Below are 72,089 nucleotides of genomic sequence, written 5' to 3'. Positions count from 1 at the left end.
AACGCATTACGGTAGTCCTAGAATTGACTAAACCGTAGCTCTGATACCAATAAAATTGTAACACCCCGTACCCGAGTCCGTTACCGGAGTCGAACACAAGGTGCACACAACTCAATTTAATCATTTTCACAGTCCATTTAAAAAAATTTCCAGACAAGCTGGTTACTGCGTCACTGTCACTTTAAAAATCATATCTTGAGTTTCAAAGCTCGAAAATCAGTTTTGTAATTTTTCCCTGAAATTAGACTCATATTTCCATCTAAATATTTTTTTCTAGAATTTTTGGTCGGGCCAATTAGTACAGTTTATTAGTTAAAGTCTCCCATGTGACAAGGGTCGACTACACTGACCTTCGCGCGTTACAACTTGAATATGTCTCTGTACAGGGCTCCAATACTGATGCCGTTTGTTTCTATAGAAACTAGACTCAAAGAGGAATCTATACATATATGGCATGACTCCTAATTATCCCTGGTTAATTTACAATGAATTTCCAAAGTCGGAACAGGGGATCCAGAAACCGTTCTGGCCCTGTCTCACGAAAACCTAAATATCTCTTAACATACAACTCATATGACTGTTTCGTTTCTTCCATATAAAAATTAATTCATCAAGGTTCATTTACATAATTTATTCACTAATTTATTCCATTCCTACTATTTTTAGTGATTTTTCACATCCACACCACTGCTGCTGACAGCATCTGCCTTTAAGGTAGACTTTACCTATTTCATAATTTCCATGATTCCATTGGCCCTTTTTGCATACATAGCACAAAGTGTGATCATGATTAACCATTCCAATGGCTAATCGTTCAAAACAATTCCATACCTCATAATGATCAACATACAAACGATTATAGTACTATGCTAAAACGTATATAAGCCATTTTCGCATGGCTATCCAAGTTTACACAAAACCGAAAGGTACATGACCTACAACAAAAGGGTAGTCCTATACATGCCATTTCAAAGTTCAACCAAAATTGTACCAAAATGGGGGCTTTGATAGTGTGGATGACTTCGACTTCAATGATCCTAAATCCGATAGCTAACGAGCAAAATCTATAAAACAGAGCCAAAGCAACGGGTAAGCATTTTAATGCTTAGTAAGTCTCAAGTAATGAAATCAGCTTTGACTAAAGTATTACATTTACATAACTAAATGAATCACTTTATTAACACATTCTCATAATCATACTTACTTCACATTACCGACCCTTATGTTTATACACAAAGAACAACTTAGCCAAAGGCGGTAGCTCGTTTATCAACTGAGCGAATACTTACTTGTAAGGACTCAACTAATTCAAGCACGCATTTAACATACCTCATTGCTGAAATTTTCACAAGTGTATAAACTGAAATTTTTACAGCAAGATTGTTCATTTCGAATCACTTACCTTCAAATTTAACCGGATATAACACAAGCACAATTGCCTTCGGTCTTAACCCGGATTTGGTAACTTGCACAATTGCCTTGGTCTTAGCCGGATATAACAACTCGCATTTAATGCCTTCGGTCTTAGCCCTGATATGATCACTAGCATAAATGCCTTCGGGACTTAGCCCGGTATCATTCAAATGCTCATGTACACATATCAATAATCACGACACATCCATATTTCATTTTCACACTAAGGCTCAAACACAAAATATTTATCAAACCTTTACAATTTCGCTCAATAGCCACACACAAGGAGCATGATTTCAATATAATTCAAGTAGGGTCATTATCAAGACTTACCTTGGATGTTGTCGAGCGATTTCGACGGCTACTCGACTACTTTTTCCTTCCTTTATCGGATTTAGCTCCCTTTGCTCTTGAGCTTAATTTGGCAAATAAATTGATTCAATCATTTGAGCATCGAAAGAGGAATTCAAGGTACTTAGCCAATATATATATACTCATTGGGCATCAAAGTCGCATATGTATGAAATCATGAATCGAACTCAACACATTAGTTAATATTCCTCTTAGCCGAATTTTCTAAGCCAAGAATAGGCATCAATATGCTTGCCTCTAACCAAATGCATGCACACCAATTCCCTCATGTGGCGAATATGCATGTCCATGTTGAGGCCAATTATACACTTAATACCACACAAAAAAAACAGCATACATTTTACTAACTAACGCATTACATATCGTAACTCAACGCGCATCAATCATTTACTTCATAACCGAAACATCATCATATGAAAATATATACCTTGAGATAGTATATATATATATATCATACTAATGCATCATGTGCAAACATATATGTATACATATGTGCAAGAGCCGAATCTCAAGTTGATTATACTAAACATGAGCATAAATCCAAAACACAAATCTTACTTATCATGCAATGAGCATAAATCATACTTATGGATGTACTATGGCCGAATACATCACAACACTATAATTTTGGTCATGGTTGAACAAAGAACTTAATACCTCACTCAAAAATGCTAAAAATAAAGTCCAAGAGCCATCAATCCACCTTCACATGCATCATTAGCAAGCTTCATATTTAGCATGCAAAGGCATTAACACAAAATCCACCTGGCTGAATATCCTCCCCATGACATAGCAAGGATTTGAACCATGGGTTAATTAGAACTCAAGCTAACAAAAAAACATGCATGAGTCTCATGGCACAACATCAACCTTACCTTAATCTTGACACAAGTATGGCCAAACTTCCTCCTAATCCCCCTCCAAACCAAGCATGAAGCAAGAACCCCTTCCTTCTTCCTTAGAATTTCAGCTCAAAGAAAATGAAAAAAAGATGAACAACAATTTTTTTCTTCTCTTTTCCTCTACTCACGGCAATGGGGAGGGGGAGAGCCTTCACACACAATTTTTTTTTATTTTTTATTACCCATGCATCTTATTTTATTTCTCCTTACATAATACACTTACAAAACATGTTTCATGACATGTCTTGCCCATATTTCCTTGTCATGGCCGGCCACTAGCTATTAGGGGGGGAAATTTGACATGCAAGTCCTCCCTTTCGATTACATGCACTATTAGGTCCTTATAGATTAGCCTATCACATTTCAAAAGTGTCACTCAAGTCCTAATAGCTGAATTCACATGCAATCGACTAAATCGAAGCTTGAAATTTTCACACATTCATAATTACATATTCTAGACAATAAATATTACGTTCAAACATTTCGGTGACTCAGTTTAGCGGTCCCGAAACCACTTCCCGACTAGGGTCAATTTTGGGCTGTCACATTCTTTAACAGGAACTGAATCTAGCATAGTTAGACCTGCTATAGCTGCAAATACTTTTGAATTAAAACCTAACACTATTCAAGTGATACAGCAATTTGTTCAGTTTGATGGTTTGCAGGATGAAGATCCCAACGCTCAATACATTTAAAATTAATGGCGTTTCTGATGATGCCATACGTCTTTGGTTGTTTCCCTTTTCATTGAGGAACAAAGCTAAACAGTGGTTGAACTCGTTACCACGAGGGTCAATTACTACTTGGGAACAAATGACCTAGAAATTTTTACTAAAATATTTTTCACCGGCTAAAATGGCTAAATTATATAATGATGTCTCTTCTTTTGTGCAAATGGATTTAGAAACACTCTACGATGAATGGGAGAGATACAAGGACCTTTTGAGAAGATGCCCCCACCACGGGTTACCGCTTTGGCTCCAAGTTCAAACATTCCACAATGGTCTGAATCCTTCGACTCTGTAACACCCCAAACCCGAGACCATCGCCGGTGTCAGACACGAGGGGTTAACAAGCCAAGTTCACATATTTTGCCCCCCAATTTGACATTTCCAGTCAGGCTGGAAAACTGCATCACCGTCGCCTTAAAAATCATATCTCGAGTTTCAAAACTCGGAAACTGGTTTCGTAAATTTTCCCTGAATTTAGACTCATATATCCATCCATGGATTTATTTCTAGAATTTTTGGTCGGGCCAATTGGTACAGTTTATTAGTTAAAGTCACCCATGTTACAGGGATCGACTGCTCTGACCTTCGCGCGTTATAACTTGAATATCTCTCTGTACAGGGCTTTAATACTGGTGCCGTTTGTTTCTAATGAAACTAGACTCAAAATGGAATCTGTACATATAAGGCATGACTCCTAATTCTTTCTGGATAATTTATAGTAAATTTTTAAAGTTGCAACAGGGGACCCAGAAACCGTTCTGGCCCTGTCTCACAATAGCTTTAATATCTCTTAACATGTAACTCCTATGACCATTTCGTTTCTTCCATATGAAAATAGACTCATCAAGGTTCATTTACATAGCTTATTCACTATTTAATACCATTCCTACAAATTTTGGTGATTTTTCACATTCACGTCACTGCAGCTGGCAGCATCTGTTTTTAAGGTAGGTCTTACCTATTTTGTAGTCTCCATGAACCAACTAGTCTTGCCATACATAGGTTCATATATGATCATTTTAACCATACCAATGGCTGATCATGTGACCAACATTCCCATCTCCAATCCATAATCACATCATGACACCATATATATATATACAAACCGCAAATAGTCTAAGTTCGTACTTCACTTTTACGAGCCATTTTCGCATGGCCGTACACATATACATCACAGCATATTTAAACCAACAAGGGGTAGTCCTATACATGCCATTTCAAAGTTCAACCAAAATTTATACCAAAATAGAGGCGTTGATAGTGTGGATGACTTCGACTTTAATGATCCCGAATCCGATTGCTATCGAGCGTAATCTATAAAACAGAGAGCCAAAGCAACGGGGTAAGCATTTTTATGCTTAGTAAGTCTCAAGGAATAAAATCAGCTTTAATTTAAGCAATACATTCACATAACCAAATGCATCATTTCATTAATACACATTCTCATAATCATTCTTACTTCACACTTCATCATTATATACTTTCACAAAGTATCAACCATTCCAATAGCTGAAATTCGTTAGTCGATTGAGCGAATGTTGCTCAAATATGTCGACTTTCCAATGCACATATAAACGTACCTTATTCTTTGGGCTTTTCGAGCATAGTAATTGAATTTATTACAGCAACCAACACTCACCTCCAGCCCAAGCTTCTTCGGAATACAACCGGATATAACCACCTTCACGAATGCCTTCGGGTCTTAGCCCGGATAGAATGACTCGCACGAATGCCTTCGGGTCTTAGCCCGGATGTAGCCACTAGCACAATTGCCTTCGGGTCTTAACCCGGATATAATTTCCAGCATAATTGTCTTCGGGGCTTAGCCCGGGTATCATTCAATTTCTCATGCACACATACATCAATAATCATTGGACGTACATATTTCATTTTCGTTACTAAGGCTCAAACACAATTATAATCACTAGCATAATCGCCTTCGGGACTTAGCCCGTATCATTCGAATACTCACACACATAAATCAATAATCAATACATCCATATTTCATTCCACATAATTCAATTAAGGTCACTTCTTGAGGACTTACCTCGGATGTTGTCGAACGGCTTTTACGGCTATTTGATCACTTTTCCTTCCCTTGTCCAATTGTGGCCCTCTAAGTTCTTGAGCTAATTCAAACAAATTCAATTTATTAAAACCTCATTGTGCTAGCTTATGGCCGAATACGACAAGGAGTTTAAATGGTCAAATGGCCACCCTTTAGCTTGAATACACAATGGTCATGCACATTTTATACTACATCAAGCAATTCAATACAATTCATTCGGGCATCAAGGAAAAGCTAAGGCCTTCAATAGGCTACCTAAGGCTGAATATACATGTCCATGTTGAGGCCAATTATGCACTTAATACCACACAAAAACAGCATGCATTTTACTAGTTAATGCTTGCATGTTGTAGCTCAAAACTTATAATATAGCATCAAGCACTCATATGTGTGCTAGGCCGAATGTGGTTGCAATTTCACAAGCATTCTTCAACATCTTCTTCTTTAAACAAACATATTCATCACTTACTTCATAGCCAAAACATCATGTGCAAACATATATATACATATATGAGCATGGCAATTTCAAGGTGTCCATAGCCATCTAAAACACAAATTTTAACTAACATGCAAGAAGCATGAACCATGCTCATGAATGCATCATGGCGAATACATCATAATCATGCCCTTTTATCTTCAATCATGGTTAAACAAAAGAAAACTCAAAGTCTTACTCAAGATGGCTACAAAGAAATTTCAAGAGTAGACAATCCATCATTGCATGCATCATCATCAAGCTTCACACTTAACATGCAATGGCTTTATCACAATACCAACCTTGACCAAATACCACTTCCATGGCATAACAAGGATTTGAACCATGGCTAACATGAACATCAAGTTGGCAACTAAAACATGCATGAATCTCATGACACAACCTCATACATACCTCAATCTTGATGCAAGTTTAGCCAAATATCCTTCTAGATCTCTTCTAAACAAAGGAAATGAAGCAAAATCTCTTCTTCCTCTTAGTATTTTTGGCCAAAAGGAGAGAACAAGGATGAACAAATTTTTTGTTTTCTCTTCTTGGTTGCACTGGCAATGGGGCAATGCTACTCTCTCACACACATTTTTTTTCATTCTTTTCTTACCCATGCTTATTTGTTTATTATTTCTCCCTAATGCCCAACAAAACATGTTTCATGACATGTTTAGCCCATATCTCTTTGTCATGGCCGCCATCACTTGTAAAGGGAATTTGACATGCAAGTCCATTATTTTGCATGCATGCTTTAATTAGTCATCACACATTTCCCTATCGTACTTTCAAAGTTCACTACTAAGTCCTTTCTTGTGGAATTCACCTTTATAACACTAAATCAATCATCATAAAATGTCATACATGAGCACACATATTATAGGCATGAAAATAAATTTTAATTATTTTTATGCCTCGGTTTTGTGGTCCCGAAACCACATTCGACTAGGGTCAATTTTGGGTGTCACAACTCTCCCCACTTAAGAAATTTTCGTCCCGAAAATCTTACCTAAATAGGTTTGGATATCGCTCTTTCATAGAGTTCTCGGTCTCCCAAGTAGCTTCTTCTATCCCGTGCTTGAGCCATAACACTTTCACTAGCGTAACCCGCTTGTTTCGCAACTCTTTCACTTCTCGTGATAGGATACAAATCGGTTCTTCCTCATAACTCATATTAGCTTGAATTTCAATTTCGATGGACTAATCACGTGCGATGGATCGGATCTATAGCGTCAAGCATCGAAACATGAAAGACATCGTGAACCTTTTTGAGTTCAGGGCAAAATCAAACGATATGCCACCGGACCGACTCGCCGGATATCTCATATGGCCCAATGAACCTCGGGCTCAGCTTGCCCTTACGGCCGAATCTGAGTATCTTTTTCCAAGGCGATACCTTGAGAAACACTTTATCACCCACCTGATACTCGATATCCTTACGCTTCAGATCCGCGTACGACTTCTGACGATCGGAGGCTATCTTCAGACTTTCACGGATTACTTTCACTTTCTGTTCAGCATCTCTAATCAAATCCACCCCGAAAATCTTGCTTTCACCAAGCTCAGTCCAAAACAATGGTGTACGGCATTTACGACCGTACAAAGCCTCGTAGGGTGCCATCTTAATACTCGATTGAAAGCTGTTGTTGTAAGCGAATTCAATCAACGGCAAATACCGTTCCCATGAACCACTAAACTCGAGGACGCAACATCTCAACATATCCTCAAGTATCTGAATTATCCGCTCGGATTGACCATCGATTTGGGGGTGAAAGGCGGTGCTAAAATGCAACTTGGTACCCAAAGCTTCTTGCAACTTTTTCCAAAATCGCGAGGTAAATCTCGGATCTCTATCCGACACGATGGAAATAGGCACCCCGTGTAATCTCACAATCTGAGAAACGTACAATTCGGCTAATTTGTCCATTGAAAAATCCGTACGTACGGGGACAAAGTGGGCCGACTTAGTCAATCTATCTACCACGACCCAAACCGCATCCTTCTTACTTGCGACAATGGCAGTCCGGATACAAAGTCCATTGTGACTCGATCCCATTTCCACTCGGGTATAGTGATTGGCTGAAGTAATCTCAAGGCACCTGATGTTCCGCTTTCACTTGTTGACATATTAAACATCTCGAAACAAAGTCGGAGATGTCTCGCTTCATACCATGCCACCAAAACCGGCGTTTCAAATCATTGTACGTCTTCGTACTCCCCGGGTGGATTGCCATTCGGCTACAATGGGCTTCATTCAGAATTATCGAAATGAGTTCCGAATTCTTTGGAACACACGAGCGACTTCAACCTCAAACAATCGTCATCATCGATTTGAAATTCGAGTCCTTGTTCGAACACACTCACCCGCTTTTGCAGCCAACTCGTCGTCGACTTTCCGAGCTTCTCGAATTTGATGTATCAATAGTGGTTTGGCTTTCAATTCAGCTACTAACACACTATCGGATCGAATGATAAGTGCACGCTCATCGCTCAGAAGCGAATAATGATTTACGACTCAAGGCATCCGCAACCACATTCGCCTTTCCCGGTGATAGTCAATGACCACTCGTAATCCTTTCACAGCTCGAGCCAACGTCTTTGTCGCAGATTTAAGTCTCTTTGGGTCATCAAATATTTGAGACTTTTGTGATCCGAGTACACATGGCACCTTTCACCAAATAAGTAATGTCGCCAAATCTTTAAAGGCGAACACGATGGCGCCAATTCGAGATCATGAGTCGGATAATTTTTCTCATGTGGCTTTAATTGCCTCGACGCATAGGCCGCAACTCGACCTTCTTGCATCAATACACAACCTAACCCAAGTAGGGAGGCGTCGCTATAGATGACAAACTCTTTGCGGACTCGGGTTGCACTAGAATTGGGGCTTCATCAAATAAGTTTTCATTGATCGAAACTTTTTGGCACTTCTCCGTCCATTCGAACTTAACATCCTTTTGGAGTAAGCCGTCATCGGCGTGGCTATCGTTGAGAAACCTTTACAAATCGTCGGTAATAACCGGCAAGCCCCAAAAAGCTCGAACCTCGATAATATTTCTCGAGGCTTCCAATTAAGTATGGCTGAAATTTTATTCGGTCGACTCGAATACCCGTCTGCGATACCACATGACCCAAGAAGCTAACCTCTCTTAACGTAACTCACACTTGCTGAACTTAGCATATAATTGCTTATCCCGTAAAATTTGCAGCACTAACCGCAGGTGTTCAGCATGTTCGGTCTCATTTCTTGAATAGACCAAGATGTCATCAATGAACACGACTACGAATCGATCCAAATATGGTCTGAAGATCCGATTCATTAAATCCATAAATACCGCAAGGGCATTAGTGAGCCCAAACGGCATCACTAGGAACTCATAGTGACCATATCTCGTTCTGAAGGCAGTCTTGGGTACGTCCGAATCTCGGATTCGCAATTGATAATAGCCCGATCTCAAATCTATTTTTGAGAACACTGAGGCTCCCTTCAGTTGATCGAACAAGTCATCGATACGTGGTAACGGATATTTGTTCTTTATCGTCGCTTTATTAAGCTGACGATAGTCGATGCACAGCCGCATGGTTCCATCCTTCTTTTTCACAAACAACACTGGCGCACCCCAAGGCGAACAACTCAAGCGAGCAAAACCTCTATCCACCAATTCTTGCAACCGAGCTTTCAACTCCTTTAATTCCGTTGGTGCCATACGATACGGAGCTATTGAAATTGGAGTGGTACGGTACCAATTCGATGCCAAATTCTATTTCCGAACAGTGGTAAACCCGGCAATTCTTCGTGGAAAACATCCGGTATTCACAAACCACGGGCACAGATTCGGGTTTCTTTTCGATTCCTTGTCATCGAAAGCACGTCGCAAGGTACGCCGCACCCTTTTCTTACATATTTTAGGGCCAACATTGCGATATTACGGTGGCAACCCTTTAAGTCCGTAGACTCAACCCGAATTATCTCATTATTCGCACCTCAAATCGATAGTCTTGCTTTTGCAATTTACAACCGCATCGTGCATGGTCAACCAATCCAAACCAAGAATAACGTCAATTCATCGAACGGCAAAAGCATCAAGTCCGCCGGAAAACAAGAACCTCGGAACACTAGGGGACTTTTCTTGCACACTTTGTTGACAAGCACGTAATGACCCAAGGGTTTGACACCGAATTACAAACTCAAGAGACTCAATAGGCAAAGTCTTCTTGGATGCTAAGGTTTCACATATATAAGAATGAGTAGAACCGGGGTCAATCAAAGCAATCACATTAGTATTGAAAAGAGTGAAAGTACCCAGAATGACATCCGGAGGCAGCATCCTCGCGTCGCGTATGGCATAAGTCCTAGCAGGGCACGAGCCTCGGATCGATGGTAGCATCTCTAGATCCTCTCGACCGCCACCGACACGCCCATATTTCTAGGTGGCCTACCTCGAGCGGTGGTAGCACCCTGGTTTCCACTCGACTTACATTCTGCTCAAGCATCCTCGGGCAATCCTTCATAAAGTGGTCGGCCGATCCACACTTATAGCAGAGCGATCACGAAACCAACAGCTCCCGAATGCCATTTGCCACAATGTAGACACTCCGCCTCTCTCGGCGATCATTTCCACCATCAGTGATCAAGTGACTCGTGTGTCACAGGGGTCGATCGCGTCCTCGTCTAGAAAAGCCCGAAACGCCTCTAGACCGGCTCACATCATCTCGAAATCTCTTGATGCTGTTGAAGAGACTTTCCGAGGACCTCTTCGAATTCTCCGGTTCCCACATCAACTTTTGTTTCTCCTTTCTAAGCTCTTCTACTTTACAAGCTCGCTCAACAAGTACTACGAACTCTCGAATTTCGAGAATGCCAACGAACATCCTTATATCATCATTCAGCCCATCCTCGAAGCGTTTACACATAATGGCTTTGGACGAAATGCATTCTCAGCGTCTGGCTAAGCCTCACAAATTTTTGTTCGTAGTCGAATCCGACATAGAACCTTGCTTAAGATCAAGGAATTCCTTCGCTTTTGGTCGATGAATCTCGACTAATATACTTTTTTCGAACTCGGTTTGAAAGAATTCCCAAGTCACTTGCTCTCTAGGCACCACAGTCGAGTACTCCACCAATAGTAGGCGGACTCGCGTAGCAAGGAGATGGTACACTTTAAGCACTCATCGGTGTACAGGATAGCTCATCGAGCACCGGATAGTGTTATCCAACCAAAATTCAGCTCGCTCGGCATCATCACCATCCGTAGCCTTAAATTCAGTGGCCCCATGTTTTGAATCCTATCGATTGGGGCTTACTTGACCTTATTTGGTCAGTCACCGAGGTATTGTAGGTGCCGGGTTGCATTTGTCGGGAATGGAGGTTGTGGAACAGCCGTGTTAGTTCGAATGTATTGATTAAACCATTCGTTCATCACACTATAAAAGGCTTGCCTAGCCTCATCATTCGGATTGCTGGCCATAGGTTGAGAGTCCGCCGGTGCTGTCCCTTGCGCGAGCAGCGCCACACTCTCCACATCATCAGCTATTGCTCGGTGGGATCGGGATCCATTGCTATAAACAAACACAAAGTCAAATTGTCAGAAATCACCACACTATCGATTCATCATTTAATGGCATGTATAGCTAGACCCCAAACACATCACGGTAGTCCTAGAATCGACTAAACCGTGGCTCTGATACCAATAAAATTGTAACACCCCGAACCCGAGACCATCGCCGGTGTCGGACACGAGGGGTTAACAAGCCAAGTTCACATATTTTGCCCCCCAATTTGACATTTCCAGTCAGGCTGGAAAACTGTGTCACCGTCGCCTTAAAAATCATATCTCAAGTTTAAAAACTTGGAAACTGGTTTCGTAAATTTTCCCTGAATTTAGACTCATATATCCATCCATGGATTTATTTCTAGAATTTTTGGTCAGGCCAATTGGTACAGTTTATTAGTTAAAGTCACCCATGTTACAGGGATCGACTGCTCTGACCTTCGTGTGCTATAACTTGAATATCTCTCTGTACAGGGCTTTAATACTGGTGCCGTTTGTTTCTAATGAAACTAGACACAAAATTGAATCTGTACATATAAGGCATGACTCCTAATTCTTTCTGGATAATTTATAGTAAATTTTTAAATTTGCGACAGGGGACCCAGAAACCGTTCTGGCCCTGTCTCACAATAGCTTTAATATCTCTTAACATGTAACTCCTATGACCATTTCGTTTCTTCCATATGAAAATAGACTCATCAAGGTTCATTTACATAGCTTATTCACTATTTAATACCATTCCTAAAAATTTTGGTGATTTTTCACATTCACGTCACTGCAGCTGGCAGCATCTGTTTTTAAGGTAGGTCTTACCTATTTTGTAGTCTCCATGAACCAACTAGTCTTGCCATACATAGGTTCATATATGATCATTTTAACCATACCAATGGCTGATCATGTAACACCCCGAACCCGAGACCATCGCCGGTGTCGGACACGAGGGGTTAACAAGCCAAGTTCACTTGTTTTGCCCATCTATTTGACATTTCCAGTCAGGCTGGAAAACTGCGTCACTGTCGCCTTAAAAATCATATCTCGAGTTTCAAAACTCAGAAACTGGTTTCGTAAATTTTCCCTGAATTTAGACTCATATATCCATCCATGGATTTATTTCTAGAATTTTTGGTCGGGGCAATTGGTACAGTTTATTAGTTAAAGTCACCCATGTTACAGGGATCGACTGCTCTGACCTTCGCGCGGTATAACTTGAATATCTCTCTGTACAGGGCTTTAATGCTGGTGCCGTTTGTTTTTAATGAAACTAGACTCAAAATGGAATCTGTACATATAAGGTATGTCTCCTAATTCTTTTGGATAATTTATAGTAAATTTTAAAGTTGCGACAGGGAACCCAGAAACCGTTCTGGCCCTGTCTCACAATAGCTTTAATATCTCTTAACATGTAACTCCTATGACCATTTCGTTTCTTCCATATGAAAATAGACTCATCAAGGTTCATTTACATAGCTTATTCACTATTTAATTCCATTCCTACGAATTTTGGTGATTTTTCACATTCACGTCACTGCAGCTGGCAGCATCTGTTTTAAGGTAGGTCTTACCTATTTGGTAGTCTCCATGAACCAACTAGTCTTGCCATACATAGGTTCATATATGATCATTTTAACCATGCCAATGGCTGATCATATGACCAACATTCCCATTTCCAAGCCATAGCCACATCATGACACCAAATATATACATACAAACCACAATTAGTCTAAGTCGATACTTCACTTTTACGAGCCATTTTCGCATGGCCGTACATATATACATCACAACATATTCAACCAACAAGGGGTAGTTCTATACATGCCATTTCAAAGTTCAACCAAAAATTTATACCAAAATAGAGGCGTGGATAGTGTGGATGACTTCAACTTTATTGATCCCGAATCCGATTGCTATCGAGCGAAATCTATAAAACAGAGAGCCAAAGTAACGGGGTAAGCATTTTTTTTATGCTTAGTAAGTCTCAAGGAATATAATCAGCTCTAATTACAGCAATACATTCACATAGCCAAATGCATCATTTCATTAATACACATTCTTACTTCACACTTCATCATTATATACTTTCACAAAGTATCAATCAATTCAATAACTGAAATTCATTAGTCGATTGAGCGAATGTTGCTCAAACATGTCGACTTTCCAATGTACATATAACGTACCTTATCCTTTGGGCTTTTCGAGTGTACTAATTGAATTCATTACAGCAACCAACACTCACCTCCAGCCCAAGATTCTTCGAATATAACCGGATATAATCACGTGCACAAATGCCTTCGGTCTTAGCCCGGATAAAATAACTCGCATTTAATGCCTTCGGTCTTAGCCCGGATATAGCCACTAGCACAATTGCCTTCGGTCTTAACCGGATATAATTTCCAGCATAATTGTCTTGGGCTTAGCCCGGATATCATTCAATTTCTCATGTACACATACATCAATAATCATTGGACATACATATTTCATTTTCACACTAAGGCTCAAACGCAAATATAATCACAAGCATATTCGCCTTGGGACTTAGCCCGGGTAGAATTCAAATGCTCATACATACATAATCAATAATCAATACACATCCATACTTTATTTCACATAATTCAAGTAGGGTCACTTCTTGAGGACTTACCTCGGATGTTGTCGAACGGCTTTTTCGGCTATTCGATCACCTTTTCCTTCCCCTTGTCCAATTGTGGCCCTCTTAGCTCTTGAGCTAATTCAAACAAATTCAATTTATTAAAACCTCATTGTGCTTGCTTATGGCCGAATATGAGAAGGAGTTTAAATGGTCATATGGCCACTCTTTAGCTTGAATACACAATGGTCATGCACATTTTATACTACATCAAGCAATTCAATACAATTTATTTGAGCATCAAGGAAAAGCTAAGGCCTTCAATAGGCTACCCAAGGCCGAATATTCATGTACATGTTGAGGTCAATTTTGCACTTAATACCTCACAAAAGCAGCATGCATTTTACTAGTTAATGCTTTGCTCATTGTGGCCCAAAACTTATAATATAGCATCAAGCACTTATATGTGTGCTAGGCCGAATTGTGCTTGCAATTTCACAAGCATTCTTCCACATCTTCTTCTTTAAACCAATATATTCATCACTTACTTCATAGCCAAAACATCATGTGCAAACATATATATACAATATGAGCATGGCCGAATTTCAAGGTGTCCATAGCCATCCAAAATACAAATTTTAACTAACATGCAAGAAGCATGAACCATGCTCATGAATGCATCATGGCGAATATGACAATCATGCTCCATTCAACTTCAATCATGGTTAAACACAAAAGAAAACTCAAAATCTTACTCAAGAGTAGACAATCCATCATTGCATGCATCATCATCAAGCTTCACACTTAGCATGCAATGGCTTTATCACTATAACAACTTTGGCCAAATACCATTTCCATGGCATAACAAGGATTTGAGCCATGGCTAACATGCACATCAAATTAGCAACCAAACCATGCATGAAACTCCCAACACAACCTCATACATACCTTAATCTTGATGCAAACTTAGCCAAATCTCCTTCTAGATCTCTTCTAAACAAAGGAAATGAAGCAAAATCCTTCTTCCTCTTAGTATTTTCGCCAAAAAGGAGAGAGCAAGCATGAACAAATTTTTTTTTGTTTTCTCTTCTTGGTTGCACAAAGAATGGGGGATGCTACTCTCTCACACACATTTTTTTCTTTTCTCACCCATGCTTAGTTGTTTATTATTTCTAACATCATCCATTTAGTAAAACATGTTGGGAACATGTTCCCTTGCCCATAACCTTGTCATGGCCGGCCACTCCTCCTTAGGAAGGGGATTATTTGACATGCAACTCCACCTTTTTGTTAACATGTACTAACAAGCCATTTAAAATTAGCCTATCATATTTCACCATGTTTCACTTTGATCCCTATTTAATACTTTCTCATACAAATGGGTAAAATTAGAGAATGAAATTTCCACATATGCATGCACACACATAGTAAGCATAGAATATAACAATTAATTATTTTTATGACTCGGTTTAGTGGTCCCGAAACCACATTCCGGCTAGGGTCTATTTTGGGCTGTCACAGATCATGTGACCAACATTCCCATCTCCAATCCATAATCACATCATGACACCATATATATATATACAAACCGCAAATAGTCTAAGTTCGTACTTCACTTTTACGAGCCATTTTCGCATGGCCGTACACATATACATCACAAAGATATTTAAACCAACAAGGGTAGTCCTATACATGCCATTTCAAAGTTCAACCAAAAATTTATACCAAAATAGAGGCGTTGATAGTGTGGATGACTTGACTTTAATGATCCCGAATCCGATTGCTATCGAGCGTAATCTATAAAACAGAGAGCCAAAGCAACGGGTAAGCATTTTTATGCTTAGTAAGTCTCAAGGAATAAAATCAGCTTTAATTTAAGCAATACATTCACATAACCAAATGCATCATTTCATTAATACACATTCTCATAATCATTCTTACTTCACACTTCATCATTATATACTTTCACAAAGTATCAACCATTCCAATAGCTGAAATTCGTTAGTCGATTGAGCGAATGTTGCTCAAATATGTCGACTTTCCAATGCACATATAAACGTACCTTATTCTTTGGGCTTTTCGAGCGTACTAATTGAATTTATTACAGCAACCAACACTCACCTCCAGCCCAAGCTTCTTCGGAATACAACCGGATATAACCACGTGCACGAATGCCTTTGGGTCTTAGCCCGGATAGAATGACTCGTACGAATGCCTTCGGGTCTTAGCCCGGATGTAGCCACTAGCACAATTGCCTTCGGGTCTTAACCCGGATATAATTTCCAGCATAATTGTCTTTGGGGCTTAGCCCGGGTATCATTCAATTTCTCATGCACACATACATCAATAATCATTGGACATACATATTTCATTTTCGTTACTAAGGCTCAAACACAATTATAATCACTAGCATAATCGCCTTCGGGACTTAGCCCGGTATCATTCAATACTCATACACACATAAATCAATAATCAATACATCCATATTTCATTCCACATAATTCAATTAAGGTCACATCTTGAGGACTTACCTCGGATGTTGTCGAACGGCTTTTACGGCTATTCGATCACTTTTTCCTTCCCCTTGTCCAATTGTGGCCCTCTAAGCTCTTGAGCTAATTCAAACAAATTCAATTTATTAAAACCTCATTATGCTAGCTTATGGTCGAATATGACAAGGAGTTTAAATGGTCAAATGGCCACCCTTTAGCTTGAATACACAATGGTCATGCACATTTTATACTACATCAAGCAATTCAATACAATTCATTCGGGCATCAAGGAAAAGCTAAGGCCTTCAATAGGCTACCTAAGGCCGAATATACATGTCCATGTTGAGGCCAATTATGCACTTAATACCACACAAAAACAGCATGCATTTTACTAGTTAATGCTTGCATGTTGTAGCTCAAAACTTATAATATAGCATCAAGCACTCATATGTGTGCTAGGCCAAATGTGCTTGCAATTTCACAAGCATTCTTCAACATCTTCTTCTTTAAACAAACATATTCATCACTTACTTCATAGCCAAAACATCATGTGCAAACATATATATACATATATGAGCATGGCCGAATTTCAAGGTGTCCATAGCCATCTAAAACACAAATTTTAACTAACATGCAAGAAGCATGAACCATGCTCATGAATGCATCATGGCCGAATACATCATAATCATGCCCTTTTATCTTCAATCATGGTTAAACAAAAGAAAACTCAAAGTCTTACTCAAGATGGCTACAAAGAAATTTCAAGAGTAGACAATCCATCGTTGCATGCATCATCATCAAGCTTCACACTTAACATGCAATGGCTTTATCACAATACCAACCTTGACCAAATACCACTTCCATGGCATAACAAGGATTTGAACCATGGCTAACATGAACATCAAGTTGGCAACTAAAACATGCATGAATCTCATGACACAACCTCATACATACCTCAATCTTGATGCAAGTTTAGCCAAATATCCTTCTAGATCTCTTCTAAACAAAGGAAATGAAGCAAAAATCTCTTCTTCCTCTTAGTATTTTTGGCCAAAAAGGAGAGAACAAGGTGAACAATTTTTTTTGTTTTCTCTTCTTGGTTGCACGGCAATGGGGGAATGCTACTCTCTCACACACATTTTTTTTTCATTCTTTTCTTACCCATGCTTATTTGTTTATTATTCCTCCCTAATGCCCAACAAAACATGTTTCATGACATGTTTAGCCCATATCTCTTTGTCATGGCCGGCCATCACTTGTAAAAAGGGGAATTTGACATGCAAGTCCATTATTTTGCATGCATGCTTTAATTAGTCATCACACATTTCCCTATCGTACTTTCAAAGTTCACTACTAAGTCCTTTCTTGTGGAATTCACCTTTATAACACTAAATCAATCATCATAAAATGTCATACATGAGCACACACATATTATAGGCATCAAAATAAATTTTTAATTATTTTTATGCCTCGGTTTTGTGGTCCCGAAACCACATTCCGACTAGGGTCAATTTTGGGCTGTCACAGACTCGGCAAATGGTTGACGTAGCTGCTGGCAGAACTATCAACAATAAAACACCGGAAGATGACTATGAGTTTATAGAGGAGATGTCACTGAATAACTACCAGTGGCAAGTCATGGGGAAAAATGAAAACAGCTGGTGTTTATAACGTCGATTCGGTCACCATGCTCTCTAATCAGGTAGAACTCTTAAATAAAAAGATTGATGGTTTTCTTAATTCTTCACAGGTTCACCCAGTAATGCAGTCCGAAGCAAGTAGCGGTGGAACAAACTATTCGGAATACCAACCTTATGGCCACAGCATGGATAACGAGCAATTAAACTACATGGGTAATAATCCTTGACCTCAAAACAATCCATATAGTAACACTTATAATGCAGGTTGGAGGAACCACCCTAATTTCTCGTGGGGTGGTAAAGGAAATCAAAGACCACAACATCCTCCGGGCTACCAACAACCACCCTACCAACAGGAAAAGAATCCAAACCTTGAAGAGATGCTCTCAAAGTTTATATCAGTGTCAAAAACCTATTTTCAGAACACTGAGATAGCACTTAAGAATCAACAAGCATCAATCCAAGGGCTCGAAACTCAGATAAGCTAGCTATCCAAACTGATCTCAGAAAGACCACTAGGAAGTTTACTTAGGAACACCAAATCAAGAGAGCATGTCAAAGCAGTTACACTAAGTAGTGGGAAAGTGTTAGCGGAATCTGAAAAAAAGTTAGCACAAGAAGCTGTGGAAAAAGAAATGAGGGAAAAAAACCCGAAAATAGTGACAAACCAGTACTAGAGGAATATAAACCACCAGTTCCATATCTAGCCAAAATTGAAAAAAGATCGCATTGATGCACAATTCAGTAAGTTTCTTGAACTTTTTAAGCAATTACATATCAAATTACCTTTTGTTGAAGCCATCTCATAGATGCCTACCTATGCAAAATTTGTGAAGGAGTTTCTAACAAATAAAAGGAATTTTGAGGACTTATCTACAGTAGATCTCAACGAGGAGTGCTCAGCCATACTCTAAAACAAGCTGCCAAACAAACTGAAAGATCTAGGAAGTTTTTCTATCCCTTGCTTAATTGGTAGTCTGAATGTTGAAAAAGCACTAGCTGATTTAGGCACTAGCATTAATTTGATGCCATATAAAATGTTCAAACAACTTGGTCTTGGGGAACCTAAACCTACTAGGATGAGTATTCAATTAGCTGATAGATCTGTTAAATATCCTAGGGGTATTATAGAAGTTGTACTCGTAAAAGTAGATAAATTTATATTCTCTGTTGATTTTGTTGTGCTTGACATGGATGAAGATGTGGAAGTACCCTTAATTTTAGGATGCCCATTTCTAGCCACTGCTAGAGCTGTAATCGACGTGGGTGATGGTAAATTGGTACTTAGAGTAGGTGACGAGGATATTATCTTTAAAATTTACTATGCTATGAGATTCTATAGGGAACAAGATGATTCATGTTATTTTATTGACTCTATTGATCATATTACTCAAGATTCTTTTCAGGAAATTGTACAAGAGGAGACAATGGAATAGTATCCAGCTCAAGGCGAGGAGACAGGTGAGGAACCTAATGACCATTCATCAAGACAAGTAGAATATGAGGGCATTATGATAAATGATAAACTTAAGCAAAAACCCTCTATGGAGGAGCCTCCCAGACTGGAACTTAAACAATTACCAAACCACTTAGAATACGCATTCCTTGGAAATTATTCTACATTACCAGTTATTATTGCTTCTAACTTGCAACCCAAGGAGAAAGAAGAATTAATCCAAGTATTAAAAGAACATAAAATGGCCATAGCTTGGAAAATTTCTAACATTAAAGGAATCAGCCCTTTTTTTTGCAACCCCAAAATTTTGATGGAAGATGAATACAAACCGTGTGTGCAAGCTCAAAGACATCTAAACCCCAACATGAAGGAAGTTGTAAAGGCCAAGGTAACTAAACTTCTAGATGCTGGAATTATTTATCCTGTTTCTGACAGTTCTTGGGTAAGTCCAGTGCAGGTTGTCTCCAAGAAAGGAAGCATGATGGTTGTGACCAACGAGAAGAATGAATTAATCTCAACAAGAACAGTCACATGATGGAGAGTTTGCATAGACTACAGGAAACTGAATGATGCCACAAGAAAAGATCATTTCCCCTTGCCATTCATTGACCAAATGTTGGAAAGATTATCTGGACACATGTATTACTGCTTTCTAGACGGACTCTCTGGTTACTTTCAAATCCCAATAGCTCCTAAAGATCAAGAAAAGACGACATTCATATGCCCATATGGTATGTTCGCTTATCGTAGAATGCCTTTTGGATTATGTAATGCTCCTGCCACTTTTCAGCACTGTATGATGGCCATATTCGACAAACTCATAAAAGATATCATGGAACTATTTATGGATGATTTTTCGGTATTCGGTAACTCTTTCCATCTCTGCCTTAAAAATTTAAAACGAGTTTTAATAAGATGTGAGGAAACAAACCTTGTGCTTAACTGGGAGAAATGTCACTTTATGGTCCAAGAAGGTATTGTATTAGGGCATAAAATTTCTAGTAAAGGGATTGAGGTGGATAAATCTAAAATAGAAACAATTGAAAAATTACCACCTCCTAGTTCAGTTAAAGCTATTAGAAGCTTTTTAGGACATGCTAGTTTTTATAGAAGATTTATTAAGGATTTTTCTAAAATAGCTAAGCCTTTGACTAAATTGCTAGAAAAAGATATACTTTGAACTTCGATCAGGAATGTTTAAGAGCATTTAATACTTTAAAGGATAAATTAGTTAATGCTCCAATCATTATTGCACCTGATTGAAATTGCCATTTGAACTAATATGTGATGCGAGTAACTTTGCAGTAGGTACAGTATTGGGACAGCGACGAGACAAGCATTTTCAACCTATCTATTACGCCAGCAAAACCTTAACGGCTGCACAAGAAAATTATACTACTATGGAGAAAGAGTTGCTAGCTGTGTTTTTTGCATTTGATAAATTTCGATCATATCTCCTATTGTCTAAAGTTGTTGTTTACACTGTCCATTCCGCCCTTCGCTACCTTTTAACTAAAACTGATGCAAAACCTCGACTCATTCGATGGATTTTCCTATTGTAGGAATTCGACTTGGAGATTCAGGATAAGAAAGGAGCTGAAAATCTAGCAGCTGATCACCTGTCCAGGCTCGAGAAATCCAATACCAGAGAACTAGATGACGTTGAAATAAATGATTCGTTCCCTGAAGAATAATTTTTCGCTATATTTGACTCCGAGGTACGTTGGTTTGCAGACATAGCAAATTTTTTAGCTGCTAACATTATCCTAAAAGGGTTAACACACCAGCAAAAGAAGCGATTCTTTAATAATGTGAAAAACTACTTTTGGGACGACCCATTTCTGTTTCGCAGATGTGTAGATCAAGTCATTAGAAGATGCGTTACAAGATCAGAAACATCAAAAATATTGGAACACTACCACTCAGGGCCAACCGGAGGACACTATAGTGGAACTAAGACCGCACACAAAATACTTGAATCAAATTTTTATTGGCCTTCATTATTCAAAGACGCTATCAGGTATGTTACTTCATGTGACAAATGCCAACGGACAGGTAACATATCTAAACGTCATGAAATGCCTCAAAACTATATGCTTTCATGTGAAATATTTGACGTTTGGGGTATCAATTTCATGGGCCCATTCCCCAGTTCATTTGGGAATAAATACATCTTAGTAGCAGTTGACTACATGTCCAAATGGGTAGAAGCCCAAGCCCTACCTACTAATGATGCTAGAGTGGTAGTATGTTTCCTTAAAAAACTCTTCTCGAGATTCGGAACACCTAGAGCAATTATCAGCAATAGGGGCACTCATTTTTGTAATACCCAATTTGAAAAAACCCTTAAGAAATACGGAGTTCATCATAGAACAACCACCCCATACCATCCTCAAACTAATGGACAAGTTGAAGTAGCAAACCGAGAAATCAAATGGATCCTTAAAAAAATAGTAGAATCAAACAGAAAAGACTGGGCAACGAAAGTAGACGATACCTTATGGACTTACAAAATTGCTTTTAAGACTCCCATCAGGACATCACCTTACAAACTTGTTTATGGAAAAAGTTGTCATCTACCATTCGAACTAGAGCATAAAGCTTTTTGGGCTATTAAATTTCTAAACCTTGATCCCGAACTTGCAGGAAAAAACAGGTTGATGCAGCTGAACGAGCTTGATGAATGGCGAGCCAATGCATACGAAAATTCACGCCTATATAAGGAAGCAACAAAGTAGTGCCATGACGTTCGTTTAAAGCAACGAAAACAATTTGAAGTTGGAGATCTCGTTTTACTATACAACTTAAGACTCAAATTGTTTCCCGGTAAACTAAAATCACGATGGTTAGGACCCTTCGTAATTCAATCTGTTCTTCCATATGGCACAATAGAGGTAAGTCACCCATCATATGGTACTTTCAAAGTAAATGGACACCGTCTCAAACTTTATAATGGTGAGAATCTTGAAGTCGATGGAGAGGAGCTACGACTCCACAAACCGCCTTGAACAAACCAACAAGGTAACAGTCGAGCTCATGACTATAAACAAGCGCTTATCGGGAGGCAACTCGAATACTAACAGTTTTGAATTATTTACATTTCAAGTTTTAAACATTTAGGTCACTAACAGAGTACTTAAAGCATAGGTTCCCAACTCCACACGGCCTAGCACACGACCGTACTTAAGGCCATGTAACAAACATGGATAGAAACACGGTCGTGCGATATGGCCATGTAGAAACAGGGTAGAAGATTTCCCTAAACACAGGCTGCGATAAAACGCCACGACCGTGCGACATGGTCGTGGTCGAATCTTCCAAATAAATACGGGCGTGTGGCACGCCCGTGTCTAACACCCGTGGACAACACTATCAGAATGAAACAGGCGTTCAAAAACCTACACGACCGTGGGAGAAGCGAACCATGCCAGACACGATTGTGCGACACGATCTTGTAGCCACACGGCCTATACACATGGGCGTGCGAGAAGGTCGTGTGACGACATCACAACTCGCGACAAACACGGACGGGACACGAACCACAGGGGCGTGTGCACCAGCCATGCCACTTGAAAAATTAGAATAATTATCTTATTTTATTTTTCTTTCATTAAGTTTTTAAGATTCAATTGTTTTTAAGATTCATTTGTTTTCCTTTTCAAAACGGCTTACCTTCAGAGTCAAGCTTGCCATCCAGAGTTATCTCTGATACTCGATCTCGTCAATCCAAAAATATCATCCATTCTTAATATAGGAAGTTTCACTTCTCTCCCTATCTTAATTTTATATACTCTAATATCTATCTTTGTACATTGAGGGCAATGTACGTCTTAAGTGTGGAGGAATATTTATCAGAAAAATCCCCGAATGATTGCCATGTTCTCTTGAAAAGCTTTCATATCATATTTAGGATAAATTTTAATTGAATTAAGATTTTGATTGATATATCTTGAATTAAAACATAGGCATTTATGCATTGATTATTTCAACTTTAAGACATTAGAGAATCAAGCATGATAAGTTGATTTTTAAGAATTCAAAATCTTAGGATGTTTCCCCAAGTCTAAACATCAAAAAGCCATAATTTTTGTGAGATTTTTGAGCCTTTTGAGCATCTAGTAATTCTTTCATACTCACTTTTATTATTGCTTTGAGTGCGTTAGTAATGAACTGTTATTCTAGAACTTGCTTGATTATGCATGTCGAGACCACACCATTTGATTTGATATATCAAAATGATTAAGGCACTTAGGATTAACCCACTCATGCCATGAAAAGCCTACCTCCACGGTTAACCCCTAGTAAACCCCTTTGAGCCTAACAAGCCATTCCTTATACTAACCTCAATATGAACCCTTAACCTATTATTGTTGAAATCCCCTAAATTAATCCCTATTTTTGTCGAGATTTGAGTTGAATGGATTGCTTGGCTATGTTTTGTTCTTAATAGTTAGTCTATATTATTTTAACTTGTTCTCAAAAAAAAAAACATGTATACACATTAGTAGTTATCTTCTGTTTGTAAGCTTCAAAAGTTAAATTCCATAGTCTGAGAAGAAGCTCTGTTTTACGCAAGTAATAATTAACTCTTTTTCTAGTTAGGCAATTTTTCAATTCAATCTCGATTCTAACCCTTTCTTTCAGCTTGTGACCACACCCTCCTAACCAAGCCTCACTACAACCCTCTAAAGACCTTTTGATTGATGTATCTTCTTAAATTATAGTGGTAGAGATTTGATTTTCATACAAGCTTATGGTAATGACTTTTCATTATTGATTGTTGAGTGCTTCATTTATTGTCTTTAAACACCTCGAGTGATTTGAGTGAATCTTTAGTAAGGATGTGAAACTGTAACACCCCTAACTCGTACCCGTCGCCGGAGGGTTAAAGAGTATTACCTTATACAAAAGAGTCATATCAAGATAATTAGGTATAGTGATTCATTCTTAAGTTCAATTCACATCAAACAATGAAAACATTAATCAAATCTCAACCACACATTCACATTAACCATTTGGAACACATATAGTAACTTATCAAGCCATTTTCTCATGGCTATACATATATACATCATCAAAAAGATAATTATTTAACAACAAAAAGTCAAGCCTATACATGCCATTATCGAAATTTAACTACTAGAGTACCAAAAGGCTTAGATAGTGTAGACGACTTCGACTTTGAGATTCCTGAGACCGTAGCTGACGAACAAGATCTATAAAATAAAGAATTAAGGCAACAAAGTAAGCATTACAATGCTTAGTAAGTTTTAAGCATTTCAAACAATCAAAACATATCATATAAAACGAACATTAAATATCACAAAACCCGTATTCTAATTACAATCACTCAGCCGAATATACACAAGTATACCACATATAAAGCCTATTGGCCGAATATAAAAACACAAAGAAATTTTTAGCACATGCTTCACTTTACTTTATGGCTCATACAACTAATTTAATTCACATATTTTCATATAATGACAGACATTGACAGAATAGGTCATTTCTATTATTCATAGATATATTAATTATCCACACAATTTTATCGTTATTTGATCCTAATGACTCACTTTGCAATCAATTCACATATAAATACATAATACGTACCTGGTCATTACCATGTATCATACATAATCAATAATAGTTTGCTTTGAACATTTGAATTTGTAATCTCATTCCAATCACCAGCGTTAAGCCTGCTAGGTTTCAAAACCCGAATCTTGTCACTAGCTCAAAGCCTGCAGAACTTTAAGCCCGGATATAGTACCGGTACTAAGCCTGCGGGATTTAACCCGTATATATATATTACCAGCACGAAGCCTACGAAATTTAACCCGGATATATATATTACCAGCACGAAGCCTGCGGGATTTAACCCGGATATATAATATATCGAGTGCTAAGCATATTTACCCACATGATAACTCGACTCACATAACATATCACATTTGCACTTCAATTTCTTCATTCGAGTATAAGCACACAAAGAGAACACACTTTCAATATAACTTTCGGTTCAACACTTTTACGCAAAACACATAACCATTTCACTATCTCAGCTTAACTCCTAATATCCATTCGGTTACATGCCATATACTCAAGTTATTTATTAAACAACCTTATTCAAGTAGAGACAATAGGTCGCAATTCATTTATCATACTTATCTCATTACATCAATTATCTAACAACTATAATTACTCAAAACTTACCTCGGATATTTTTGAACAGTGGCGGATAGGCTATTCAATTGCTTTCTCCTTTCCCTTATATAATCTAGTTCCCCTTTGCTCTTGAGCTTGATTTAAACAATTGAATTTATTTAATTTCTTATCAAATAGGCAATTTAATATAATACATGTATATTATAAGGTTAAGGTACATATGGCTTAATAATTAACTATCAAACACCATATGCATATATATATATTCCCTAGTCATGCACAACCAAACACCTTACTAGGCGTTAACAACTTTATAATTATATCCATATCTACATAAAACCAATTATGTATTTAATAAATTCTACAAGTATGGTTATTTATAGTGACTAAATACCATTTAATCTCAAGTTATACTTATAAGTACATCCACATAAATACATTCGCACTTAATCATCATCTTGGCCGAATAATCAAATACACTCATTGTCTATTTTTAAATCAACTTACCAGCCACTTTGTTTTACCCATGCCGAATGCACACACACACACACACACACACACACACACACACACACACACACACACACACACACATATATATATATATATATATATATATATATATATATATATACGTAATTGCATTTTTATTTACTTGGCCGAATACTCACCTGACTATTTGTTTGGCCGAATACTCACCTGACTATTTGAGTATATTAATATTCAACTTCTCAAAAACCACAATTTTATTATAATCATGCTTGTATATACTTTTACACATAAGCTAAGAAATCACTATGTAGTATTGCATATATATATACATACATGAATAGCCAACAAGACCAATTTTACCGAAACATACATTGCATTTAATTATGAGTTATTTTCTCATACTACACTTATATAACTACAAGCCGAATATACATATACTAACATCACTTAAACATCCAACACCCAATTTTTTTAACAAAGCACATTTTTGGAAATGACAAGGCAATATAACAACCTTTAATCCAACTTATAATTTATGCATAACACGTTCCAAGCATTTACTCTATTCCATCATTTAAAATACAAACATTACTAAAAAATATCCCTAGTTCAAATTCGGCAATTACACCAATACACAAGATGATTTATTTTTATTTTTTTTGTTCATTCATCTAAACTACTTACAAGTACCTTAAACTATCTCAAACATCATTCATTTGTAATTATTCATTAAACTTGAAGACAACCATGTATCCCTTTCATTTTCTACCATGGCCGAGAACTCAAATCCTCCCCAAAACCAAAATTTTAACATGGGTTAAATAAAGAACTTGGTAACTAACTTAAAATTAACTACAATTTTAAGAATTAATATGAATTCTTACCTTGATTCAAGCCTAAGGTGACCGAATGGAGTTTTCTCCCCTTTCCTCTCTTTCGTTTCGGCCAAGAAAAAAGATAAAGCTTTGTTTTCATCACCCATTTTTCCTTTACTTTTATTCATTACTAATATAAAATATAAAGCCATTTTAAGTGATAATTAATATATATATTTTTATATAAAGCATCATCATGGCAGGCCACTAATAAAAAAAAGGGATATTTGACATGCAAGTCCCTACTTTTATAACATGCATTAATAGACCATTACACATTAAACTATCACATTTCAAAAATGTCTCATATAAGTCCTATTTAATAAATTTCATATACATATGACAAAAATCAAAGCATAAAACTTTCACACATGCATTTACACATAGAATAAGTATATAATATAACGGTTAATTATTTTTGTGACTCGGTTTTGTGGTCCCGAAACCACTTTCCGACTAGGGTCAAATTAGGGCTGTCACAGAAACTCTGTGATATTCTTAATCAAAGGTAATTACTTAAATGAGGGGAGACACTTATGTTTGCATGATTAAAATGCTCAACTTGGAATGTTTGAAACTTTTATGTTCTTTTAGTTGAATTCTCAATGTATGATTACTTATGGATTAATGTGAGATATTATCGATAGGAATTATAAGTTGAGAAGAATTTATTTTGATTATGAGTTGAGAATTTTGCTCGAGGACAAGCAAATGCTTAAGTGTGGGGGTATTTGATAAACCATAAATTATACATATTTTTACCCCATGTTTAATGCATTTTATGGATGATTTTCCATTAAAGTTGGTGAATTTGATGCTCCTAATGCTTTAATTTCATGTTTTACACTTAGGAGAGCATAGGAGAGCGAAAGGAACGAGAAACGGCCCAAAAATGGAGAAAATGGGCCAAAGTACGAAATCAACATGGCCTGGACCTCTTCACACGGGCAAACCACATGGCCGTGTCCATTTGGCAGACTCGAACATGGCCTGAAGTAATCGAACACGGGCGTGTGCCACAGGCATGTCCCTACCGAGCCCAAGTTGAGTCCAATTTGGAAAAGGCCAATTTTGAGGGTTTTTAGGCATTCCAAAACCTATAAATACACCCTAGAGGAGGAGGAAAAGGAGGGCGGAGAATAGGGAGTAAGGAATTACTCCAAAGAAGCCGATTGATCCATTTCAGAAGCCGGATTCATCATCAAGACTGAAGATCTCTCCTCAATTTCCCTTCAGGAGTTTTGGGTTTTCTTTATGTTTTGTATTCTTTAGTCTTCTGAGATGTTTTCTTATTTAGTTATGAACTAAAACCCCTAAATACCTAAGGGGAATGAAACCTAAGACGAATCTTGTTATTATTTTCTGAATCGTATGATAAATATTTAACTTGTTCTTAATTATGTGTTCTTAATTCTTATTTTGATATCCCAGGATACTGATTCAAGACATGCTCTTATTCAGAAGAGGAATAGACCCTGTCTAAGAGTACATTTGTCATAATTAAGCGGAGTTGATTGCACGCCTAGACATAGGATGACAAGATTTTGTCGGATTAGGGTGAAACCTAATAAGGGGATCCATGATCGAATTAATGCAACCCTAGAGTGTTAATTAGAGAAAAGTCTCGATTATTCAATCTAGGGATTAGACGTTATTAGTCTTGAATAGGGATAATAACATAACTTAGGGATATCTACGGAACAAGTTGAATGAATAAATCGTCTGATTCGGAGCCAGAATAATAAGTAAAGTCTAGGTGGATTTTTCCTTAGGTATTGTCTTAAGTCAATCGATTTTTCCCAAAAGCAATTCCCCAATTCTTTTCTCTGTGCGTTCTTAGTTTAGATAATTAGTCAATTAAAACAAAACCTCTTTATTCTTAAGCTAGATAATAAAAAGACAGTCATTACTAGTACTTTTAGTTCCTTTGGGTTCGACAATCCGGTCTTGCTACAACTATACTACTGTCGATAGGTACACTTGCCTACATCGCGATAATAGTTAGTTCAAGAACGAGTAATTATAAATATTTAAAACCTATCACGAAATCACGCAATCAGATATCCATAATACAATCGAGGAGATGGTTGAAAATCAGAATAATCAGCTTCCTCCTGTGGTTGCTGCAGATCCAATAAATCAGAATCTTGCTCCTCGTACTATGTATGGTTATGCTAAACCTAATTTAACAGGAACTAAATCGAGTATAGTTAAACCTGCTGTTGCTGCAAATAATTTTGAACTAAAATCTAACACGATTCAAAATATACAACAATTTGTTCAGTTTGATGGTTTGCAGGATGAGGATCTAAACGCTCATTTGGCAAATTTTCTGGAGTTTTGCGACACTTTTAAGATCAATGGCATTTCTGATGATGCCATTCACCTTTGGTTGTTTCCCTTTTCGTTGAGGAATAAGGCTAAACAATGGTTGAACTCGTTGCGACGAGGATCGATCACCACTTGGGAACAAATGACTGAAAATTTTTTGCTTAAATACTTTCTGCCGGCTAAAACGACTAAATTAAGGAATGATATTTCTTCTTTTGTGCAGATGGATTTAGAAACACTCTATGATGCATGGGAGAGATACAAGGATCTATTGAGAATGTGCCCTCACCATGGGTTACCACTTTGGCTACAGGTTCAAACTTTTCACAACGGCTTGAATCCTTTGACTAGATAGATGATTGATGCAGCTGCTGGTGGAACTATCAATAATAAGACACCTGAAGAGGCTTATGAATTTATAGAAGAGTGTCACTAAATAATTATCAGTGGCAAGTCATGAGGACAAAACTAACAAAATCAGCCGGTGTTTTCAACCTCGACGCAGTCACTATGCTATCTAACCAGGTAGAAGTTTTAAATAAAAAGATTAACGGTTTATATGATTCTACTCAGGTACATCTAGTGATGAGGTGCGATGCAAATGGAGGAGGAGTGCGCACAGAATATCAATATTTCAACCCTAGCACCGAGGAGGAACAAGTTCAGTATATGGGTAGTAATAACCCTCGACCTCAAAATAACCCATACAGTAACATTTATAATGCAGGTTGGAGGAACCATCCCAACTTCTCGTGGGGTGGCCAAGGAAATCAAAGGCCACAACATCCCCCAGGCTTTCAACAACCATCTTACCAGCAGGAAAAGAAACCGAACCTTGAGGAGATGCTAATTAAATTTATCTCGGTGTCAGAAACTCATTTTTAGAATAACGAGACAGCACTTAAGAATCAACAAGCGTTGATCCAAGGGCTCGAAACCCAGATAGGCGAACTTGCCAAACTGATCTCTAAACGACCACAAGGTAGCTTGCCAAGTAATACTGAATCAAACCCAAGGGAACAACTCAATGTGATTACCGTTTGAGATAAGGAAGGGTTAGCTGAACCTGAACCAGAATCGAGGCAAGAAATTGTGGTAAGTAAAGGTAAAGGTGAGGTGGACCACAATGAGCAAAAATCGGTAAGTAGAGAGTACAAACCTCGTGTGCCATACCCCAGTGCGACAAGGAAAGACCACACGGATAAACAATTTGGTAAATTCCTTAAATTATTAAAGAAATTACATATTAATTTACCATTTATTGAAGCTCTTTCGCAGATGCCAAACACAGTTAAATTTTTAAGGGAGCTTTTAGAAAATAAATGGAAGTTGGATGAGGCGTCACATGTAGAGTTGAATATAGTTTGCTCAGCCATTCTACAGAATAAGCTACCCAACAAGTTGAAAGATCTAGGGAGTTTTACGATTCCTTGTTTAATTGGTAGCCTAGATGTTAATAATGCATTGACTGATTTAAGGGCTAGTATTAATGTCATGCCCTATAAAATGTTTAAACAACTAGGTCTTGGGAAACCCAAACAGACTAGGATGAGCATTCAATTGGCTGATAAAACCATTAGATTTCCTAGGGGTATCATTGAAGATGTTCTTGTTAAAATCGATAAATTTATATACCTAGTAGACTTTGTTGTTCTAGATATGGAAGAGGAAAGTAACATACCTTTGATTTTAGGATGACCCTTTTTAGCAACTGCTAGAACCATTATTGATGTTGGTACAGGTGAACTCACACTTCGTGTGGGTGATGAAACAATCACTCTTCAAGCTCGTAATTTGAGTAACACATCGAATATTGAGGGTGGTTGTATAAATCATGCTACTAATACTAATCATGTGGTGCAACCTTTTTTGCAGGAAACACGTTCGAAGAGCATGCATGAGCCATGTTCAAGTAACAACAAAGGACCCATCTATGAACAACGAAGACTTCAGATCGATGAACTAGATGAATGACGAACATCTGTCAAGGAAAAACTAAAAGCACACGAAAAATTGACGTGACACCAAGATGAGCATAGGGATGAAACAAAGCAAATTAAAGTTGGGGACAAACTATTGTTAGATGAAAATGACCCCCGAATTGCTACTTCAGAGCACAATACGGATAGAGCGACTCCCTTCACAGTAATGAACATCTTCCCACATGGTACAATCGAGGTAACACATACTGTAGTCGAAACTTTTAAGGTAAATAAAACTCGACTCAGACCTTATTTTGATCAAATTGATTGTAGAGGGAGGAGTTTCAACTCTTTAATCCACCGTAATCACACGAAAGTGAGGTAAGTTGAGCTTGGACTATAAATAAGAGTTTCTCGAGAGGCAACTCGAGCACTAACAATGTAGATTTCTTTAAAATTTTAGTTTTTAACATCTAAATCATTAACTGAGTCCTTGAACACAGGTTTTTCCAAATCCACACGGCCAGGCACATGGTCGTACTTTAGGCCGTGCTCATACCACTGGCAGTGACACGGCGGTGCGATATGGCTGTGTGAAAACAAAGTAGTTTTTTTCCCAAAACGCGGGATTCGATACGTTGCCACGGCTGTACAACATGGCCATGGGCAATCCTGCCAAATCAACACGGGCGTGTGACACGCCTGTATCTATAAGCTGTGGTAGAAACTGAGAAATTAACACAGGCGCGCGACACACCCTTGCCCAACACCCGTGGTTGAAACTGTCAACATAACACATGCGTGCGCACATATACACAGGTGTGGGAGAAGTGAACGAAGCAGGACACGACCGTGTGACACGGCTGTGTGCACCAACATGCCCAAGGAACACGGACGTGGGCCGAATTCTAGACACGCCCAAATTTGAAAATCACGAAAGACACGGGTTGAAATAAGGGCACATGGGCATGCCACATGGCCGTGTACCCCCAAAATCTATATAAGCCCCCACTATTTATCATCCCCTTCCCCAAAAAACCCTAACCCTAGTCGCCGTAATCTTTCTCCCCACCTACCGGCCACCCCTAACTCTCCTTTCTTCTTCCATTTGCTCCCCTCTCTTGCCTCTCTTTCCCCTTTTCTCACCCTTGCGCGCCCTCACTGCGAAGAACATGGCCTCACTACCCACGCCCGTGGCTGTCGCACTAGCTCCACCACCGCTGCCATCCTCTGCACTCCTCCTCCGTCAAGCACCACCATCGTTCATTCGTTGTTTGTTTTCCTTCCACCCGATTATATTTTACTTCTTTCTAATTCTTGACTTATAGTTGTTTTATTCTTAGTAATTTACATGCTTAATAATTCTTATTTATGTTTCATTGTTTTATTCATCAAGTTTTTAGTAATCACTATTTCTAGTATTAGCTACTATAACTTCATTGATCTTTTAGCATTCTCTTGGTTTAGCCTGAACACTCTATCCATCTTATATTTAGCCCATTGATATCACCATGTTTTTAGCGTGCTTGAATGTGTACCTATATTATCTTACTAGCAAGTCATTATTGTGGGAATTATTGTTGACTTAATCTTTTCTTCTTGCAGGTATACCATGTCAAATCCACATGGTAAGAAAATCGCCATCCCCTCCTCGAAGAAGCGAAAAGGAGCAGCATCCTCCTCGGGTCCTACCACCGAGATCTGACACCCATTCCTCCAATTTCCACTGGGACCACAGGAAGAACTATTTCAGATATTACGGGCCCAACCCCTAGGTGTGGGCCGTTGCATTGATTGGACCGCCCTAGAGTAGATCCAACTTGCTGACGCAGTCCAAGCTCTCCTAACTACTAAACCGTAGGGGCTCTTCTTCAAGATTATTGAGCCGATGTACCTCAAGCTCACACTCGAACTTTGTTCAACCTTCCACCTTCAAGTCGTTATGCAGAGTTTGATGATCCCGGAACTGTCCAGTTTCGTGTTGGCAGTTTAGTTCGCCAGTTGAGCATGCCTGAGTTCGGTATCGCCTTCAAATTACTAGAAGGCCCTAGTCCCTGCTTCGGCCACTTATGACCCTAGTCGCTCTAAGGCATCGGCTCTCGCCCCATCCCTGAGATACTTACACGCCATTCTAGCCCATACCCTGATAGGACGGCTGGAGAGTACCGACATCGTCAACACTAATGACGCCTTTTTTTTTTATAGAGCATGACGCATGGGCACGTATTTGACCTCGCTTATTTCATCGCCCTCGCTATTCACCATAAGATAGAGCGGCATAGGAAGGGAGTCATTTCCATTGGCCTTTATGTGACTCGCCTGGCACAGTACTTCAATCTCCTCAACACGGCAGCGCAAGCATCTTTCCTCACCCTCATTGGTCAGATGTCCCCACAGGGCATCTCGGCTATGCTCCATATGAGGATGATCGAGCGACGATGTGGATTTGATCCTCCTTAGTACCGCCTCGTTCAGTCAGCCGAGCAGGAGGACCTAGAGGACATTACTGATGATGTCCCTCCACCTCACGAGGATCCACCATCTCAGCCACCACCTATTCATTGTCCAGTTCATGCGGCTATTTCAATCTTTGACATCTTTGAGTGCCTCACTCGATTTGAGCAGCAATGTTTTTAGTGCTTCGATCATATTGATGCAATATTACATCAGATTTGTCAGCACCTTCACATCTCATTGCCACCCCCACCTCGCGAACCATCCGGCGATGAGGATTTTTAAAGACTTTACTTTATTTTTATTTTTATTTGTTTACTTTTATCTTTATTTATCTTTTTAAATTACTTTTTATTTTTAAGACCATTTTTACTTCATCTTTAGGTTTTATAATTTATATTAAGTAATTTTCGGCCATTTCTTTACGAGTAATCATGCTACTTTATATTTCCTAAAGAGTTAATGATTCTATCGCAGTTATGAAGAGCTCCAAAGCTCACTATTACTTAGGAATCTGCAACTCCACTGGAAAAGGTCCTCCACGACTACCATGCCCTGCTCGACCATGACCATAGCTACCACTAGTTATAATATTCTTTTGGCGTAATACTTGTGGACTACCAACCTCTACCACCACCGGAGTATCCTCCTCCAAATCTCACCCTTGCCTTAGCCGATTACTTTCTATTTCAAGGATTCTATTTAACATTTAGGAAGTTTCACTTCTCTCCCTATCTTGTGATCCTATATCTATATTTTTTAGTAAATCTCTCTTTGTATATTGAGGACAATGTACATCTTAAGTGTGGGGGGTTATTTATATCATTATCAGAAAAATCCCTGAATTTTGTCTTATTCTCATGTGACTCACTCATATCACTATTATAATGAATTTTGATTAATTTATGATTTTTATTGATATGTCTTGAATTAAAACATAAGAATTTATGCATTGATTATTTAAAATTTAAGTAATTAAAGAATCAAGCATGATAAGTTGATTTTTGAGAATTAAAAATTTTTTAGGTTGTTTCCCCAAGTTTAGGTATTATCTTGAGTTGAAATTCATAGGTTTAACATCAAAAAGCCATAATTTTTGTGAGATCTTGAGCCTTTAGAGCATATATTATTTCTCTCATGCTCACTTTTATTGTTGCTATGAATGCATCAATATTGATTTTTTATTCTAGAACATGCTTCAATTATGCATGTCAAGACCACACTATTTGATTTGATATGTCGAGATGATAAAGACACTTAGGTTTAAGCCACTTACTCCATAAAAGTCTACCCTCATAATTAACCCTTAGTGAATCCCCTTGAGCCTAACAAGCCATTCATTGATTTACCCTCAATATTAACCCATAACCCATTATTGTTGAAATCCCCTCATTTGATCCCTATTTTTTGTTGAGATTTGATTTGAATAAATTGCTTAGCTATGTTTTATTTTTGATAGTTAGCAAAGTTCTATGTTATTTTGATTTTTTCTTAATATATATATATATACATACATACATATTAGTAGTAATTCTTTGTTTTTGAGCTTAGGTATTTAATTCTATATTCCATGAAGAAAAGCTCAATTCTAGGATCTTCTAATTAGGAATGTAATTTGTCAGTTTTAGTATTTTTCTAGTTAGGTAAATTTTCAATTCAATCTCGATTCTAACCTTTTCTTTCAGCTTGTGACCACACCCCCTAACCAAAGCCACATTACAACCCTCTAAAGACCTTTTGATTGATGTATCATCTCAATATATAGTGGTAGAGATTTGATTTTCACGCAAGCCTATGGTAATAACTTTTCATATTGACTATTGAGTGTTTAATTTCTTGTTCTTAAACACCTCGAGTGATTAGAGTGAACCTTTAGTGAGGATGTGAAACTCTGTGATAGTTTGAATCAAGTGTGATTACTTATATGAGGGGAGACACCTATGTTTTCATGATAAATGCTCAACTTGGAATGTTTGAAACTTTGATGTTCTTCGAGTTGAATTTTCAATGTATGATTACTTATGGATTATTTTGAAATACTATTGATGAGAATTACAAGTTGAGAAGAATTTATTTTGATTGTAAGTTGAGGATTTTGCTTGAGGAAAAGCAAATGCTTAAGTGTGGGGGTATTTGAAAAGTCGTAATTTATACATATTTTATCCTATGCTTAAGCACATTTTTGGATGAATTATCATTAAATTTGTGGAATTTGATGCTCCTAATCCTTTAATGTCATGTCTTATACTTAGGTGAGCATAGGAGAGTAAAAAGAATGAGAATTGGGCCAAAAACGGAGAAAATGGGTCAACGTGGGAAATTAACACGGCCTGGCTTCCTCACACGGGTAGACCACACGGCTGTGTCTATTTAACAGACTCTAAACACGACCTAAGCCACCCCACACGGGCGTGCCACACGAGTGTGTCCCTGTTGAGCCCAATCTAGTTCTATTCGAAAAATGCCACTCTTAAGGGTTTTGAAGCATTCTAAAGCCTATATAACCACCCCAGGAGGTACCTAGAAAGGACACACGGAGTAGGAGGCAAGGAATTACTCGAAGAAAGATGATTGACCCATCTCAGAAGCTGGATTCTTCTTCAAGATTGAAGATCTCCCTTCAATTTCCTTCAGAGGTTTTTGGGTTTTCTTTATGTTTTGTTATCATTATTCTTTTGAGATGTTTTCTTTTACATATATGGACTAAATCCCCTAAATACCTAAGGGGAATGAAACCTAAGACGAATCTTGTTATTATTTTCTGAATTATATAATAAATACTTGATTTTTTCTTAATTATGTGTTCTTAATTCTTGCTTTAATATTCCAGGATATTGATTTTAGTATTGATGTGCTTATTGAGAGGAGCAAAAGTCCCTGTCTAAGAGTAGATCTAGCATAATTAAGCGGAGTTGATTGCACCCCTAGACATAGGGCGACATAAATCTGCCGGATTAGGGTCAAACCTAATAAGGGAATCCATAGATCGAGTTAATGCAACACTAGGGATTTTAATTAGAAAGAGATTTCAATTAATCAACCTAGGGTTAGACGTTGTTAGTCTCGAGAGATATAATAATATAAATTAGGGATTTCTACGGATCAAGTCAAGTGAATAAATCGTCTAATTCAAAGTCAAATAACAAGTGAAGTCTAGGTGGAATTTCCCTTAGGTATTGTCTAAATCAATTAGTTTTCCCAAAAGTATTTCCCCAATTTACTTCCTGTGCATTCTTAGCTTAGTTAATTAGTTCAGATAAAACAAATCCTCTTATTTTTAGGCTAGATAATAAAAATAAAGTTAATAAAAATACTTTTAGTTCCAATGGGTTCGACATTCCAGTTTTGCTATAAACTATACTACTGTTCGATAGGTGCGCTTGCCTTCATCGTGATAATAGTTAGTTTTCAAGTATGATCAATCATAACTATAAAACTTATCATGCATACATCAGTCCGCCAAGGGCTAGTCCGACCAAGGAAGTCTGCTAAGAAAGGTATGTCCTAAGAGCCTTTAGGCGAAAAGTCGAGAAAGCAAATACGGAGGTATAGTATTCGAAAATAGACATACAACCAAGAAAGTTAGAGATCATCGAATACCTTGTATGTGGGGTGTATGAAAGAAAGTAAAGATGAGAGGTAAGAATAAGACTTGATGATATGGCGAAGTGTCTAGATTACAGGCAAATAGAGAGTTCGACCAGAGGAAGGTCTTATAATAAGTCGAGTAGCTTAGAGGATCAGGTGGAGTCCGCTACCATGATAAAGAACGCTCACTTTGAACATGTAGGGAGTTAAATTATATTTAGTTTATTTTACATTTGTTAGCCTTGTGTGATAGGGTTTGAATTATGGTGTAGTGAAGGAACTCACTAAGTTTACTTGAACTTACAAGAGTTGTCTGATGTTCGCAGGACTTGGGAGGTTGATCAATTACTCAGAGGAGGGGTCCAACCTGTCAGTGATAAGATCGGGGATCCCTGTTGGATCAAAGTCATGCACAGAGAAAGGGGGTACCATCAGAGGCTTCGCCTTAGGAATTGTTATGTTGTATCCAAATAAGTCCCTTAGAATCTAGGTAATGGGATAGTTTGCCTTGACAAGAGTTGTAAGAGTTTCATTGTAAACAAAGAGTCTGATAAGAGATAGAAGCCGTGAAGATTTAAACATTCAGTGGCTTAAAATCTTTGCTATAAGAATTATTATTAGCTTTCTTTTAGTCTGTTTTATAGTAGTTAATTCAGCCAAAATTAAGGATAGGTGAACTCGGCCCATTATGACACTCCTTACTTAGATCCGATCGACGGGTCAGTTAGGGGTGTTACACTCTAAATGCTAAAACTGGCATTGTCTACTTTCAATTAATACCACTCAAAAATAGTTTTTCCAAAATCATTTGTTTTAACGTGCACATCGACGAGTAGTCACTTAGAAAAATAATGGTAGTAGGACCTTGGGTCTATATAAAAGACATATTGTTATGTGCACCAAACCAAATATTGAATCTTCTGTTTGATTCTTTAAATCCCTTCTTTATTTTATTATTTTGGAGTTTTAGGAGGTGTAGCCAAATTTTAGTTTAGTGCTGTCGTGGGTCCCTTCCTCGAGAAACTGTTTATGCCCACTATCAGCCAGTTGATTTTCAAGTTGCCTTGAAGCAGTATAAACGACTAAAAATGGAGTATGTGCTTGAGCTAGTGGAAGTTGTTATAGTTAGAAATGTCTTCTAGTATTGCCTGCAAGACCTGAGTCTAAATGGTCTTTAAGTGACTAACCTTTTAATCTAGTTGGACAACTTTAATATCCCTTCATCTTTAGAAACGTGGCCTCACAATGCCACTAGTAATTTAGCACAAGTTTTAACAGGGCGAAAAATGGCGCCTTCCTTTTTCTTCTATGATGTTTGTGGAATCTCTTCTCACAATTGGATTATCACAACTCTTGGTGCTCTTTCTTCTTCTTCTTTGAGTCGGGCTAATTCTCATATTGATGGTGCAAGATCTTATTCGAATTCTCATTCTACACCTGATTCAGCACCAAACATGGATATCACAGCTCTCTTGAGTAAGGCCCATGCAAAGGAAAGAGCTATTATTGTTCCCTCAAGAAAACCAAAAGTGAAGAAAAATCAAAAGAGGCCCAGAGTAGATGAGAGTACTCAATAGACCAAAGAAAGTGAATGCCTACAACTATAGCGGCATAGACTTAGGAAGGGGCTCCCTACTCCTGAAACTCCTACCTCTCTAATTCCTACACTTCCTGAGTACTTGTAGTTCCAGTGGAGTCTGCTCCCTCCATAGACTCTCCAGTTCACAATACTGATCCTCCACTTACTGAGGTCCTAACAAAAACATTTCACCCAAAGCAACCACTGGTTCCTTCAAGTTCTCAGCCCCAACTGGTTTTTTCCAATGAAATAGATGAGTTCTTTCTATGGCGTGATCCATTAAAATCAGGGCCATCATCTATTTCTTTAAGCTCTATTTTTTAGTAGCAAAATAATATGATACCCCATTAGATAAAGGAAGCTATCCAATCTTATCTCTTCCCTCCGGAGTCATATCTTCTTACACTTATGGTGAAGTCTTCACAAGCTCTATCTGTGGAGTATGGGTTGTGGAGTTGGCTACTCCAAGAAACTAGTGATTCTTATTCTACCAAAGTTGTAAGCTTATAAAAGGCAGTCAAAGTTGGTGAATAGACAATATCCCAACTATGCCATACTCATTAGTTGGATGCAAACAAGATTGAACAAATTGACTCCTATGTTTTTATTTGGGAGGCTAAATACAAAGATACACAAATTAAGTGCACACAACTCAAAGAGGAGATAAGATCACTGAAGGAAATAGAATCCTCTCTAAAGAAGTAACTCAAGGCTCAGGAGCAACGCCACAAAGCCTTTAGAAAATATATAAAAGGCACCACAAGGAATTAGACTAAGGCCTTGCCCGAGTAAAGGCATAACATGATTTTTCATACTCAAGTAGTTGTTGGCCCATTGGATCTAAGTCAGATAGACTTCAACTTTTTTCACGATATCTCTACTGAATCTTTGAACTTTAACATTTATCACCCCAAGGGAAAAAATTGGGAAGACTTTCAAAAGAAGTGGAAATAAATAGTTGGTTTCTTCTTTCGAATATGCCTAAAATAGAGAAAAAAAGAGGAGAATTCAGAAGATTTTATTGACTTGGAGAAAGCTCTAGAGGATTGTCCATAAACAGAATAAGTCCCTGTTGAACCTATATACCATCACGCTGAAGGAGGAAACTAAAATTTTCTTGTTGTTCTGGCTTGTACCTTTTTCTTTCAATTACTTATGTAGTAATTTCCAGACATCATTAATGAAACTATCCTTTGTTCCCCTACTGCCTCACTTATCACAATATTACTTACTAGCATAATAAACATCTTTCACACAAACATAAATTTCAATAGACTTGAGGGACTAAGCCAGACTCGATGTAATATGCATAAGGGCCGACTCACTTATCTTTCAGAGGATCAAAAAAATAGATAGCTTTAATACCAACTTGTAACTTCCTCAACTCAACTCGATTCACCAGGTCCGGATCTCTGGTGTTACTGCACATACCAGTTAACAAAATTTCGAAATAGTTGACAGATACTTCTTACTTGAAACATTTTTCTTATTATTTTATTTAAAGACTCAACTTCAGGGAATCAAAAGAAAGTATTTAGAAACTAAATATTAAATACTACGTCACTTTTCCACTGTATGCATAATATCCCAATTTGCCTCTTTTTTGGCGTATTCCTGGAGTTGTCCCTCTTGGTGCACTCAAACAGATGGCCACACCTGAAATAAGAACAAACTTTGTAAGTTCAAGGAACTTAGTAAGCTTAAAAATAGCATACATTGGTGGGTGCTTTTATAAAATGTGTTGAACATCTATACGCTAGCTGCCCTTCTTCTTACTTCTGTTCAGGGAAAATACTTTCACAATTTTAGGCTTACACGTACACGCCAACTATCATACTCTTAGCGTATCAGTTATCTCTTAACTACTTGACTAACTTAAGATCTTTCCAAACATATATCAATATCATCTTTCTCTTGAAACTGAAAAAGTATCTTTCGAAAGAATATATTTTCAGAGTCCACTTCATATAGACCATCTCTTCACACATACACTTATTCCAGAACGGCTATTCACAGATATTGTTTATTAGTAGATTCTTATACATTTGACATATTCCCATAATGAATTGAATACCATCGGTTTACTGAATCAAATCATATTCTAGTTCAAACTCAATACATGCTTATATTGATAATGAATTACCCAGATCATTCAGAATAATTACTCACATCTTTTTTACAAAGCTCAAATCTACCTCAGATGACAAACAACTCAGATTTCCACAAGATTTTAGAGTAAGGCATAATACTATTCGTATATGGTGGATACCAGATACTTAGATTTCAATACTGTATAACACAGAAAAACTTAAATTTTCAATTTCTTATGTCTTTCATAACTACAAAACTGCCTATATTCAAAACTAATAGGTTACCATGATGGATACCCCTTTTGTTAACATACTGATACATACTTCTTTCAAGAACTTCCCTTAAAACTTACTCAATTACATCATAGATCTAATTCAACCAATTTAACTTTGGATGTATTATAACCTTATCATAGCAATATTTATCACAGAACACTCAAAATTTATCCAAAATTTACCATAAAGGTGAATAACCACATTTTGCCATACAAACTTAGCAAAGTATGCCATAATGACCAAACAGAACATGCCATAAAGGCAACATATAGAGTCACGTGTTTACTATCCTGGAGGACTTTCACAGAAGGTGTCATGGGTTTTATCTTATAGACTTATACTCTTTCATGTATCGTGATCTACTAGACCAGTTTTCGTCTTAATGGAGGCCAAACCATGAACATTCATACAGTCATATCTTGCCGTGGGTCTGAGCCACATGGACCTATACACTTTCATGTATCATGATCTATTGATCTAGTTTGCATCTTACAGGAGACTATTCCATGAGTGTTTTCATATCATAGTATACCATGGGTCTCAACCTCTTGGTCTTACACTTGTTTCATATTGTGATTTGCCAATCTAGTTAGCAATGTAACTGCTCTTCCAGAGGCATCAGGGAGGAACATTTATACAACAATCACTTACCCTTATTAGTTCACATATCTAATTGATTCATATCTTTTCTACATCAAACTATACATGCATACTTACCCATCAACATTCCATTCCAATAGAACTTCATACAAATCTTCCTAACACATATATCATTTTTACTATGTTTCTTACATTTACCAATTAATAGACATATCATCACTATTTAGATATACTTCTATTCTTACAATACACATGCAAGAGTTAAGATAGAAACTCACCTACTATAGCTCAACGTTCCAGACTTAGACATCCTTCTTGAACTAACAACAACAATTGCCTAAAGAACATAGATCCACTATTACAACACTTATTTATATAATTTACTTAACATCTAAACCATTGATAAGCCCCATACACAGCCTTGTACTAACAACTTATTGTTCATATACCTCTTACAGGCTTACTTTTTCAAATCTTAACATGTAGAGCAGTGATACTTACCCAGAGATGGAATGAAAATTTATTTTAACCAAGTACTTTAGCATCCAACATAATGGAGAAGAGATTCAATTAGATTTGAGAAGAAAGAATTAGAGAGTAATATATTGAAGAAAGAAGAACCTTTCTCAAAAACCTTTTCACACATATTTATATAACCTAACCCTACTTAGTAAAACTAAAAGAGTGTCACGAAATTTAGAAATTTTCTTTCTTAGTGGCCTATAGATTCTTAGAGAAATATAAATGAGAATCTTCCATAATGTATATTAGGTCCGTAAATCTTGTTGGTTCCCAACCAGGTCACATTACAACCCAACTAGTATAGTACTAAGACAAACAGGGCATGATATACTCATACCACAATTACCTTTTTTATTAAAAAATCTTTAAATAGAAGAATAATCTAAAATAGAATATTCACTTATTTACACGAAGGTTATTATACGCCCATAAATATTCACCAAAAAAAGCAATTGGGCAGATTACACTTCACTAAGTAGATCATTTCACTATTACACGCCTTAATCTTGATTCTCCCAAACTTGGGGTGTAACAAGGTATGGGATCATCTAGTGTTTTGGTACTATTTGAATCATCTTTTGGTTCTGTCATCTCATCCTCATCAATCTAGATTATTTTTCCTTTTTCTAGTGATGTCATCCACCGCCCCTAGAAACATCATAGGCAATAATTATACCTCTGTTATAATGATTTTCAATGTCTTGCATTGGCATGTTTACTTGGTGACATAGTAGAGTGATGAGTGATGGCAAATAGCAATAAATTTTCTTTCCTATTGCACACTCTCGAATTTCCTTAAGTATTATTCTCCCTACATTAATTGACTTTCTCGTCAATATACAATTTAGAAGAATCATTTCATTTATCAAAATAGTGCAACTAAAAATAACATGTATAATACTTTTCCGAATTAATTAGAACCATACCTTGGCCTCTCTGGTTGGACAATCCCTTTGGCAATATCGAGTACCTTGTCTCGAGATTGTCCATTTGGCTCTAGGAATCATGACCTTTCTCAGAATGTCTTGAATCGTCTCTTTACTGGCATTTACTACCATGGTTGAATAGTCATCATCATCAACATCGAGTTTGTTGGTAAGTGGCATCTCATTCCTCTTTGACACATTCCAAATCGTTGGCATCAATCGCAATCTTTCATGTAGGCATATGCATCTTTAAATGGAGCAGGCCAAAAGAAATTGGCTTGCAATACTTTTGCTACAGTGCGTGATCCTTTATAATGTCCCCCACTTGGGAATGAATTAAAGTGGTACAAAATATGGGCTAATTCGATCTCAGCTATACACCTTCTAATCATTTGGTCTACACATTGCTTAAACAAATATGGTTCCTCCTTAAAATAATATCTAACATCATGACGAAATTTCCTCCATTTTTAATATGTCATTTTGGGCAACATTAAACCACTAGCTAAAAAATTAGCATAGTCAGCAAATCAAGGAGTATTATGGAAGTGAATTACCTCAAAGATGTGTTTGTCTGGAAAGTTCTCATTAATAGAAGCAGAGGAGTGGATATCATTTTGTTGCTTCAATTTGGACAGATGGCCTGCCACTTGGTTTTTTACCCCTTTACTATCCTGTATCACCAGATCGAATTCTTGAAGTAACAAAACCCAATGAATCAATCTTGGTTTTGCATCTCTCTTTGATAGTAGATATTTAATGGTAGAGTGATCAGTATAAACTGTCACTTCAGAACCTACAAGATATGAACAAAAATTTTCAAAAGTGAAGACAACAGTAAATAGTTCTTTTTCTGATATCGTATAGTTTAATTATGCTCACGTCAAGGTTTGGCTTGCATAGTAGATGGGATGGAAAATCTTATTCCTCTATTGTCCCAACACAGCTCCTACTTTATAGTCACTTACGTTGCATATCACCTCAAATAGTGAACTCCAATCTTGGGTAATGATGATAGGTGTTGAAATTAATCGTTTCTTCAAATCCTCAAAAGCTTTTAAACAATCATCATCAAAATTAAAAATTGAGTCTTTCTCCAATAATTTCCAAAGTGATTTAGAGATTTTGGAGAAATCTTTAATGAATTTCCTATAAAACCTGCCATGTCCCAGAAAACTCCTAATGCATTTTACAGACACTGGAGGTGGGAGTTTCTCGATAACATCTATCTTTGCCTTATCGACTTCTATTCCTTGTCTCTTCGTATCGTTTGAGTACTTTGGCCAAATTATCTAAAAAATCATCATAAGAGTCTTTAAACACAAAAAAGTCACCCATAAACACTTCCAAAAAATTTTCAACATTGTCAGTTAATATAGCCATCATACACCGCTGAAAAGTTGCAGGTGCACTACACAAACAAAAAGGCATATGCCTGAAAGAAAACGTATAATATGGGCATGTAAAGGTTGTATTATGCTGATTTTCTAAGGCTACAATGATCTAATTGTATCCCGAATGTCCATCTAAGAAACAGTAATAGTTGTGCCTTGCAAGTCTATCTAACATTTGACCCAAAAATGGCAACAAAAAATGATCCTCTCGAGTTACCTTATTTAACTTATGGTAATTAATACAAATCCTCCAACCTATAATCATCCTAGTTGGAATCAGCTCATTATTCTTATTGTTTACAACTGTGAGGCCTCCCCTTCTTTGGTACACATTGGACTCGACTCACCAAGGAGCTACCTGAGCACTTTATAATTTCCTTCTTGACCACCTCTTTCACGATTAGGTTTAGCCTTCACCATCTTCTAGTATGCTTTTGTGCATGCAAAAATATGGGCTTATACCTCAAATATCAGTTATCGTCCAACTGACTGTCTTCTTGAATTCCTTCAAGACATTAATCAACTTCTCTTCTTGACTCTCAGTTAATTTAGCTGAAATAATCACAGGTAAAGTAGAAGAATTACCCAATAAAACATAGTTAAGGTGAGAACTACGTACCTTAACTCCATCTTGGATGTTTCTTCAATTGAAGCTTTCAACTACTTATACTTACGAGGTTCCAAATCCAATTATTCAAAACAAGGTTGTAAAATGAATCCCTTTAATTCGACTTCCAGTTTAGTATGATTTCCATCATTCTCATCTCACTTAGCAACTTTGGTGCTAAGAGTTGTTCCAATGGATCATTAGTAGGAACTGAAAATTTTGTCTCATCCATAGCAAAACATTCTTCTTTTATATCAGGTTATCTCATAGCTTTGAAAACATTAAAGGTTACCTGATCGTCTAGGACTCGCACGGTAAGCTCTCCTTTCTAAACATCAACCATTATTCTTCCGGGTTCTAAGAAAGCTCTTCCCAAGATGATAAGGACTTCTTTAGCTACTTCAAAATCTAAAATAATAAATTCAGCAGGAAAAATAAATTTATCAACACATGTCAGAATCTCTTCAATTTTTCCTTGAGGACGTGTTATTGATCTGTCTGCCAGTTGAAGTGTCACTATTGTTGGTTTGACTTCACCAATCCCCAATTGTCTAAACATAAACATAGGTATCAAATTTATGCTTACTCTCAAATCTCATAAAGCCAAAGCACAATATGAATTATGAATGTTGCATGATATGGTAAATCTTCCAAGGCCTTTCATCTTTGGTGGTAGCTTATTTTGTAAGAACGCACTGTACTCTTTTGTCAGAGCCACTATTTCAAACTCTCCCAATGTTCTCTTCTTCGATAAGATATTTTTAATGAATTTTACATAATTCAACATTTGTTCTAGAGCCTCTACCAATAGGATGTTCATATGCAACTGCTTAAGTACATCTAAAAATTTCTTAAATTGTACCTCTTATTGTTACTTCTGGAATCCTTGCGGGTAAGGAGATGGTGGAGTTTTAGCCTTAACTGGGCATCTTTTTGGAGGTAGTGTTGGTTTTGCATTCACCGTATGTGTTGATTCTTTAAAACTACTCTGTTGTGGTTGTACTCCAGTAGGGGTCACAGGAATAAGATTCTGCACTATGGGAGTTTCAACTTCTGGTTGAACTTTCTGATTTTGGAAAACAACAAGGTCATCTTTAGTTTTAATAATTGTTTAGGTTCCAACACTTTTCCACTTCTCAAAGTGACAGTTTTACACTACTCTTTGCCTGTTCTTCTGGGATTCTCCGTATCACTTGGCAAAGCACCCTGAGGTTTATTTCTTAGCTCGTTGGCTAACTGTCCCATTTGATTCTCTTGATTCCTTAGATTCAAGTTGTTTTTAGCCAAATTTGCTTTCAATAGGTAATCCAAACTACTTGAAGACTCGCTTAGCTAAGGTTTTTGCATTTGTTAACCTGGCAAATGATTTGAACAAGAAGGTATGTAGGAATTACCTGGACCCATCCCTTGATTACTCCAGGAAAAATTGGGATGATTTCGCCATGAAGGATTATAATGATTAGATTATGGACCTGGACCATTCCTATTTTGATGTTGGTTACCAACATTGTAGATAGATTCTGGGTTTGATGGACAATCTTCAAATGTATGACCATCTCAACAACATACACATGCAATGTTTTCAAACTGACTTGGTTGTTGACATGTCATGTTAGTGTTCCAACCAAAAATAATAATATCTTTAAACATAGAAGTCATAGTAGATACCTAAGCTGCTAAAGACGTAAGAGCGTCAACTTTATGATCTCCTGCCACTTTTCTTCCTGTGGAAGCTTAATTGGCCGGCCACTATTAGTAATTACTTGAAATTCTTTCAAGAATCTCATACGCCTCATTGTATGAATTTGAAAGAAAAGCTCCGTTAGCTGAAATGTGTACAACCATTCTTGTGTGAGCATTGAAACCATTGTATGAAGTCCTAATTGGATGCAATGAGAAATACCATGATGAGGGCATTTCCATAATAATTCTTTAAACCGTTCCCATGCCTCATACAAGGACTAATTATCAAATTCTTGAAACAGAACATGAAGGTAAGGAATTCCTTAATTCTTGCTTAAAACATTCCACCAATTCTTGCCATGTGGAAAAAGAACCAGGCAGTAAGGAATTCAAACATGCTCGTGCTCAATCTCACAACGAATATGGGAATAACTTCAATCTTAAGGCATCTTCAGAGACTCTTGTTCACTTGAAAGAATCGCTTACTTCTATAAATAAGTGGTTGTGTAAATTTGGATCTTTAGTAGGCATCCCACTAAATTGTCCCATTGTTTGTAATATCTGGAACATTACTGGTTTAAACTCAAACTGAGGGGCCTTAATCTTAGATCTTGAGATCCCTGAACTAAGTTCATTGAATAAGGGCATAGCATACTACCGAATAGCGTGATCTCTATCATCAGCAACAAGGATCAGATTCTGAGTATTATAAGTTATGTATTCTCTTGGATTTTGATTCATTTCTTCGACTTGTCTTTGGGTTGATTATCCCCTTCTTCTTTGCTTAAAAGTACATTTAATTTTTGGGTCAATTGGCAATAGATCGATAATTTGGTCTATTAAACCCTGGAAAATAAAAAAAATGTTAAAATTGATAACAACAAAAATAAAAATAAACCAAACTAAAAAAAATTACCTTCACAAATAATGACAAAATACAATCCTCGGCAACGATGCCAGAAACTTGTGTGGAGTGATTACGTGCAAGTGTACAAGGTCATACAAGTAATAAGTAATAAGTAAATACTATTGCCTCCACAGGTCTGTTATGTAAATTATTTGCAAATATACCTATAAAAAATTTGGAAGAAATTAAGTAAAGAAAAATATTGTCAATGAAGTAAAAAATAGTGTTAAGGTTGTAATCAGATTTGAAACACCCATAAAATAAAACAACATACCTTGTAGAAAATTATCACAACAGAAAGATTAAACACAAGATTTAACAAAACACAACATGAATAGACTAGAATAAATATTTCACTTAACAAGAGTTCATTGGCAATCATAAATGGAAAATCACGAAGGATTATGGCAATATGAAAACTCATTAAACCAAATTTTAATTAAGGCATATGCTTCTCTTGAAGTCCTGTTATGTCCCTAAGTTATTCTACATATGTCTATGTCAAAACTAACCTACAAATCACCCTTTTAGGCATTTACTCAGTTTGTGCATACAACAATCATCTTTCGATGTCCACATGATATGCACTATTTAGGTCCTTTTTTCTAGTAACAATTACCTCTTCTCATATTAAATAGTCAATTCATTAACCTACAAATTTTGGCCATACATTTACAAGTATAATCATGAATTAAACCTAAATGAATGAAATAATTGTTTGCATAAAATATTCACAATACAAAACCAATTAACTTAAATCATGATTCATAATTATTATGAATAAAAAAACTAAGTCATGTAATATTAAATTGAAAACATAAAGATGAGATGCAAACTTGTCTTTCAACACAGAAAACATCAATTAATAATAAAGAGAAAGGAAAGAAGAGTAGCCAAGGGGTTATCCACGACCAACTCACAATAAGAAGAGAAACAGTTGAATTGTAGGGGGTTATCTACGATTGCTCCGTGCGGCTTCCCATGGTGGCTCTCCTCCTTATCTTTACATTAAATCACCAAAATGCTCTCAAGTCATCCCTTTCTAATTGCTTTCATTTTCGGCAAGTGAATTGCCCTACTTTGTGGCAATCCATTGTTTAGCAAGCCGTGAGAAAGACAAAAACAATCAAAAGATGTTTTTTTTCTAAAAACTGGTGTGTGTTGATGAATGAGATAAAGCATCATTTTATAGCCTTCTTGCCCCTAACATCCCTTGCTATTTTTAGAAAAGGAATCTTTGATTTCCATCCCCTTTGATACCATCCCTTAATGTGAGGAAGAGTTGATGGAGACTTGCTAATTTTAGCAAGGAGGTTAGCTTATTTCTCTCATTGTATGGCTAGCCTTTGAATTGTAAAAGGGGAGGTGGTTTTGACTGCTATTTTTAGTAGGGAAGTGGATAGTTTTGAGGCTTGATTTAAGGGAAAATTTTTTTTGATTTTATTTGATGGATATTGGGGTCAAATTTGATTCTTTTTGGGAGATGAGTGGCTGATTATGGACTGTTAATTTTAGCAGTGGATGTTGCCATTTTATTTCATATAAAATTGGGTAAATGGAATGGTTTTGGGCCTTGAATTAGACAATATTGGGCCTCTATGTAATTGAATCCAAAACAAATTCATTTTGAAGCTTACATGGCTGCCTCTTGGATCTTTCAACATGTACCTATTTAAGACCCAAATACATCCAAAAAATAATAAAATAACATGCAGTTAACATAATTTTCACAAACTCATTCACATGGAAATTATAAAATATCACAAAATTGAGTACAAAACCATAGAAAGTGTTATTTATTTACTTGAAATTAGAATAAATTGTAAATAAAATAGTGTTAAAATATCATATATTTTAGAGCCTACACGCAACATGACATGACAATCTTAATATTTCCATAAGGTGAAGTCGTTATGCTGAAAGATTGGTGATTTGGATCCACAAGCTCTGGTCAGTGACTCCAAGGTGAAGAGGATAATCATCCATGGTTTAAGACCTGAGTTCAGAGGCTTTGTTGCTTCAATACAAGGATGGAAAACCCAACCATCACTTGTTGATTTAGAGAACTTGTTGACTGGTCAAGAGGCACTCTATGCCAGTAAAGGTGAAAGAAAATTCAAGCAACATGATAAGGGCAGGTAATGATGAGAAGTCAAAAAGTCATCAAGATGAATAGAGCATTCGTGAAGGGGGAGGTTTGAACAACCGTGGCAATAATAAAAAGTTTGAAGGAAAGTGTTGTAATTGTGGGAAAAAAGGTCAAATGGCAAAAGCTTGTTGGTCGGCAAAAAAGCTTATGGAGAGTAATGCAATTACTTCCAAAAGTGAAGAAGATTGGGATCTAGAGGCATTATTTACTATCGAAGAGGAAGGTGTGGTGGATAAAGAAGGTGCTATGAAAAGGGATAAGAAGGGTGCCTTGAGGAGTAACGGAAAGGATATGGCGTCGTATATAGAGACTAGGCTTGTGAAGGTACAACAAGCTATAACGAGTGTCCTTGATCGGGTAGAGGACACCGAGGGTCGCATGGATGGACTAGAGATGGGTAATGGAGAGTTTTGTGTAAAGCCTAAGAAAGAGCTAATGGAAAAGCTTCAAGGGGTCCTCAATGCAAAGATAGGTGATTTGAACCATAACAATGAAACACTCGAAGACCTGGTGGAGGTCATGTGCAACGAGATCGTGGAGCTTAAGGGGGAGCTCATTAGGCTAAAAACCATTGGAGGCATGCTTGGAACCTCAATTCATCATTGAGACATTTCAAAGCCTAAAGAAATCAAGGGTCTGAAAGATGTCAAGAATGTGGAAAACTTTCTAAGGGACACGAGTTAAGTATTATCGGGTCCTAGGTATCGACAACAAGCTAACCATGCCGAAGTTACAATGTCAAGGTGTCCAAGACATGAAACAAGCAATGATAGTCGTCAAGTCTTAGTAGAACTAAAAAAGGATCTATTCAAGTACCACGAGCATCGAAGCTCAAGATTGGTAAGAGAGGATCGAAAGAATTTGAGGGCAAGGATTCTTCAAGTGAGGATGAGGCTAATGAGAAAAGGTCATGCTGAAAGAGGGGCAAGACCATGACAACTATGAGAAAGGGTGAACTAAAACCCTTGAGTTGTTTCTTGTGTGATGGACCACACCATGTAAGGGATTGCCCAAGGTGAGCAAGCCTATCAGTCGTGGTAAAATCCTATGAGGAATCAAAAGCCAAAGGTAAGCACCATGTGAAGCCACGGAGGTTGTGCTTATTTGATTGTGTTGAAATAACTTTATCGAGCCAATGTAAATGGGAGCAAAGTACCATGAGTCGAGCCACAGAGGCATCGATAAGGATAGGATCAAAGGGCAGAGTTCCATCAAGCAAAGAGATAAGGGTGGTCACAATAATCAATATGAGGTGTTGGGAAATGTTGTAACAACCCATTTTTCAGTAAAATCAGAACAGTAGTTCTGGGACCACAAATTCGATCTGAAAATAAGGTATGTTTTTATTTCATTATATGGTCTGTATTATAAGAGGCATGTCATGTGAAAATGTTGATACGAAAATTTTATCAATTATGTGTTTAATTACGAGAATGACTAAATCGCATAAAATGGGAAAGTTGAATTCTAGTAGTTATAAGGATTAAATAGCTATGGAATTCAAAACTAGAGGTCCTTGTATGGTAATTAGACCATTAAAGAAAAGTATGTAGATTTTTGGTTACTCATCCATGGAAAAATTAGAAAAAATGAGGGACTAAATTGGAAATTAAAATAATTAATTAATTAAAAGATGATAAAAAGAAAATATCATCTTATTTTTATCATCTTCAACCTAAAACTCTATGAAAACCCTAGGAGAGAGAGGGAAAACTTTCAAGGCTTAATTAGGCAAGTTTTCTTGTCCCGTTTTTAGTAATTTTGATATTTTTGAAACTGGGATAGCTTAATCTCTCTATTTGAGGGATTAATTTGAAAAGGTATCAAAGTATAGAAAATGGGTCAAGGATGTATATGCTGAAAATTAGAAATTTATGGTAGAAAATGAAAGGTTGTAGATAGATAAACTTTTTCAAAGTGATTTTTTATGGAAACATGATTTAGGGACTAAAATGTAAACTTGTGAAATTCAAGAAAAATTCTAAATTTTTATGAATATATGTGCTATAAAATTTGTAATGGGATTTTGGTTAGGCTTGGAATAGGGAGTAAATTGCACAAGTTTCATTTTCCGAGCTTAGGGACAAAATCAAAATTTATGGAAAAGTTAGGGGCAAAATGGTAACTTTGCCTAGGACATAAATTGAGTCCATTTAAATATGAAATGTGTGAAATTGATGGTTAAACTCATTTATATAGATCCGGACAACACTAATTCGAGGTTAGATCGAGGAAAAGAAAAGGTTTCAGATTAGTAGACTTCTAACATGAATGAGTGTCGAGGTAAGTTCGTGTAACTTAATCCGGCATGTAAATATGTTTAATTGAATGTTGTCTTGTATGGAATGTGATTTATATTGATGTAAATTACTTGAATTGCTATCATGAGAAATTCAATACATGCTTGAAATGGTGAAAAAGGATTAAGTCCCGATTGAATATTAGATTCCGATGATTATATGAGCTTTCCCTAAACGAATAAAGTCCTGCATTTGTTGTGGATGGGATTTAGCTCGGATGAGCAATCCTGTTGACCTTGTTATGGATGGTTAATCCTAATATAATACCTTTTGAGTATATGTTAAAATTAGGGTTTAGCCTATATTGGTAATCCTAATTGAACTCTTCTGAGCATACGTTCTATAAAGGATTTAGCCTGGACTGGTAATCCTGTTATATGATATGTGGCTCGAGAGTGTGTTCCTTGATTAAGTACCCTAATGGGTACCATCGAATAAGAATTGACAGATTATGGAATCATATACCTCAAGTGTACTACTTGAGCATCCATCGAAATTTCAATGATTCATCGGACATATAACTCTAGACATGGCATGAGAATTATGAGATGAAATGATAATTTCTTGAAAGAGTGTTGCATGATGAGCTCATCTATTTTTACTTGATGTATATGTAAACTTTGTGACTAACATGTTTGATTGGATGCATGTGTTTAGGAAATTTAGCCAAATGGATGGAAAACTTGTTATTGTATGTTTAGACTTAATAAACGAGATTGGTAAGTTTAGTTTCCGTTATGTAAACTTACTAAGCATGTAATGTTTACTCTGTTTTTATTTTCCCCCCAATTTTATAGTACTCGGAAGCTCGTGAAGGTTGGATGTAATGGCCTAAATTCAAGGTTATCGGAACAATGGTTTCGTAACCATAGATCCAATTTAAAGAGAAATTTATTTCAATAATTTTGCTTGAAAATTGATATGATAGGAAAATCGTATGAAAAAATTGATAGAAAAATTTTACCGATTTAGTGATTAGATAGAAAAAGAAATTATTGAAGAAATTGGGTAAAAACAAGGTATCGAGACCTCTATCTTGTAAAACCGAGTCGAAAATAATATTATAAATATTTATGAAATGTTATTAATGTGGTATTAAAATTTCGTTAGGAAATTTTAATGTTTGGGTAGTCAATTAAATGAAAAGGACTAAATTGTAATAGGTGTAAAAGTTGCTAGAGTGATTAAATAGCTTAAGAGTCTAATGAGAAAGGATTTAAAAGGAATTAGACCCAACAGTTATTTGGGCTGGACGGCAAGGGTCTGAAATCAGCAGAAAAATTGATAAATTAAGGGTAAAATTGGAATATTGCAAAATTAACTAAATAAAACTAGGACTAAATAGGAAATATCTAGATTTCTCTTCATTTCTCTTCAATTCCAGCAGCTAAAAATGCCATAGGAGGGTTCTCTAAGCTGGTATTTCATAATTTTTGCACCAAGTGAGTTAATCCTTGCCTTTTTCTTGTAATTTTTGTGTTTCTAAGACTTTTACAACTAGGTCCTATTATTAAATTCATTAGTTTTTGATTTCATGGATGAAATTGAAAGTCACCATGGTTGAGTGCTGTAAGTTTATGATGAAATAGAATGAAATTAAAGCTTTAATTTGTTTATGAGATGATTTTATTAGGCAATTTCAATAGAAATTGATTTTTAGGACCTAATTGTGAAAATATTTGGAATTAAAGTCTATTGCTGAAATTCTGATTCCTAAAGGTTGTAAACTAGTTTAAGGTGATAGAATAAAATGTTAATTGAGAAAAATCAGCTCAATTGAGAGGCTAATTGAGTAGGGACGAAATTATCATTTATTAAAAGCTTAGGGGAAAAATGATAATAAATAGCTTGTACTAAAACAGTTTGGACAGCAGCAGTAGACTAACTTTGAAAAATCACCAAATATTGTAGGAATCGAATTAGAAGATGAAAAAAATATGGAATTAAGCTTATTGAGTCTAGTTTCTCATAGAAGAAATATTGTAAGCAATAGAGTTGTAAATTTTGAGATATAATGAATTTTGTGAGACAAGGTCAGAATGAATTCAGGTTCCCCTGTTCTGACTTTGAAAAATTATAAAAGATTGAATAAAAATAATTAGGGACTTAAATTTATATGTCTAGAATTATTAATGAGTCTATTTTTAATAAAAACAAAGGAGAACATCATTTGAATTTTTTATAAAGAGATAACTTATTTTTAGTGAAGAAGGGTCAGAAGTGTTAGACAACAGAACAGGGGTGACTTTGAAGAATAAACTGTACTGATTGGATAAACCAAAACTTCTGAAAATTTTATGGTAAAAATATATATGAGTCTAGTTTCAAGAAAAATTAACGGATCTTAATTTGGAGTTCGGTAGCTCAAGTTATAAATAATTTAGTGACTATAACTCAAGTAGATAGCTTTGAATGAACTATAAATAATAGTTGAATTATAGAGAATGTTGCATATGAACATGAAATGTATTAAATTGATAATTAAATTTATTTATTTAGATCCAGAAGACTCAAATACGAAGCTAGATCGAGGAAAGGAAAAAGTTCGGGATTAATAGATTTTTACTGTTTACAAACAAGTATCAAGGTAAGTTCGTGTAACTTGAATTATATTCTTAAATGCTTGAAATGCATGTTTTTTATATGAATATGATTTGAATGTTCATTATATGAAAATTGATGAAACATTGATATATTTGATAAAATGGGAAGAAATCTCGGTTGAATGAAAGGAAAATTCGATGGATCTCTGAAAAGGAATTGACGGTAAAAAGGATCTAGCAGGACGGGTGATCCTATCTGATATAGCCCTCCAGAAGAATATGTGTAAAATGGATTTAGCCTAGACGGGTAATCCGAATTAGGGTCTCAATTTAGCTTTGACTGTAATTGGATCCAAGCTCATTAGAGTAATTGTCGTTGCAGGATTTAGCCTTGACCGGTAATCCCGACAATACTCTATGAGTTTATATTGCAGGGGATTTAGCCTGGACTGGTAATCCCATTGCAAGGTTGAGGTTCGCGGGAGTGTGCTCTCTGAAATGGATATGTGCACACATGAATATGAATTGATGGACCCAGAATTGTACACTAAAAGTGTACCTCTGAAAATCTATCGAAATTCCGATAAATTCAACGGGATAAGTATAAAAAAAATAACAAGGAAATGGAAATTATGATATTGATGAGCTCATCAATCATAGTATATATTATTGGTACATGGAAATTATTGTACTAACTTGAATGTTGAGTTTGTGCATATTAGGGTAATAATGCATTGAATGGATATATGGATGTTTATTGTATTGTATTGAAAATATTAGGTAAGTATAATTCTTGTTACATGAGCTTACTAAGCACAAAGTGCTTACCCCATTTCCTTTTTCCCTGTTTTGTAGTGTTAAGAGCTCGGAGGTCGGATTTGGTCTGAGACACATCACACTGTCAACCTCAAGATTTCGGTATATAAAGAAACTTTATTTTGGAAATCAATGGTATGTATAAGCTAACAAAGTAAATGTTAACGTGAAATGAATGTAAAGTTAGCCATTAGTATGGTTAACAAACCTGGTTATAGATATGTGATGACGTTATCTTACATAAATGCATGAATCTATCATGAAAATATGTTGAATTGATTTGGCTGATGTGGATTGGTCTCGATTTAATATTACAGGGAAGGTTAGATATTTATAAAAGGGCTATACTGAATATAAAAAAAATTAATTAAGAAACTCGGTAATGCCTCGTACCTATTCCGACAATGAATAAGGGTAGGGTATTACATTTATTGGTATCGAGCTACGGTTTAGCGGTTCTAGGACCGATGTAACAAATACGGATTAGCTATACATGTCATTTAAATTATTATTGATAGTGTGATATCTCCTGACCATTTAAAATGTGTTTTTCTTATAGTAATGTCATCCGACCGAGCTCAATCTGAGGAAGCTGGGAGTCATGCTCCGGCTTCAGTACAAAGAGAAGAAACTAGCAGTAGAAGGCCCGAGACAGAGGGTCGAGGGGAGGAGGCAAAACAACCTTCTTTCGGATGATGAATGAATGGTTTAATCAATACTTAAGAACTAACCTCAGTAGTGCGACAAGTTCAAGCTCCCCCTCCTGCTCCTCCACCGGTTCCCGAGATCCCACAAGGTACAGGTACTGAATCTGTTAGAAAAGGGAAAGCTCCAGTAGATAAAATTCGAAAATATGGGGCCGAAGAATTTCGAGCAGCAGTTGATGATGATTCCAAACGGGCTGAATTCTGGTTAGAAAACACTACTCGGGTTCTGGAAGAATTATCTTGTACACTAGAAGAATGTCTGAAATGTGTCGTCTCACTGCTAAAAGATACAGCTTACCATTGGTGGAATACTAAAGCTTGAGTTGTTCGAAAGAAGAAATTACATGGGAATTCTTTCGCATCGAGTTCAAAAAAAATATATCACTAGAGGTTCCTTGACCAGAAAAGAAAAGAATTTCTTGAGCTGAAACAGGGCAATAGATCAGTATCTGAATATGAAAGAGAATTTGTTCGATTGAGTAAATATGCTCGAGAATGGGTACAGTCAGAAGTTGAAATGTGCAAACGATTCGAAGAAGGGTTGAATGAAGACATTAAGTTACTGATCGGAATTCTTGAAATTCGAGAGTTTGCTACATTGGCAGAGAGAGCTTATAAAGCAGAAGAATTGAGTAAAGAAAAGAAACATGCTGAGAGGGAAGCTCGAATTTTTAGTAAAAGACCGATGGGAAAATTCTAGTTTTCTGCTTCAAAGAAATTGAAGAAGTATCAGGATCGTTCTACTTCAGCCATTGGGTATTCGGGCAAAGAGCGAGGTTTTCAACGCACTAATCCAAGGCCTTCTACTCCATCAGTGACCAGTGTTGGCAGTGTTGGCACTCCTAAACCGAGATGCCAGTACTGTAATAAAGCTCATTTTGGTGAATGCCGATTTAAGAGTGGGGCTTGTTACCGATGTGGTTCTTTTGACCATTTCCTTAGAGATTGTCCAGAAAGGGGTGAAAAAGAAGCTGAACAGATATCGAAGCTGAGTAATCCAGTTTCGAGAGGTAGACCACCTCGACCATCCGGTAATGTCAGTGGTAGTCGAGGAGCTACAAAAGATACTATAGGTAGGCCTGAGGTACGAGCACCTGCTAGGACATATGCCATTCGTGCCAGAGAAGATGCTTCAGCACCCGATATTATTACTGGTACATTTTCTTTACTTGATACTGATATTACTGCATTGATTGATCCTGGTTCTATGCATTCATATATGTGTTAAACTTGCAATTGTTAAAAATTTATCTGTTGAACCTACTGAATTTGTGGTTAAAGTCTCGAACCCCCTGGGCCAGTCTGTGTTAGTGGATAAAATTTGTAAAAATTGTCCACTGATGGTAAGAGGTTATTGTTTCCTGGCTGATTTGATGTTACTGTCATTTGATGAATTTGACGTGATATTGGGTATGGATTGGTTAACCTAGCATGATGCGGTAGTAAGTTGTAAACAAAAATATATTTTGCTAAAATGTTAGAATGGTGAGTTGCTCCGAGTTAAATCGATCGAACGGAGGGTTATCGATATGATTTCGATAATGGCGACATGAGGTATGTCAAAAAGGGGTATGATGCTTACTTGGCTTATGTACTCAACACCAAGGTATCTGAGTCAAAGATACAGGCAGTTCCAGTGGTATGTGAATTTTCCGATGTGTTTCCAGAAGAATTACCAGGATTGCCACCAGAAAGAGAAGTGGAATTTTCTATAGATTTGATTCTGGGAACTACTCCGATCTCCATAGCTCCGCACCGGATGGCTCCTATAGAATTAAAAGAGTTAAAGACACAGTTGCAAGAGCTTGTTGACAGGGGTTTTGTCCGACTGAGTCATTCACCTTGGGGTGCTCCGATTCTGTTTGTGAAAAAGAAAGACGGGTCTTTAAGATTGTGTATCAACTACCAGCAGCTTAATAAAGTAACCATACAGAATAAGTACCCATTACCCCGGATTGATGATTTATTTGATCAGCTGAAAGGTGCTACTATGTTTTCAAAGATTGATCTTCAATCAGGTTATTATCAATTACGGGTAAAGGAGTCAGATGTGCCAAAAACAGCCTTTAGAACCAGGTACGGGCATTATGAGTTTCTAGTTATGCCGTTTGGGCTAACTAATGTACCTGCAGTATTCATGGATTTGATGAACCGGATATTCAGACCGTACTTAGACAGATTTGTAGTAGTATTCATTGATGATATTTTGGTTTATTCTCGGGATGAAGAAGAACATGCAGAACATTTGAGAATTGTGTTGCAAATTCTACGAGAGAAGCAGTTGTATGCTAAATTCAAGAAATGTGAATTTTGGCTTTGAGAAGTGGGTTTTCTTGGACACATTGTATCTGCCAAGGCATCGGGGTAGATCCAAGTAAAATCTCACTATTGTCAATTGAGTCCACCAAGAATGTATCCGAAGTTAGAAGTTTCTTGGGTTTAGTGGTTATTATCGAAGATTTGTACAGGATTCTCTATGATAGCTTCTCCAATGACTCGATTATTGCAAAAGATGTAAAGTTCGAGTGGATGATGAATGTCAACAAAGTTTCAACCGATTGAAAGACCTATTAACGAAAGCACTGTATTAGTGCAAACTGAACCGGGTAAGGAATTTGTTATTTACAAGTGATGCCTCATTAAATGGTTTAGGTTGTGTTTTGATGCAAGAAGGTAAAGTAATAGCCTATGCTTCAAGACAACTTAAACCACATGAAAGAAATTACCCAAGACATGATCTTGAATTAGTCGCTATTGTATTTATTGTTGAAGATATGGCGGCATTTCTTGTACGGTGAGAAATGTCATATTTATCTTGATCATAAAAGCTTGAAATATTTGATGACACAGAAAGATTTGAATTTGAGACAACGCAGGTGGCTTGAACTGATAAAGGACTATGATTTGATTATTGATTACCATCCGGGTAAGGCTAATGTTGTAGTTGATGCTTTGAGCCGAAAATCTTTATTTGCTTTACGAGCTATGAATACCCGGTTATCATTGACTGATGATGGTTCAATCCTAGCTGAATTGAGAGCTAAACCAACATTTTTACAGCAAATATGTGAAGCTCAGAAGAATGAGGAGAAGTTACTGAGTTAAGCAGACACATGTGAGTCGATTAATGATTCGAATTTGATTGGTTACGATGATTGTTTATTATTCAGAGGTAGGGTATGTGTACCTCAGAATTCAGAGCTTATACAGAAGATTCTACTCAAGGCCCACAGTAGTACTATGTCTGTACATCCGGGGAGTAATAAAATGTATAATGATCTGAAAAAGATGTACTGGTGGTCGGGAATGAAACGTGATATCTCTGAGTTTGTATCAAGGTGCTTAATATGTCAACAAGTTAAAGTTGAACATCGGTACCTTCGGGTTACTTGACCAATTACTATCTTAGGAATGGAAATGGGAAAGAATCACTATGGATTTTGTATCGGGCTACCTTTGTCTCAGGAAAAAGATGCTATTTAGGTGATTATTGATCGATTAACAAAGTCACTCACTTTATTCCGATACGTATGGATTATTCTTTAGATAAACTAATTTGAACTGTACATATCTCGAGATTGTCGGGTTATATGGAGTGCTGTCTCCATTATATCGATAGAGATCCCTAATTTACGTCTCGTTTCGGGACAAATTGCAAGAAGCCTTGGGTACTCGGTTGTATTTCAAAGATCGCATTTCATCCTCGACGAGATGGTCAATCGGCGTGTAATTCAAGTATTGGAAGATATGCTCGATGTTGTATACTAGAGTTTGAAGGTAATTGGGAGAGGTATCTACCTTTGATTGAATTTGCTTACAATAACGATTATCGGTCTAGTATTAAAATGGCTCCGTATGAAGCTTTGTATGGTAGAAAATGTAAAACACCGTTATATTGGACAGAGCTCAGTGAAAGGAAGATACATGGGGTTGATTTGATCCGGGAAACAGAAGAAAAAGTAAAGGTTATTCGAGATAGTCTAAAAGCAGCTTCCGATCGTCAAAAATCATATGCCGACCTTAAGCGAAAAGAGATTGAATTTCAAGTCGGTGACAAGGTATTTCTGAAAGTGTCTCCTTGGAAGAAAGTTCTTTGATTCGGTCAAAAGGGTAAATTGAGTCCAAGATTTATCGAGCCCTATGAAATCATAGAAAGAATTGGACCGGTCGCTTATCGATTGGCATTACCACCGGAACTTGATAGAATCCATAATGTTTTTCATGTATCTATGTTACGACGATATCGATCAAATCCTTCACATGTTATTTCTCTGATAGAAGTAGAGATTCAACCGGATATGACTTACAGTGAAGAATCGGTCAAGATATTGGCACGGGAGACAAAAGAGCTTAGAAATAAAAAGATAAATTTGGTGAAAGTATTGTGGCAAAAGCACGGGATTGAGGAAGCAACATGAGAACCGGAGGAGGCAATGAGGAAACAATACCCAAACCTCTTTACTAGTAAGATTTTCGAGGACGAAAATCCTTAAAAAGGGGGGGAGAGTTGTAATGGCCTAAATTCAAGGTTATCGGAACAATGGTTTCGTAACCACAGATCCGATTTAAAGAGAAATTTATTTCAATATTTTTGCTTGAAAATTGATATGATAGGATAATCGTATGAAAATGTTGATAGAAAAATTTTACCGATTTAGTAATTAGATAAAAAAGAAATTATTGAAGAAATTGGGTAAAAACAAGGTATCGAGACCTCTATCTCGTAAAACCGAGTCGAAAATAATTTTATAAATATTTATGAAATGTTATTAATGTGGTATTAAAATTTCGTTAGGAAATTTTAATGTTTGGGTAGTCAATTAAATGAAAAGGACTAAATTGTAATAGGTGTAAAAGTTGCTAGAGTGATTAAATAGCTTAAGAGTCTAATGAGAAAGGATTTAAAAGGAATTAGACCCAAAAGTTATTTGGGCTGGACGGAAAGGGTCTGAAATCAGCAGAAAAATTGATAAATTAAGGGTAAAATTGGAATATTGCAAAATTAACTAAATAAAACTAGGACTAAATAGGAAATATCTAGATTTCTCTTCATTTCTCTTCAATTCCAGCAGCTAAAAATGCCATAGGAGGGTTCTCTAAGCTGGTATTTCATAATTTTTCCACCAATTGAGTTAATCCTTGCCTTTTTCTTGTAATTTTTGTGTTTCTAAGACTTTTACAACTAGGTCCTACTATTAAATTCATTAGTTTTTGATTTCATGGATGAAATTGAAAGTCACCATGGTTGAGTGCTGTAAATTTATGATGAAATAGAATGAAATTAAAGCTTTAATTTGTTTATGAGATGATTTTATTAGGCAATTTCAATAGAAATTGATTTTTAGGACCTAATTGTGAAAATGTTTGGAATTAAAGTCTATTGCTGAAATTCTGATTCCTAAAGGTTGTAAACTAGTTTAAGGTGATAGAAGAAACTGTTAATTGAGAAAAATCAGCTCAATTGAGAGGCTAATTGAGTAGGGACGAAATTATCATTTATTAAAAGCCTAGGGGAAAATGGTAATAAACAGCTTGCACTAAAATAGTTTGGACAGCAGCAGTAGACTAACTTTGAAAAATCACCAAAAATTGTAGGAACCGAATTAGAAGATGAAAAAAATATGGAATTAAATATTATTGAGTCTAGTTTCTCATAGAAGAAATATTGTAAGCAATGGAGTTCTAAATTTTGAGATATAATGAATTTTGTGAGACAAGGTCAGAATGAATTCAGGTTCCCCTGTTCTGACTTTGAAAAATTATAAAAGATTGAATAAAAATAATTAGGGACTTAAATTTATATGTCTAGAATTATTAATGAGTCTATTTTAATAGAAACAAAGGAGAATATCATTTTAATTTTTTATAAAGAGATAATTTATTTTTAGTGAAGAAGGGTCAGAACTGTTAGACAACAGAACAGGGGTGACTTTGAAGAATAAACTGTACTGATTGGATAAACCAAAACTTCTGAAAATTTTATGGTGAAAATATATATGAGTCTAGTTTCAGGAAAAATTAACGGATCTTAATTTCGAGTTCGGTAGCTCAAGTTATAAATAATTTAGTGACTATAACTCAAGTAGACAGCTTTGAATGAACTATAAATAATAGTTGAATTATAGAGAATGTTGCATATGAACATGAAATGTATTAAATTGATAATTAAATTTATTTATTTAGATCCAGAAGATTCAAATACGAAGCTAGATCGAGGAAAGGAAAAAGCTCGGGATTAATAGATTTTTACTATTTACAAACAAGTATCAAGGTAAGTTCGTGTAACTTGAATTATATTCTTAAATGCTTGAAATGCATGTTTTTTATATGAATATGATTTGAATGTTCATTATATGAAAATTGATGAAACATTGATATATTTGATAAAATGGGAAGAAATCTCGGTTGAATGAAAGGAAAATTGATGGATCTCGAAAAGGAATTGACGGTAAAAGGATCTAGCAGGACGGGTGATCCTATCTGATATAGCCCTCCGAAGAATATGTGTAAAATGGATTTAACCCGGACGGGTAATCCGAATTAGGTCTGAATTTAGCTTTGGTGGTAATTCGGATCCAAGCTCATTAGAATAATTGTCGTTGCGGGATTTAGCTTTGACCGGTAATCCCGACAATACTCTATGAGTTTATATTGCGAGGATTTAGCTCGACCGGTAATCCCGCCGCAAGGTTGAGGTTCACGGGAGTGTGCTCTCTGAAATGGATATGTGCGCACATGAATATGAATTGATGGAGCCGGAATTGTACACTAAAAGTGTACCTCTGAAAATCCATCGAAATTCCGATAAATTCAACGGGATAAGTATAAAAAAAATAACAAGGAAATGGAAATTATGATATTGATGAGCTCATCAATCATAGTATATATTATTGGTACATGGAAATTATTGTACTAACTTGAATGTTGAGTTTGTGCATATTAGGGTAATAATGCAGTGAATGGATATATGGATGTTTATTGTATTGTATTGAAAATATTAGGTAAGTATAATTCTTGTTACATGAGCTTACTAAGCACAAAGTGCTTACCCGCTTCCTTTTTCCTGTTTTGTAGTGTTAAGAGCTCGGAGGTCGGATTTGGTGGAGACACATCACATCATCAACCTCGAGATTTCGGTATATAAAGAAACTTTATTTTGGAAATCAATGGCATGTATAAGCTAACAAAGTAAATGTTAACGTGAAATGAATGTAAAGTTAGCCATTAGTATGGTTAACAAACCTGGTTATAGATATGTGATGACGTTATCTTATATAAATGCATGAATCTATCATGAAAATATGTTGAATTGATTTGGTTGATGTGGATTGGTCTCGATTTAATATTACAGGGAAGGTTAGATATTTATAAAAGGGCTATATTGAATATAAAAAAAATTTTAATTCGTAAACTCCGGTAATGCCTCGTACCCTATTCCGACAATGAATACGGGTAGGGGTGTTACATTGGAGATCACTGGAGCATCGTCACACTATCAACTAGTCATTTTGGGCATACTTAATAAAATCATTTTGGTATAATGGCATGTATAGGACAACTTGACCGTTAGTAGGTTGATAATGATGTTTTGTAACCTAGCCATTGGAATGGCTAGTAATGGTTCATTTTGGTATTACTAAGTAGGTTATCATGATATATATATATATATATATATATATGTGTGTGTGTGTGTGTGTGTGTGTGTGTGTTATGTTAAGTATATGTGTACAAAGGATGTGATTGCATAGTTAATTCAAGGTAAGATTTTAAGCACACATGCATGTAATGATATGCCTTGTTGAATGATGAAGTTTGATCAATTTGAATGCTTAGATTGGTTGGTATTGGATGTGTGTTTCAAGTGCAAGTCTTGGGTGAAATTTTGGGTGAGAAATGAAGTTATAAATGGCTTCATTTTGTCTATACGGGCAGACACACGGGCGTGTGTCTAGGCCATGTGTGACACACAGCCTGGTAACATGGGCATGTGGTTAGGCCGTGTGTCCCCTACACCTTAATTTTGAGAAATAGAATGCTCAGAATTGGGCTCACGGGCAGAGGCACGGGAATGTGTCTCAGTCGTGTGATTGACACTCTAACACCCCTAACCCGTATCCATCACCGGAGTAGGGTTACGAGGTATTACCGATCAATTCATAACATATAGCATACATTTATCAAACATAAAGTATTCATTCTCATAAATCATTCGACACAATCAAATTGTCCCTTATAAGGGCTTTCGAGGCCTTAAACATGTTTTAGAAGTGGTTCGGGACTAAACCGACGACATATGAAATTTTTGGAAACTTAAAAAATTTTCATGTAAACAGAGGTCACACACCCGTGTGACCAGGCCGTGTGCCTCACATGGTATCCAGACACACCTGTGTCTCAGGCCATGTAGAAACAGGGCATACATACTGACTTGCATCACACGGCCAAAGACACGCCCATGTTCCAGGTAGTGTGAAAACTGGAGGGTATACAGACTTGGTCACACGGCCGACCACAGTGTGCTAGGCCATGTGCCAATTAGGGGGTATATTGACTTGTACCACACGGCCAGTCACACGCCCGTGTGTGGGACCGTGTGAAGCATACTGACTTCACTTCAATTTCAGCACTAAGGGACATACGGTTGTGTAACATAACCGTGTGTCACACACGACTGAGACACACGCCAGTCTCTCTGCCCGTGTGGCCAAAAATAGGTTATTTACCAAGCCATTTTGCCGCCCATTTTACACATACCTATTCAAGCTCAAATGGTACCATTTCAAGACACTGATATGCATCCGAAAACCATCAATACCAATCACAAATATGCTATAATTTTCCATCTAATGTCATACCTAAATTCACATATACAATTCAATCTACTAACCATTCCACACATATATTATCAAGCACAAATTCACAAGTACATATCTTCTCAAATTATCAACTTCAATCACACAATATAGGTCGATTACCAAACTCAAAATATAACCATTTGCACATTTATAAACATCATCAAATTCATCATCTTATGCCACCTCAAATGACCAAAATACATGTCCATCAAACATACCAAAATGACTCAAGCCTATACATGCCATATACAATATATACACAACTCAAAAGTACCAAATAGTTGTTCGATAGTGCGATGAAGCCTCTGACGATCCCCGGATCCGAGCTAGCTTGATATCACTATAAAACACGAGGAAAATAAACAAAGTAATCTATTAAGCTTAGTAAGCTCTTATGAGATAAACTTAATGCAATCACATAAACATAAATCAATATGTAACATTCATTAACTATCAAACCTTTCAAGTACTCATTCACAAAACTATATACTCTCATCATCATTTCTTTGATTCAAAGCTAAAATGGTTTATTTACATACCTGTACCATCTCATACCAATCTCATATACATTCTCGTCTTTCATTTACCCATTGAACCATTTGGAATAAAATTCGGATACTCAAGGTTTCATACGATAAGTACCTATATCATGGCCCGAAGCCAAATCAAGGTAACTTATCTGAAATTATGATATCATGGCCCGAAGCCAAATCAGCTGATATGCATGGCCCAAAGCCAAATTGGTATCTCTCGCACCAGAAGTGCTATATCATGTCCCGAAGCCAAATCAAGTATACCTAATGACATGTCACTAGCATCCCAAACTATTCCTAAGGTTCAACCGGGATTCTAACCGTCGAATCATTTCCAAACTTGTCCGTAATCACATAATCATAATTCATGCTATATCAAAGCACATAAAATACATTTGAAATGAATTTATAACATACGAACTTACCTCGTACTCGGAATTGAAAGATCAGGTCGACTACTCGATAACCTTACTTTTTCCCTGATCTAAATTTGAATTCTTTTTTCATGATCTATATGAATTCATAATTAACTTATTAAATCAACCATTCTTTCAATTTAGTCCAAAACATACATTTAGGCCTACATGCACATTAGCCCCTAAACTTTCACATTTAATCAAATTAGTCCGTATTTCTCAAATACACAAAATTCACACAATTCAACAAAAGCCATGCTTGGCTGAATTATATATAGGTCCCTAGCAGCCAAAACTTTCATTTATTTCACATTTCAACCACACAATTTATACATTTCACAATTTAATCCTTATTATGCATTTTCATCAAAAATAACTTTACAAAACATGTAAAATGATCATCAATCCTTCATATTTCATCTTCAAACACCAAAGAACACAAAAACTCATCAATGGCAACTTTTAAAATCTTTAACAGTTTCAAAATTAAAGGGATCGTTTAGCTAAATTGAGCTGCAATGATTACAGAAACATAGAAATCATCAAAAACTGAGCTAAAATTGTACCTTAATCAAGCTAGGAGTGTGCCGAAACTTAAAAAGCTTCAAACCCTCTCTTTTTTTTCTATTTTTGGTTGCCAAGGAAGAATATGAACACAATTTCATCTTTTGACATAATTTAATTAACTTAATTTATCAATTTACTATAATAACCTTTGTTATAAACATATAAAAACATAAAATGGATGGCCATAATTGTCCATTAACACTACCAATGGTCTAATATCATCATAAGGACTTTAAATTTAATAAATCATAGTAATTAAACACCTTTAACAAGTAGAATGCAACTTTTGTATTTTACACGATTTAGTCCTTTTTCACAAATTAACCAAGCAATCAATAAAATTAGCTCACGAAATTTTCACACATATCAAATAACATGTTGTAAATACAAAAAATAATATTAAAATAATTTTTTGACATCAGATTTGTCATTTTAAAACTACTGTTTCGATTTAGCTAAAATCGAACTGTTACAACTCTCCCCCTTTAGGGATTTTGGTCCCCAAAAATCTTACCAGTGAATAGGTTCGGGTATTGTTTTCTCATAGCATCCTCAGGTTCCCATGTAGCTTCTTCAACCCCGTGCTGATGCCGTAATATTTTCACTAATGCGATTCTCTTATTTCTCAGTTCTTTGATCTCACGAGCTAAAATTTGAATCAGTTCTTCAGCATATGACATATCAGAATGAATTTCAACCTCGGTCAGGGAAATGACATATGAAGGGTTGAATTAATATCATCGAAGCATCGACACATGAAACATATTATTTATCTTTTCTAACTTAGACGATAAGGTTAGCTGATATGCCACTGGTCCAACTCGTTTAGTAATCTCATATGGTCTGATGAATTGCGAACTCAATTTCGCTTTTTGACCAAAAAGCAATATCTTTTTCCATGGTGACACTTTCAAAAACACTTTATCCCCGACCTGGAGCTCAATATCTTTCCATTTCAAGTTTGTGTCTGTCGATCCGAAGCTACTTTCAAACTATCGTAAATTACTTTCACTTTTTCTTCAGCCTCTCTGATCAGATCAACCTCGTAAATCTTATTTTTGCTGAGCTCACTCCAATACAACGGTGTTAGAAATTTACGATCGTATAGAGCTTCGTACGGTGCCATCTTTATACTTGATTAGAAACTATTATTGTAAGCAAATTCAATCAGTGGTAGATATTTCTCCCAGCTACCTTCAAACTTAAGAATGCAACAACGCAACATATCCTCAAGTATCTAAATAACTCGTTCGAATTGACCATCCGTTTGCGGGTGAAATGCAATGCTAAAATGCAACTTTGAACCCAAAGATTCTTGTAATTCTTCCAAAATCGTGAAGTAAATCTTGGATCTCTATCCGAAACAATAGATAGTGGTACTTCGTGCAATTGAACAATCTCTGAGATATACAACTCAGCCAATTTATCAAGCGAGAAATCTGTACATACCGAAATGAAATGAGCTAATTTTGTCAATCTGTCAACAACAACCCAGATTGCATCTTTCTTTCTTGGAGATAAGGGCAAACTCGATACGAAATTTATTGTTACTTTATCCCATTTCCACTCAGGAATAATAATAGGCTGTAATAAACCTGACGGCACTTGATGCTCAGCTTTGACTTGCTGACAAATCAAACATTTTGAAACAAATTCTGAGATATCTCATTTCATGTCGTGCCACCAATAAAGCTATTTCAAATCATTATACATTTTTGTGCTTTCCAGATCTACTGATAAACAACTACTGTGTGCTTCACTTAGAATCTTTCGAATGAGCTCAGAATTTCTTGGTACACATATTCTATCATGAAACATCAAATAGTCATCAAGCCCTATTTGAAGCCCTAAATCAGAAGTTGACTCACATTGAGCTCGTTTTGCTTGCAATTCATTATCAAATTTTTTAGCCTCACAAATTTACTGTAAAAATAAAGATCTCGCTTTCAACTCGAGTACTATCAAACTATCATCAAACAAAGCTAATTGTGTGTTCAAAGCACGTAAAGCAAATAAGGACTTTCGACTCAATGCATCAGCAACTACGTTTACTTTCTCCGGATGATAGTCAATCACTAATTCATAGACTTTTAGCAATTCCAACCATCTCCGTTGTCGCAAATTCAAATCATTCTAAGTCACTAGATATTTCAAGCTTTTGTGGTCAGTATAAATATGTCATTTCTCGCCAAACAAGTAATGACGCCAAATTTTTAATGCGAACACTATTGCGGCTAGCTCTAGATCGTGCGTTTGATGATTCTTTTTATGCGGCTTCAACTGTGTCGAGGCGTAAGCTACAACTTTGCCTTCCTGCATGAAAACACAACCCAAGCCATTTAACGATGCATCACTGAAAGCTACAAATTCTTTACCTGACTCAGGCTGAACTAACACTGGTGCCTCTGTCAATAATGTTTTCAACTGTTCAAAGCTCTGCTGACACTTTACTAACCACTCAAATTTAACATCTTTTTGAAGCAACCTTTTCATCAAAGTCACAATATCGAGAAGCCTTTCACAAATCTTCTATAATAACCGGCTAGTCCCTAAAAACTACGGACTTCGGATACATTTCTTGGAGGCTTCCAATCTATAATCGCAGAAATTTTGCTCTGGTCAACTCGAATACCCGTGACTGACACTATATGTCCCAGAAAACCAATTTCTCATAGCCAAAACTCACATTTCCTGAACTTTGTAAACAACTGTTTATCTCTCAAAGTTTGTAACACGATTCTCAAATGCTCGACATGTTCAGATTCATCACGAGAGTAAATTAAAATATCATCAATAAAAACAACTATGAATCGGTCTAAGTACGGCCTGAAAATCTTGTTCATCAAGTCCATAAAAATAGCAGGTGCATTTGTTAGTCCGAAAGGCATAATAAGAAATTCGTAGTGTCCGTACCTTGTTCTAAATGTAGTCTTTGGCACATCTAAGTCTTTAACTCACAACTGGTAATAACCCGATCTCAAATTAATTTTTCAAAACATTGTTGCCTCTTTTAACTGATCAAACAAATCATTTATTCATGGCAAAGGGTAATTATTCTTGATCGTCACTTTGTTGAGTTGTCGATAGCCTATACACATTTTCATCATGCCATCTTTCTTTTTCACAAATAACACCGATGCACCCCAGGGAGAGAAACTCGATCTAGCAAAACCTCTATCTCTCAACTCTTGCAACTGAGCTTTCAATTCTTTTAACTCTGTCGAAGCCATTCTGTACGAAGCTATCGATATCGGCGTTGTTCCCGGTACTAATTCAATACCAAACTCAACCTCTCTGATAGGTGGTAAACCCGGTAACTCTTTGGGAAATACATCTGGATACTCACACACAACTGGTAACATAGGCGTGTGTAGTATACGGCCTGACCACACGGGCGTGTGAGCCCTGCAACATGGAAAATTTTTTGAAATTTTGCAAAAAATTTTATAAGTTTTCGATTAAGTCCCGACTCGACTCTAATACTAGTATTGGGCTTCGAGGGTCCAATTAAGGGACGTTTTGAATAATCTCGGTAAATAAATAGTAAATTACACGAATTATTTGAAAAATTTCCTGAAAGTTTTGGTAATGCTCCAAAACCCTGTTCAGGCGACGGATACGGGTTAGAGGTGTTACACATGTTAAGGTAGAAGACCAAGTTACAGACTTATTTATAAAAAGCTTGTGTGGCAATAAGTTTGAAAGCTTTTGTCGTTAGTTTGGCATGGTGAAAGTTGGTGTTGAGGGGGAGTGTTGAATATCAACACCAACTTATTGGAAAATAAATGTAAAGTGTTCTGTTAGTAGGGAATGAATCCCATATTTCCTATGAACAAAAAACAAAGGGATTATGAGTCTATATAAAACTCATATCCCACATTGCTTAGAAAAACAAGGGTAGTAAGACCTTGAGTCTATATAAAGACCTATGTTATAAGTGTTGGAAAATCGAGTTTGGAAAACGTAACAGAAAATAAGTTTAAGAAAAATCAAAGTTTTAAATTATTTTTCCAAAACTTGAACTTGGTTGTGTAACACCCCGAACCCGAGACCATCGCCGGTGTCGGACACGAGGGGTTAGCAAGCCAAGTTCACTTGTTTTGCCCATCCATTGGACATTTCCAGTCAGGCTGGAAAAACTGCGTCACTGTCGCCTTAAAAATCATATCTCGAGTTTCAAAACTCGGAAACTGGTTTCGTAAATTTTCCCTGAATTTAGACTCATATATCCATCCATGGATTTATTTCTAGAATTTTTGGTCGGGCCAATTGGTACAGTTTATTAGTTAAAGTCACCCATGTTACAGGGATCGACTGCTCTGACCTTCGCGCGGTATAACTTGAATATCTCTCTGTACAGGGCTTTAATGCTGGTGCCGTTTGTTTCTAATGAAACTAGACTCAAAATGGAATCTGTACATATAAGGTATGTCTCCTAATTCTTTTTGGATAATTTATAGTGAATTTTTAAAGTTGTGACAGGGAACCCAGAAACCATTCTGGCCCTGTCTCACAATAGCTTTAATATCTCTTAACCTGTAACTCCTATGACCATTTCGTTTCTTCCATAAGAAAATAGACTCATCAAGGTTCATTTACATAGCTTATTCACTATTTAATTCCGTTCCTATGAATTTTGGTGATTTTTCACATTCACGCCACTGCAGCTGGCAGCATCTGTTTTTAAGGTAGGGCTTACCTATTTGGTAGTCTCCATGAATCAACTAGTCTTGCCATACATAGGTTCATATATGATCATTTTAACCATGCCAATGGCTGATCATATGACCAACATTCCCATTTCAAGCCATAGCCACATCATGACACCAAATATATATATACAAACCACAATTAGTCTAAGTTCATGCTTCCCTTTTAGAGCCATTTTCGCATGGCCGTACATACTTACATTACAACATATTTAACAAACAAGAGGTAGTCCTATACATGCCATCTCAAGTTCAACCAAAATTTATACCAAAATGGAGGCTTGATAGTGTGGATGACTTGACTTCAACGATCCCAAATCCGATTGCTTGACGAAATCTAAAAAAAGCGAGAGCCAAAGCAACGGAGTAAGCATTTTTATGCTTAGTAA

At 36.6% G+C, this 72,089-nt stretch overlaps 1 non-coding gene and 1 pseudogene across 1 annotated transcript; one reads left to right on the top strand and one right to left on the bottom strand.

Annotated features, from left to right (window-relative positions):
* Positions 1–29,747: 29,747 nt before the first annotated feature.
* On the bottom strand, positions 29,748–29,854 carry LOC128282926 (small nucleolar RNA R71). Its single transcript, XR_008273276.1, has one exon. It is a non-coding gene; the product is annotated as a small nucleolar RNA R71 (small nucleolar RNA).
* A 17,560-nt stretch (positions 29,855–47,414) lies between these two features.
* Positions 47,415–47,484, top strand: LOC128282857 (small nucleolar RNA R71; annotated as a pseudogene).
* Positions 47,485–72,089: the final 24,605 nt, after the last annotated feature.

This window comes from Gossypium arboreum, chromosome 10 (genome assembly GCF_025698485.1).
Source record: "Gossypium arboreum isolate Shixiya-1 chromosome 10, ASM2569848v2, whole genome shotgun sequence".
NCBI classification, from domain to species: Eukaryota; Viridiplantae; Streptophyta; class Magnoliopsida; order Malvales; family Malvaceae; genus Gossypium; species Gossypium arboreum.
The sequence above is the reverse complement of the archived record's forward strand: the minus strand, read 5'-3'. Positions and strand labels throughout refer to the sequence as shown.